Here is a 60,948-nt window from a genome sequence, read left to right as displayed (position 1 = left end):
TGGTAAGGTGGCCCTTTTCCCTGATTTCTTCAGATGCACTCAACACACTCTGCATTATAAGTAACCACCACTATTATTTTAAAGCAGTGGTCTCCAAACCATGGGCCACAGTGCACCGGGATTATTGTTCAGAACAATAAAACTGCATCACATCTAGTCAAATGGCACTTGTAATTTTGCTTGTGAAACATAGCTTGGAACATTATTGCATGCCATTTTCAAGGGATACTGTTACTGGGAATGGATGCAAGAATGGGGTGCTGTAATTTTTTTTCTTAAATACATAAAGACACAAAATGAAATACAGGCACAGACAAAAAAATTCCACAAACAGAAGATCTAATTTCAAAAAGGGGAGAAGAAAAAATAAGAAATTATAGAGGCATTTGACCAACACCTGACATACTTCACATCCTATACATACAAGGAAGACTTCCAAATGTCCACAAATATCCATTTGTGGTTGTCTGTAAACCATTTGTTCAAGAGCTGATTAAGTCAAAAGTTCTTTAAGATTAGGGAGCTACTTAGCCTTCCAATTTTAATATGTCTTATCTACCATAAGAGCAGAGACCATTTCCACTATATCATTCCATCATACTGGTAAATAGTTCAAAAAGATATAGGCATCAGCAAATATTTAATTTATATATCGCCTTTCTCATCCTCAGATATTACTCAAGGTGATTTACATAGGCAGGCTTCCCTAGACCCAATAAGGGTTTTTACAATATTGTTCTATATATAGAACCTTTTAGTCAGTTTTCCTTCAGGTATAGCCACCTTTCTTAGCATTAGTGACATGTAACATTAATGTGATTTGCAACTTCTAATATTTCAGAACAAGATCAAATAACGTGCCTAAGAGGCACATTTGGTTCAGTACAAGACCAACAAGTAGATTCTTTAACCCTTTACTATGAAGATGCTGTGATGTCCAATAAACCTTAAAAAAATGTTTTGCTGAATTAAACACAGTAGAAAACCCATATTCAGATGTGCTTTTTGGTTGTTTTTTTTACAATTTTTTTTTTTACAAAAACGAGGCATGCCAAAAGAACTGTTATGTTTCATTATCACTGAGAAAACCCACCCCTACCCATAGATATTGCAGATTTACAGCTCTTGGTAATACATTTGTATTTGTATAATTGTATAACCAAGGGTAATACATTTCCCTTGGTTATACAAGATGATGGTCTAGCTCTACATTCCATATTGCTCTAAGTATTTGACCATCCTTTTTAAGTGGCATCAGATGTTTATAAACAAGTATTGCAGACCTAGTGGCTCTAGGAGTACTTCTAATGGAGTTGGAGAAGCAGCTAATCCCGCTGAAACAAATTTTGACTCCAATAAATGCTGTAATTGTAAATATTCACATGCCCACCTTCGCCCCTCCCATTGTTTGTTTTTTCTCCTAACCAATTAGCCTGATAAATTGTAATGGGGTCTAAAGTTCAGTGTTTGGTACTTTTATTAGTACCATCTACAAAGTAGCATCTGGATTACAGATCTTTCTTCTAATGGACTAGCACACCACCTAGTCTAATGGACTAGCACACCACCTATATCACGTAAGACAGTGGTTCCCAGACTTACAAGAGTCACAGAACCCTCTTTCACAGTGGCCTCTTCCTAGCTCTCCTGGGCACCACCATCTTGGATTGCATGATTCTTGCACAATTCAAGACGGTGCACCTGGAAGATGAGTGCCACCATCTTAGGTTGTGCAAGATGTTGCACATAAGCGGAAAGAGGCCACTGGGGACATCCTATAACATCCCTGTCAGTTCACTGTGGCACCCTCAGGCATTGAGGTGCACCAGTTCAAGAACCACTGATGTAAAGGAAAATTGGTCGTATGTAAACTTATTGGTCTTATCATTTAAGAAATTTTTGGAAAGACTTTCAAGCAAATTTAGAATCCAGTTGCTCAGAAGGATATGCCACTATTATATTAGCCAACCTTCTCCACACTTATTAATCTCCACTTTTCCACTAGGACAACTCACAGAATGGACACAAGACAAAATACAGTATTCTTGTACCCTCAACGTGTAACTTCTGTTTAGAACCTGTTACACTGATCAAACTGTCCTCCCCTCCCAGTTCACAAGCAAATAACACATGTACATTAGAATCCAGTGATGTACATAAAATGTGCTCATGTATACATATAAAAAGCTGTACAAACACAAGAAGATTTCAGAAATCTGATATTTCCATTAGCTGGGGGGGTGTCTTCTCCTTTGAAAATGTGTACTTGCATTGTGTCTGGAAAACAATACATGTTCATCATATTGAAGGCAATATGATGCTCATCTATCAGTGTTCATTCATCACAAATATTGTGAAATCACCATTGCTCAACACTTTAAAAATGTCACCTTCCAGAATGGATAAGAGTTGCTCACTGAATGTCAAAGTTTCTGTAGCATTTCCATGCCCAAGTTTTAAATCAGACATAAGTGTTGCCAAAGATCTTTAACAAGTAGGTGTTATTTCAACAGAATCTACCCTTATGGTTTTTTGTTCCCTATTTGGTAAAGCCAGTATGATAATTCTAACAAGACTATACTTAAGGGAATAAATATTCTTATTCCAGAACTGTAGAAATTTCACAGAAAAGACCAGATTTTTCTGTATTATTCAGCAGGGTAATATGTCCTGGTAAGTCACATTATTCCCTTTCAAATATCAGCCACATTGGGCAGTATAACTGCGCACAGAACACTCCCAGGAGGAGAGATCACACAGTTTCTGAAAAAGACAGAAACCAAAATGTCATCATGCACATTCTGTTTATTTCCAATCACTGCTTGTCTAGGGTGGGTCAGAGAGCACTACATCCATTCTCTCCACATTACCTTGAGACTTAGGTTTCAGTTACAATAAACATGGCTTCTGTAATTAGTTCTGTGGTCACACAATTATCACTCATCCTTTAAAGAATTTAAAAAGCTGTGCTGGGTCAATTTTTAGAACAGGTAAGCACGGCATGCATCCCACTACTGCTTGTTTATGAAAGGATGTTCACTGTTATTAAGAGGCAATATTCTATACAAACACAAAGATTTTGTTTGTGATTTTCTAGAAAATGCTGAAAGTTAGCTGAATAAAGAGTAGTAATGTATTAACACCAGAACCAACATAGAATACCAGTGATGTGATCATTTTAATTAAGTACGTAACACACACCCAATCAAACCCCCATTTTTAAAGAACATTCTATGGTTTTAACTAAGGAACAAAAACAATGGTTATGGACAAGGCTTATTTTTACAATCTTTATTAGCTAATCAACATCAACATGCAAAAATAAATGCTAAATACAAACTTCTACCATATGCCTTTGTTTTTAACTATGATGGGGGGCTTTTCGGAGAGTGATAAGGGTGTGATTTGTGGTTGTTAAAATTGAACTAGTCTCTTCTGTAATGAATACCCTAAAGTTACATATCCTGCAAGGCAGTTGCCCAACACTTAAGGTTACCAGCTGATTTTCATGTGAGTACATTCTCAAAGCAAGAAATAAGGCAATAGCACTAATGGTTTGATATTGAATCCTATGCACGTAGTAACTAATAAATGAAGGACTTTTTAACACTATGGTAAACTGGAAAAAGGACAGACGTGCAAGCAGTGTATTATGCCTGCAAAGTTTGGGTCTCTTTGTATTTAATGCAACCTTTCCAAAGATGCTTCAAGAACAGAGGGGAGAAGAAACCCTTATATTTCTCTTCAAAGGAAGATCCTAATTCATTCAGAGAAATCAGCCTTTTGACAGTCTTGTCAACATCTGTTTCATAAAAAGAGAAGTACAGCTGCCCACTGGATTTTTTTTAGAAGGCAGCAGAGAGTAGAAGGATACAAAACAAAAGGGTCTTAGCCAATCATCAACTCAGAGAAAGGAAGCACACTAGGTGCCCGCTTCACACTTTGACACACAGGCATGTTTCCAGTTTGTGTATCTCATGGTGACCACCACAACATTTAAGAGGGAGATGTACATGTGCGCACACTTGGGACCACAAGGTGGACATACATTCTGAAGCGGCAGTCGGCTACCACTCCCTACTGCATGTACCACAGATTTGCATATTTGGCCCCACACATGAGCATGCAATGAAGATGCTGAAAACAGGTCTTAGAAGTGTGAAGTGGCCCTTTGAGATCCACTTTAATATTTTCTCTGGTCAAACAGTCCATTTTTGCATCGTCTTCTGCTGGATGAGTATTTAAGAGTCCAATTACCATTACAAAATCCAAACATTCAAAATTTGTTCCCTTGAACATACAAACTTTTAATCATACTTCCTCACTTTCTAAGTGTGTATGTTGTTGCTCGATGATCTTTGGTCGCAAGAAAAAATGCCACCAACCAATCTGACCCCTCCCCCCATGGTGGCAGGTCTCTTTGCCACACTCAAGATCTCTCTATAGGACATGCCAGAATATATTGTGTCGAATTCCAGCGGCACTTTGTTGTGTATACAAGTGATTTACATTATGTAGACCTTCTCAGCTTGCGAGAAGTTGAAGACCTCTTTGGTTCTTGGGCAAATTACTTTGTCATCTTGACGAACAGAAAGCAAAGACTGGGGGGGAAAAGAGGAAAAAAGTAATTAAGATGGTCACAAAGCTGAAATACTGAACTTTCCCATTGTTCTGCTTCTCTTGAAAGGAGAAACTTAATCTTAAACCTGATTGCAGAATGTTAGGAGTGGGAAATGATCTCATAAGGTTATGAGTCCCCGTCATTGAAGCTATGTTAAACACACTCTGGTCATAGGTGCCCAGCTCTTTTGCTATCCTAGACCCAAGATGTTTGAATATTAAGGCATTTTGTGCCCCAACTACTTTTATATATACATACTCTAGTTCAGTGTTTCTTAACATTTGTCCTCTGCTGTACCACCTCATATTGTCCAACTATTTGAAGTACCACTGGAAGTAACTGGTAATGACATCATTGCCAGTTCCTTCTAGGTTGGGAGGCCAGATGTAATGCAAGAAACAACAGTAAGAGACTCAGGATGGATGGGAGAGTTTTTCTGAATGTGGAAAAGCAGTGGAGCCTTGCCTACTAAACCTGGCCTCCTACTATTGTTTGTTGTGTGGTATTCCTGGTGTTGCTGCTGGGTGACAGGGTCCAGAGGTCCCACAAGTACCACCAGCCACCACCTAAAGTACCACTGATGGTACCCATATCACCGGCTGAGAAGCACTGCTCTAATTCCTTAATTTTTTTTTTTTGAAACCTTAAATAAGATACTGACTAAAAGGATTATCTGAACACAGCTTGTTTATGCAGTTAATTGCCTAGATTTCTCAACTCTGTCCTTTTCAAAGGCTAAGACATAGCAAGAAAATTGAGGTATGCAGCTTTCAGCCTGCAATCTATTACAGGGCATAACAGTCTGATGAAGGATGGGGAGGACAGCCTCTCCACAGATCTTCACATGTTTTCTTTCTCATGCCCAGCAAGTATATGGAAAGAAAAGCAAAACCATGCACTGACATCTGCATGCCTGCTATACATAAATCTCAATTGCCTGATTCAGAAGGAAGTCCAATTAGGAGGGGGCCTACATACCTATAGCTCTGCAATGAATGGAAAATACATACATCACTAGGTAGGCAAAATGGTCATGGTTTCCTGCTCTGATAGCACCACTGCTCTTAGTTTAAGAGCCCCATATAGGTCACTGCTTACTTCATGATAAAGCAGTTCACTTCCTTAAAACGTAAGGTACACCAAATGTCCCCAACTCAAATTTAGTTATCTGTTTAAGAGTTATACCTAGCAGTAAATCCAAATTTGGGACAGAATATTTATGGGAAAGCACTTACATTGTATCCATACACATATCCATTTGGAAGCATCATGGGAGGATTGTTTTCATTCATCACATCTCCTGAAATCTTGCAGACTAGTCGGGAGTTGGCACAGTGTGCCATTGGCAGAGGTTGAGCCAGCTTATTTAGGGATTTGCTACACACAGGGCAGTCAGGGTTTTTTGAACTGCCATCCTCTTTATAACATTGTCTATTTAAAAGCAAGTTAAGGAAGATCCTGTATAGGAATTAAACATTTAAATGATACACAAAAGATGGTTCAGTTGTTCTGTACAACTATCTAACAAAAGATACTGGTAGAGCTGGAGTTTTTCAGTTTTAGAACACCTTACTGGGGGAGGGGAATGGAGAGATGAGCAAAGTAAGAAGAAAAGTAGTCATTAAGATTGTCTATTAAGATACAGGCCAAAAGACTTGTCAGTTCAGCATGTACCAAATCTTACCCAGTCATGCCTAGCACAGAAAAAATGCAAGCGTGGTATCTTAAGGAGCAAAAAAGCAACTACACTTGTACAAGCTAACTTCACAACTTCCTCCTTCTCACACCAGTTTCAAGATTCCTGAAAAGCAGCTCAGAGTCTCTTTACCCTTGGAAATGGTGCAGGATGCAACAGAGGGAGCTGCACTGAGAGAGGTGGAAAATATCAGAAATCTACCCAGACACTTTCCAGGCACAGAGCAACTTAGGACACAACAATTTAATTTTGAACCTCTGGATTAGAAGAATTGATATGCAACATAGCAGATTGCATATCATATAGTCTTTCATAGCTATTGAAAGAAATCTGCTCTGGTTTTTAGACTATTAAGGCCACAATCCTAACCAACTTTCCAGTACTGACATAAGGGCAATGCAACTCTGAGATAAGGGAACAAACATTGTCTTAGCTTGAGGAGGTCTTTGTGACTGTCCCCCGACTGCAGGATGCCCCACTGCACAGGCCCCACTGGCATAGCTATGCCAGTGCTGGAAAGTTGGTTAGGACCGCGCCCTAAGACAGTTCTTTTGAACACAAATTTTTCAAGTCACTATACTGCATAGGAAACACAATTCAAGGCAAACATTTAAGTCAAAAATTTAGCACCCTGAAAATATGCTTTCAAGGATACGGTGTTTTTATAGCTGAGAGTCCAGCCTGGAGTGTTATAGTAAAGACAGAATTGTTCCCCAGCTGATGCAGCCTGTAGTTATCATATCTGAATTGCTGGATCAGCATCCTCCACCGGGCAGGGTCCAGAAGATCCTGTCAAGAATACACAAAATAAAAAAGCAGCTTTAGCAAACCGATGGTCCAATACTATTAAATTTTACCCAATTGGTCCTGAATTAGCGCCCTGCCCCCAAAGGGCATAATTTATTAAATATTATTTTGAACACAGTATGTTTATTAATAGAAATGTGCCAAAAGTTGTACACTATTCTCCAATTATAAAACACTGTGTCCCACATACATATACTCCACTGGGCTGCCTCATTCCCTTCTTGCCTGCTCAGATACTCTGAGAATGCTTCTTGTGGTGCCAGGGCTGGAAAAACATCCATGAGAAACAAAAGGCAGCACAGCAGAGAAGATGAGGATCCTCTTCGCCTGGCTCTTTATAAGACATCATGAAGGCGGTGGTGGATGATGGGGGAGATAGTGTGCAGATGCATGCATTGGCTGGCACAGGGAGGAGAGGTATTGGAAAACCGAGAGGCAGGGAAGGCAGTGGAACTTGAGGGACCGAGCAGCAGATCCACCACCATTTCAGGTGGTGAACCAACTTGAATCAGCCCAATCAAGTTAATGCAGCAGTTCCCAATCTTCTTGGTTCTGTAACCCAATGCATCCTCTGTGGTGAGTTGTGACACAGGAATTACCACAAGATTCGGGAGGCCTCTTCTAGTTTGAGAAAGGTTGGTGATGCACTCTACTGGCTCCTGCAGGCCTCAGAATGCCTTGCATACGACTTGAAAAGGCATTTCTGGTTTAAGTGGCTTTCCAAGGTTTCTGTGGCCAGTAGAGTTTGTCATCAGCCTGGTGCAATCCAAAAGAGGCTTTCCCACCCTCCTGGTGAAAATTTGGCTTCTAGACTTGGAGCCAGATGAGCCAGGGCAGGTGGGTGGGCCCAGATCATGACCCACTGCATGTGGCTCACAACCATTACTGAGGTACGACCCACAGTTTGGAAAAACCTTAACAATGTTTATTTACATAATGGAGTACCTATAACAAGGCATTATATTGGAAGCCTTAATCACAGAGATGCATAACCAATTATACTTCAAAAACCTGCACTGTCTATAGCTGCACATTTATATAAAGGGACAACACAAAGCCCAGGAGACAGGACAAATGTGAACTATTCTTGTAAGAAGTGTTAACTTCTCTTAGAGTCAGTTTTTTTAAGAGCCTATAACTGTCTCCTGAGGTACAGCATTTATTCATAACACATTAAAAACCATTATTACACATTTTTCAATAGGTTTGTCTCCTGCATTTATTGGATTCCTTTGCTATAGCAAAAAAGCAACTGCTAAGCCACTTAAAAGATGAGACAATCCAAGAGCCTGAGCAATATTCAGAAGTCAACAGCTGGCATTAATGCCCGGGAAAGCTAAATGACATCAGGAAAATCAAAACACGCCTACACACCCTCCATTCCACCAGTTTGAACTGTTTAAGCACTCTGGATGCAACTTTCAGGTTCCATATACAGTCTATAAAAGGATCCAATGCTTTAAAAACCACAACTTGAGAATATGAACTGAAGTTCCCTCAAGTTGCAGATTTGCAGGATCACAAGCATCATGAATACTGACTTTTCCCTAGAGACTCAATATCAAAATCCATCTATCCAGAACTTGATAAAGCCAATCAGAACAATGGGAAACTAAATTCAGGTATCCAGGTAAGTTAAAGAGCATCCAACTATACATTCTGGGTAATACTGAGCCTCCTACAGATGAGATAATTATTAACCAGTTAGTATTGGGGGGGAGATATTAACTGAATAAGAACAAGCAGCTACGCATAGGGAAAAGAAATAAATACTAACAGAATATTTCACTGACAGTTACAAATTACAACTGTTCAAAAATCAGTATTTAATAATGAACAAATCAGAGCTGGTGAACATTAGAAAGTATGATTTATCAGGTACACTGCCCCAAACTAATGATGTCCTCGGCTCATCTTTGTACCTGGATTGAAACATACCTTGTAAGGAGAGATATGAGTGTCTGAAGGGAAGGCCAACATTCCCATCACTTGTCGTACTTCATCCAGTTGACTTCCTTCAGCCTGGCTGAAATGTTTTCTTGCATGTCTGAAATTCAGAATTTAGAATGACTTTGCTTGTAACTGCAACACCTCAATTTTTTGGTTGGTTTCCTTGAATTCTACATGCTATCACAAACCAAGCTAACAGGTGTTTTCAAAGCAAAACCTTACAAGTCCAGGAAGTTTTCCCACTCAGCCAATTCCTTAGACATGAAGAATGTCTTCCACAACATTCAGCTAAACCAAGTTCTCAAGGTTACTCATTTTAAAAAATTACATTTTAAAACATGGCTTTTGGTTTTAAGGAGTCCTAAGGTACATCTGGCACAGGCATCATGCTTGTGTTGATTAGGAGACCAGGAGCATGAGGAAGGTTTGTGCAGTTTCTCCAGCATCTCAGATTAGTATTAACTATGGAGCCTTCTGTCTGTACCAATACTGACCATTACAAGTTTTAACAAAGGTTAACAAATCAGTTTTAAACTCTGGTTTAAATGGTAATCAGAGTTTGCATTAACCATGATTACTGAAGGGACAGACTTATAGATAAGATTCCTTGCTGATTAAGTAAGGGATGGAGAAATTTGCATGAGTGCAATTTGTTGAGTCTGCAACAGACTGATCTCCTAAACGTAGTCAGAGGATTGCTAGCTTTTTTGCATGAGACCTATATCCTAATATTGGCAAAATCTATAATGTAGATAGAATATTAGCATTAATACTATAATTTTAAAAAAATAAATGCAAGGCAGCTGGATTCAAATACTGTCTTGCACAAGTAAGGAGACTACAGAATTAGTTTTTAGAATTTTATGATTGTGGTATTACAATCCATCCTTCCAGACATTCAGCCCTACTATATCCTGAAAGGCTGTTGTGCATCTCATAACCATCATCTCTGTGAATAGTTCCCCACAAAATCCTAGGCATTGCATCCATACATAGTGTTCTGAATGCCATTACAGAACACTTTGCAAGAACCCCAGACTGTTGAATACAGATAAGCAACTTAGCTGGCAGCCCTTCCGCTGTGAAAAGCCAGGGAAGTGAACCACCACCACAAGGGTTTCACAGCACTACCGGCTCCTTACCAACCCAAGATGTTCATGAAACTCTAGCAAAGAGAAGAGAAGGTGACCACCTCAATCATCAGGTCACACAAATAATTGTAAGGTACAACCTCTACTTCCAGGTCTAAAGCAACAACAAAACTTCACTGAGGAAGGAGTAAGAGGAGCATTTCAACATCAAGCAGTACAGGGCTAAGCTCTAAACAGAAGCAGTTTTGTAATGCCTCTAGCAACTAAATATCAACACAGGCTTCTATGTCTGATACACAGAACAGGAAACAGGAGATTTTATTTAGGTCACACTGCACCAATCTCTAGATCTCAGCCTTTCCTTGGATAGTGCAACTGGGGCACACTGAGCCCTGCACTTTCATGATCAATATATGACCATAATAGAGGGGCTCCTGCACTGGTTCCCAGGCTAGACTACATTTCAAACAGTAACAAACATACACTCTTGCTTTACTTCTGATAGAGTTAAGTATCTTATACCTCATGATGGAAAGCAATACCCTTAAAACCTTATAATTACAAAAACCAGTCATTTTTCTTATTACCATATCCAATAGCAGTAAAAAAAACCTGATCTGCCAGAATGGATGGCTTTTTCACTTACATTACTATTTTCCACTTAAATTACTATTCTGCCTTACTCTCACTTAAGACATTCAAGGCAGCTTACAAGAATCCAAGAAAAACACCATGTTAATGTTTTCAGAAAACCCAGCAGTTTTAGACACACAGATCAACATCAAGGCATATTCTGCATATCATGCTCTCCAAAGTGTCTCAAACAGAAATGATTTCATTACAGGTCTGAAACGCAAGAACAAATCAAGCAAGCCGGGCTCTGGGGAAGAAAACTGCAGAGTCTAATTGAAGAGGCACTATCCAGTATAGCCACTGCTTCATATTGAGAGGGAGAGAATACAAAGAATGGGGTCTCAGATGAGAATCCGAGTGAATGGGCAGGTTCACGCTGGAGAAGCTGGTCTCATGCTATTTAGGGCTTAAACAGTCAACACTACAAAGTGACACTTCAAAGAGAATTTAAAAACAAAGGTCAAGATAATGAAACTAGTACAGGTTGGGTATTCCTTATGTGGACTGCTTGGGATGGGAAGGTGTCTGGAATTCAGAGTTGTCTGGATTTCAAAATAATGAGAAATGCTGCCTCTTGCTCTTTCCACTGTTACTCATCCATGTGTCTCCTGGCATCTCTGACATTTTTCAACAGTCTCCCTACAGGTACACACTACACAGCAGAAAATAGAACTTACAGTCTATCTCCGCTGTACATAGAATGAGCACAGGACCTTCTAGCATTCACACTACAGGAAGCTTTTAAAGAGTCTTGGACAAAAAATGTCCGATTTCAGAATAGTTCAGATTTCAATGTCTGGATAAGGGGAAATCTACCTGTATAATGAAGTTCTATGCTCCAGCTGGTCTGGTTAGGACTACCAAAGCTGCATTTTGGATCAACTGAAGTTTCTGAACATTATGTAAAGGCAGCCCCATAGTATTCTAATCTTGATGTTACAAGGACACGCTTTACCAAGACCAGATTAAGCCTTGTCAGGAAAAGGCACAGCTTGCAAAATAACCCAAAAAGGGGAAGAAGCACTTCAGTCACCTTGACATTCAGGAACATTATATATGATCATGCAACCCTACGCGTGCACTGTACCCTATTCAAAGGGTATTTGCTGCTGTAGTAAGTAAAAGTGCTTTTGCTATGGCAGTGGCACTGTCATCTTGCTGCAAGGAGACACAATAGGTTGAACTATGGGCAAAAAGATGTTCCCTTACTCCAACGGTTCCAAAACTCCTTGGGAGTTTGGGAACCAGGGCAAGTCTTGGCAGGGGAGGGGCAAAGGCAGCGACATGACCCCCAAGGTCATGCTGCTACCAGGGGCCAGGGTGGGGTTTCTACTCACAAATCGATGCAGCAATCTCCAGGGCATGCAGGGAGCCTCATGGAGTGCAGGGCTCCCCAAGTTTTAGAATAGCAAAGTGATTGAAACAACTTCCGGTTTTGCGATGGCAACCGGAAGTAATTTCCAATCACTTATTTTTGCTATTCTAAGCCTTGGGGAGCTATGCAAAGAGCTCCATGAGGCTTCCTGCACCTCCTGGAGACTGTTGTTGCAATCTGTGAGTAGAAACGCCCCCCCCAGCCCCTGGCAGTGGCACAACCCTGGTGATCATGTTGCTGCCTTCCCCCACCCCTTAAGGGGCCAGAGGATGAGGCTCACAGGTTGAGAACCTCAGCCTTACTCCAACATTATAATGTTGCCACTACAACAAGAGCAAAGCGAGAAAGACTTAACTCACTCTGTTTATGGCAGGAGGTCTGGTCTAGAGGGTAGAGCCTCCATTTGCCTGAAGATAACATCCACAAGGTCGCCAGTTCGAGGCCACTGGCACCGTGCGACCTTGAAGCAGCTGACAAGCTGAGCTGAGCTATTTCCATCTGCTCTAAGCGTGGGAGGATGGAGGCCAGATCAGAATGAAACATCTGAATTGTTGTGGCTCTTGAAAGATAGAGCCTTCTTTCAATTGTAAAAATCCCTACGGGGATTTAAATTAGCCTGCCTATGTAAACCGCCTTGAATAAAGTCTTGAATAAAGACCAAGGAAGGCGGTATATAAATACCTGTATGTATGTATGTATGTATGTATGTATGTATGTATGTATGTATGATTATTATTATTCTGTGAGGCCAGCAGTTAGTACAGCTCTTTGGTCAAGACTGTGGTTGCATAACTACATGTTTGCTGAATACAGTTATTTTAGAGCATGAGTTGAAAGGCATAGCACACTACTATGTCAAAGCAACAATATAATTAAGAGCTGCACTGCACAATGACACTATTGTTCTAAAATGGCTTGAAGAACATGAATCGGAACATGGAATTTCAGTATCACAATCGGCCATTTAACCCCTGAATTGCTGCATTATGCACAGAGCCAAGATAGTGCAGCAGTTAGGGAGTTAGACCTGAAAGATTCAGGTTCAAGTCCCCTGTCAGCCATGAAGCTTCCTAGGTGATCACAGGCAGTCACTATTTCTCATCCTCATCTACCTCACAGGAATGCCTTCCTCAGAATGGTTGACTTGGCACCCATTTAACCACCTATATTACGTCAGATGAAATTTTTTTTAATGTTGTTAAAAATACTTACTACTTTTTTTGCTTAATACTATTTGCTTATGTGTTTTGTTATGAATAATATATCATTGTTTGCAAGCAAGTTCTCCTATTCACTTCAATCAATCGTTAGCAAGTCTCACACTAGTGAAAGCTATGCTCATGGAATTCGATCTTGCACATTATCAAAAAGCTTTGGATTTCTTATATCAGAAACAAGTGCTTTAAAAAAACTACCTGCCTATTATGTGATATAGAAAAAATATGAACTTAGAAACAATTTGGTTCTTGTCTTTCACTGCAATGTTATATTTCATACAATAAACCTAACTTTGGTTACGTAAAGCTGTGTTCTGATCTCTGGGAGGGAGTTCAAGTAATTTTCTCTCCCCACATTAATGACTGCGTTCTCTCAGACAAGTTACACAGTGAGTGTCCAGTTACCCAAAGAGTGGGGATGATGCAAAAATGACTGGTTAAATGTAGGACACTGGAGGAGTTCCAACTCAGTAACCCAAAGATGTCTTTTAAATTGAAGCAAGTATTTCTGATTATAGGTGCTTTCATGGTTCATTTAAATGGTTGCAGCTAGTTAATGCATTTTAGGATGGACTGAATTCCAGTAGTAAAGCTGGGATTTACTAGCTTTACTAGTGGGACACCCCCCACTCCTAATCCAGGGTACCCAGTAATAACTGGGATGCTAGTTAGAAGAGGGGTTAAAACTATAGGGGATCCAAAAGACATCACAAGTCCTCTGCCCAAAGCTCTACAATCCTAAGGAGGGAATATTGTGTTCTTGTGCCACAAAACATTCCTGTACTGTACAGAGAGAAGAGTTTTAACTTCAGGCATACATTCTCCAACCCTACTTCCTCCCCTCTAGGGCAGTGTTTCTCAAACTGTGAATTTCAGGTGAGTCCCCATTCCTTTCAGTGTGTACTTTATTTTTAATATATTAAAAATGGTATGGTATGACTACCATGGTATGTGGCTGCATTTGGGGAAACGTTGCAGATCTGTTTTAATTAGGCTACTATGTATATCCTTTCAACAATGAAAATCAATGGGACTTACTCCTGGGTAACTGGATAGGCTTGTAGCCTTTGTGATGTTTGGGGAATTTTTTAAAAACTGATCAGCGACTGTTTTGGAGGGCTAGGAGGGTGGTTCTTTATTTTAAATATTTAAACTTATACTTAATGTAGACTTAATTTAATTTATTCAATTTGATTTTGTCATAAGGGGTGTTAAAAATTTTCCTGCTTGATGATGTCATTTTCAGTCATGACATCACTTCTGGGGGGGCGTCCCAACAGACAGTCATTCTAAAAAGTAGGTCCTAGTGCTAAAACGCTTGAGAACCACTGCTCTAGGATATTTTAGACATTAGCAAGCCAATTATTTTTCCATCTTCTCTTCCCTGCCCCCACTCCATTTTCCTACTATGGTGTTTTTCTAAAAAACATCTGTACACCCTGCTTCAACTGCATAGACTTGATTGATTCACACAGTCTGCCCAACTTCTGGCTTCCTTACACCCTTTTAACTTTTCCTTATGAGACAGGAATGAAAGCTAGACAATATATTCAGGTATTTGCCATTGTTTCAATTGTACAGCAACAGTGCAAGCTCACTAAAGAAATGAAGAAAAGATGGGAGTCCGCCCCCCCCCCCGCAAGACAATGAGATTTGCTTAGCATTTTCTTATTTCTATATATCCTGTTTGAAAGATCACACAGGTGCTATAAGCTAAAGGGTTGTTTTTGAAAATTTAAAGGAAAAAACTTTTAAAAAATGTTTACTTATGCATCTCTAGAGAGCCCCCAAATGCACAAAAAACAGTTTTGCATCCAAACTAATAAGCATTCAACCACTTCAGTTTGCCATTAGATGAAATGATAAAGATATCCATAGTGTGGTACTCTGATTTTCATTGCTAAATCCTAAGGAGGTGAGTGGAATGCTAACAAAATGACAGAACAAAATGACAGATGGTTGTCCAGTGGTAAGTTTGTATTGCACTTTTAGATGATTCCCAAGCCTATGAAACGAATTAACAATTTTTAAAGTGCAAACTGTTAATGATAACTTCATACTGTGTGCTGTGAATAAAAATCGGAGTTAACTTTCAATCAAACATCTTTCCCCATGGGAAAATTGTTCTGATTTCTCTGAGAATTTTCATATTTCAATGAACCAACCATAAGGATTTTGCACCACATGGCAGGAGTTAAAAGAAAGTATTTTGAAAAATCATCTCACATCAAATTCAGATTTTTCTTCTCATTCTCATTTAATGTTTTACACATGTATTTCACATATTCCAAGGCACTCCAAACTTATGTAACTAAACAAGCCAGAAAAATTATTCCAATTAGAGTCTGACTCACAAAAGGCACAAACCATATCTGTACAAGGAAACCATTACTCTAAGAAGCCAAACAGTGTGAATGTTTGGCTTTTGAACTCAGAGTTCTACAAGAGAAAATGTTGTTTCAGTAACCATTTTGTCTAAACATTTTCAAAATTCCAAAAAAGATAAATATTAATTAAAAAAATCACAAAGTGTTTAAGAACAGCAATGCTGATAAGACCCTTTGCTGGTAGAGCTTCTGGGTGCTGCTCTAATTACTTTTTTAAAAAAATGAAAGAATGACACTCTCAAGAAATTGTTTGGTAAGCATCCTATTTTCATACCTCACAGCATCCAGTCTCTTGTTCTGTCGAATGAGTTCAATGAACTCCTGAATCCTTAGGCTGAACTCCAGACAGCTCTGAGATTAAAGACAAGACAGGGTCTTAGATGTGGCCACAGCAGCATTGCACAGCGAATGTTCAGTCCTTCAGATACTTAGCCTGTGATCCTAGGCATGCTTACTGGATAGTAAGTTACCTTGAAGTCAACAGGATTTACTTTGAGTAAATATCTTTAGGATAGCGGTGTTGCAAATGCCACAGAACAGTTAATGGCATTCAGCTCTACTTATTTGCTCTTAAAGATTTATGTAGCTCAAGTATGCTACTTGATTGTGACTGGAGGCTCTGAATAAACTTTAAAAGCACATAAAAGCTACTCATATATCGAGTAGATTAAAAAACATGTTTAAATGATCAAAAATCCAAATGTTTACATTGAATTTCTTGGTATAATATTCTAAATGAAAGTTAACTGTTACTGAAAATAGTTTCCAAGAAAGAAAAGAAAAGGCACTTTAACTTCCCATGGGGCTAAGGAAGGAGTTACATTTGAACACTAGCCTGAGTATTCCCCATTCCCTCATTGCTTAGATAAGGATACCACAAAAAACCCATTTAGTTTCATGCTCAAGAAAGCAAAAATGTTATTGTTCCTCTGGTAAAAACAAGTTGGTGAGGTTTAACAAACTGATAGTGTTCTCTAATTCAGATCTGCACATCAAACGTTAATAAAATAGTTAACAGACCAAGTACTACATTCTAACGTTGTCTTCCTTCAAATTTGTTCATTTTAACATAGAGAGTTAGTATATTGAAATAGCTTTCATTTTAAACTTATCTGCAATTTTGTTCTCATAGGCATTTGTTATCGGAGAGTATTGTAACGTTTTGCATTTTGGCAAACAAATATCAGTAAATGGGCTGCAATTCTAAGTTTCTTTGTTAAGTGAGTAACCCACCTAAGCAAAAATTTACTTAAGACATACTATACAACTTAGAAGTTTATGCACAATTCAACATCCACTAGACAATCCACCACATGTCCCACTGTGGCAACAATGTGGTAAATTACAGCGTCAGGATTACAAGTTTTACAATTTTATACTTTAACAGTAGTTGCACCCCTGATGTGTTTGTACACTATACAATGTTTTATGCCTTTCAAAAGCTACCTTATTCCTAAATATAGTATAGCTTGCTCAAACAAACATGAATAAATCTCTCTGTATCAAAGGGGCCTTCCAACATCAATATCGATATATCTATATCGTGGGCAGAAAATCTTTTAAATGAAATTTAATCATTGCATAACATGTTTCAATGATACAATCAAGACAGCACTTGACAGAATTTTGATTAAAAAAAATTTGCAAATACAACTGAACCATATAATTACAAAATAGGGTTGGCAACCTGTACTATACTATGAACTTGCAGAACAGCCACTACACTATACCAGCTCTAAAATAAAGCTATGGACCATCTGTCAAGAGACAAACTCAAGCAAGCTGCTTGCAGTTTCAGTGCCCTACCTGCAACATAATTCATCTCAGAAAGTGACTAAGTTTTACAACAAGATACCACATGTTAAATTCTTTGTGCACTCTTTAAAGCACTAAATAAAATTTTAAAGCACGGAAGTGTTAGTGCATGCAGTTATCCTGCACTAAGACTAAATTTAGACTAGGCAAATTATCTTTCACAATATGCAGTGAGAACCATTTTCTGATTTTAAAAGGTTTTTAAGCAATTTTTCCTCCCATAAATGTGAAGAACCATACTGAGCTTTTTAACTATACACCATATGTTAAGTAAAAGCTTTGCATACTATGTATCTATATCTCAGCAGATATTTTATTGTAACAAGGCCTCATTTTAAGGACCCAGCCATCTCCATACATTTCACCCAGAGCACTTTAAGTCAAGTTTCGTAAACCATTTTATTCATTCAATTACCTTAATACAAAAACAAACTTTATATGATGGTTTTTAATCAAGGTTAACTGAATAAATATTTTAAATCAATGGATATCATAAATTGTTAAATTTAATCCACAATACAATATAATTGCTTGGGACAGCTTCTTTGAGAAAATGAATGAAAGGGTCAATGTTAATTGTTTTAAAACAAATTCAAGCACAAAATGTGTCACTGGTTGCAAAACATTTGTGTTCATTTTAAGTTCCATTCAGCTTAAATGCCTGCGTACCTTCATTTTCCTGAGCCTAGATTTGTTATCATGACACCAAGCTAGACACGTCATTGTCTCTTGTCTTTCCAAGGATTCTTCTACTTCTTTGGCAGTCAGGAACATCTCAATATTTACCAAATCCTAAAGTGGGGGGGGGGGGAGGTGCAAAGTTATTCATCTGAGGAGCTGCACCATTTAATTCATACTTTCATTACATCAAATAGTAAAGAATAAATACCACCATAGTTGGAGGAGGAGAGGTAGAGATTCCACAGAACATTAAATTTCAGAGATTTATATCCTTTCTTACGCACTTCGTATCAAGGTGGCCAACAATACAATAAACCACACCATACACTAGAATGATTCCCCTCAGAGCTTCCAATTATTCCTCCTCCCTCTACAGCGGCCCCCCCCCCCCGCCATGTTGCAGGTTGGGGGTTGAGGCGGGTTCCAGGTCTTGACAAGCTGAAAATCTATTTGATCTTTAGATCAGCAGGCTGTTGATTCTGTGGTTTCAAACATCAAAATGCATCACTTTGGTTAATCCTAGGCTGAGTTTCAGACAATTACCCTTGAGAGTTGCAAGGCAACTGTGCTGTCTATTTTGTAGATTGCATTCTTCTCATTTCAATAAACAAGGCTCAGTTATACTTGGAAAAATCAGGTACACCATTGCACTGCATATCTCTAGCTCAAAATGTTCCCAAATTCTTCATATCAGTCATAACGGAGCATGATGCAAGTAAAGAACTAGCATTTAGGTACAGTAGTATACTTTATATGCTACAGACTATCATGTCAGCTACATCAGTTCTTAATTTGGTATTTATTATCTGCTATCCAATCACAATGACAAAATTACTACCTCTGCCCACATTCTTGCAATGCCAGTGACTCAGAGCACAAATTATATATTAAAATTCCATTTAGCTGAATAGGACACACATGACAGGAAGTGAAAAGCCTGTTTGCAACAAGCTGAATCTAGTATTAATATGCCTAAGGCAAATATTACTTGTAAAAAATTTACAAAGGTGTTTTTACCTAGATCCATTTTGTGTCAGTATCCTCAGAGATTATTATGAGATACATACAAATGTACTGTGCTTTGACAACTCAAAGCAAGTAGTGTCAGTAAGTATAATTCACTTACTTTAAAGGCCCTAATCTATTTTAAAGGGTTTATTTTAGCATGCAAATGAACTTCTGTCCATCTAACTCAAAATGTTTGAATATGGAAAATTGCCAGGAACCTTCTAAAATGGAATACAAAGGCATTCAGAATTATCTGAGTGGACAAACATATCAAGTTACCATGGTGGACTAAACTCTCTCTAGACAGAACTATTCATCACTCAGTAATAAAATTCACACTAGATTGTACCACTAAGATGGAAAACTACACGGTCGAGTGTCCTTTCATAAAAGAACTTCTTACACTTATAAAGTGGCAGTAAGGGAGAAGTGTTCTAGCTTATCCTACCACGTGCTAAGTGGTAGCTGATTTGGCTAGGCCTGCTGGTTGCCTGGAAGTGAGGGAAGAGGCAGAAGATATTCTGAGTAGAAACTGAATGTTCCAAAGTCCTTGTGCTACTTGGATTGATTCAGAAACGGGCAGCATTCACTCCCTTCCACAACCAGGATCTAAATCCCCCAGACTGAAGAATCAAGCAGGTATCCTCCCACTAAGCGAGAGTGGTTCGAAGAAGTCTCAGGGGCAATCTTGCAACAGAATTCTCACCTGCCAGGAGTATGCAGTGCCACTAATTTCGTACAAGAAAGGATCCAGGAAAAAGCTATTCTAGCCTTTTAAAAGCAAGACAGTAACAAATCAGGTAGCATTTTAGCAGCAACACTTGGTTAAGTACAGACCTCAATACCACTTTGCCTGGCTAGTTTTACAGCTGTATTGTAATATCCACATCGCAAAAGATGCTCCACCATCATACGATCCATTCGTTTTTTCTTCCACATATTTGCAGCAGCTGGTTGATCACTACTATGCTCTTTAAGGTGCTCAATTCTACGTTTGCATAGTTTTGCACTCTCATCTTCAGCCTGGATTGACTCCACTGCCTGTATAAAAAGAAAATGCTTGTTCAGTCAGAAGTTTGCATTGCAGAGTCTAAATCTGAAATAGATCAGATTTACTATTCAGCCTATAAACATCGACAGATACAGATGTACACCTAACTACACCAAAAGTTTCACTGTAGTGCCACCTGGGATATAACAAAAATAATCTGTCATCTCATGTTGCTGATGGACATATCACTATGGCTAGAATTAATTGCCTCACATTAACAGCTGTATCATACACAGCCACTCCTGCCCACCACATTATCTAAGCAATCTTATTTGCACAGATCCTTGCAGACGTGGGAAGAACCAGTTACCACACATCTGATGTGCAAATATTTAACAAGAGAACTGTTCTGGCACAGGACAATTCACTTGACCTTTCAATGCCTATTAAAAACTATTTTACAGATACCTTCCAGGGCACATTCTAACACATGTGGGAAGTGGAACCATGAGAACTCATCAGCTTCAATGAAAAACATAGTTGGATTGGAAAAAGATAGGATCAAAGTTGAAATCATGCAGTTAAAGTGTGTCTAGCTCTGAGTCGCATTGCGGCCCCATATTTGTGCAGCACTATCTTAAGTACATTTACCAAGAAGATTAATCAAAGGCCTTACCAGTTAGTATATTCAAAAAACAAGGATTCTAGCCTTCTCATTCTAGGAAGTGGTACACCCAGATCTAAAGTTAAATTTATATATGAATAATGGAAATAGTTGTATCTGCTATGGATTCTTTGTTAGGTCATTCCTATGTACACACACAGGCAAAGCCAATATGGCAAAGCCATGGGTACAGCTGTCAGACTACTAAAGGAAAGCCTTTTTGAAGGCTCAGTTGCTCAGAAGGGGGTAGGAAGTTTGGTTGAGTGGTAGAGCTGCTGCCTATGAAAGCCCAAAGAATAGCTGGGAATGCAGTTCAAAACAGTCAGAAGTATCCATGAGCTGCTGACAGCGCCGACGAGATGAGCCATGCCAGCTGATGAGAGGGGCGAGAAGTTCACCTTCAGTGAGAGTGAAGGGGTTGCCGTCAGTTAAGTGCAGGAGGTGAATGCAGCCAGAAAGATACCAGACTGAGTAGGATTCCATCTGGAATGAAGGCTTTCTATGGAAGATTAGAACTTGTAATTGTAAAAATCCTTACAGTGATTTAGAAAAACCTGCCTATGTGAACTGCCTTGGATTAAAGCCGGAGGAGAAATCCAATGACAAAGGTGGTATTATTATTATTGACAAGGAAAGGCAGGATAAGTTTTCAAAAGATCAGAAACAGTACACACTCCATACAGAATATTTGGAACATCATGTCTTATCTAAGCATTTGCATTCTGACCACCATTAGTCCACGTGTCTGAAACAAACACTTAGAAATGAGAGCATTCACAATTACTCATCATCTGAGAACTTCTAGGTGCCTGCATTACAATTAAATGTTCTATAGATACGCAGATATTTTGTCTCTGCCAGGCCACTTGAGAAGTCTGGAACCCCATGTCTCCAACTTGAGATGGCTTCCTTCTTTGGGGTTCAAGGTTTTCCTTTAGTAATAAACTTCCAACTTGAATTTGCAACCATTCTTTTATGAAATGATAAACTCCACTGTCAGGTTTGTGCGTCTGTCTACCCATTTCCAGGCTAGTAAAACAATAGAATAGTTTGGATGTTTTCTGCAAGCACATACCCAACCTAGATTGGTTGATATGACAAAAACCATGCTATCACTAAGGGGCAACAGTAGGACTTTAGTAAAAGCCCAGTTCATTTAAAAATCAGACACACAGAACAGTTCCATCAGTGGAACTGCATGAAGGATATAATGCATGAGTCAGATCATTCATGCTAACAACCTGAAGTCATTTCATATAATCTCTCCCTTAAAAAAAAAAGAGGCGAGAGTGGCAATCACATAAGCAGGGCACCCCAGGGATCAAGAGTCAACTTGCTTATTCAGGTTCAGTGCATTAGTGCCCTAGCACAGCAGCTGTGACATGGCCGATCCATTTTTTAAAATGTTATTTCTTGTACGGGTTTCAATTCTTGGGATGTTTTAGAGTCACTTGACCATGGCTCAACTAAAACCTCTGAATGAGAAACACTGTGTACTCTATTCTGAACACTCCTTGGTCCTATCTCATCCTTCTCTTGGCAGACAAACAACTTCGGTTTTGCCTAGCTCATTTTCTGGAAAAGTTCATGGCATGAATAATAAAAAGTTCAATTGTTCATGAGTCATTACAGTCCCTCAAAGTCATGGAAGAGTCACAAAATATGTGGCACATCTGACTACTTTCAGCTTTTAGGAAAACAACCACAGACTATATAATAATTAACAAACTAGAAACAGTTTAACGTATTAGTTAAACAACTTATTTTGTCTTCGTTATTGTCAAATACTATTAGAAAATCCCATAAAATTAAGATAGAACTTAACATTGTCATAAAACAAGATGTACATTTGTACATTACAAAAGTGTTATTTACGTTATGATACCTATACCTTAATTTTAAAGGCTGTTTCTGATAATATTCATTAGTTTAAAAAATGTAACTTCTGCATTACAGATCTTACCAAACTCAAGTATGTTGTCTCCTACATCCTGAGCCCCGTGAACCATACGATCTTTTATTTGCTCCATTTTTATGTGCCTCATTCACACCCCGGAAACAACACATTTTTGATAAGTTTATTATTTACAAGATTTTCCCAAAGGCCATTTCTTCTTTCAACTTCTCTCACACTAGATCTTTAAAGTGCACTTAAAGAAAATCCAATCTGAAAAAATTCAGTCCAGGAATGGCTGAGCGTTTTTGTTTTTAACTTCATCAAAAGTAACACTTTTAGGAAGAGGTTCTTAAACTTTTGGTCTCTGGAGCCCATTTACATTCCAAAAAAGGAGTCTTGGGGAGCCCCACAGTGCCAGCACATGCATGGAGTGGCACAACACCAAATGCTGAATAACAGCAAAGTGTTTGAACAGGAGGGGAATTAGGAAGAAGAGCCATGAACAGGAGGGATGGATGAGCAACCAAGCAGAGGGCAGATAGCAGCTACTTATGGTGAGCTCATGGAGCCCCTGAAGGGGTGTCAAGGACCCCAGAGATGCTAGGAACACACTTTAACAAATGCTGCCTGAAGGTATTAACCTGTATGACAGAATTGACTTGGATGATCCAGAAATTAAAGACAGAAACAAGTGAACATTTTGGCAGATTAGCACAGCAATCCTCGGCATGTCTACCCAGAAGCAAGCCCTACTCAGTAAAATGGGACTTATACCCAGGTAAGTAAGCATGGCAGCCTTAATCACATTTTGTATTTTCTCCTTTACTTTGCCAATATAAAATTCTATTTTTTGTGTGTGGTTTAGAAACACTATTTTCCGATAAAATGACATGAGGTAGAACCTTAGTACTGACTTCCACAAATTGGGTCACAGGCAAACTAGCATTTTTTATCCAGCCTGTCAGACATTTGATACAATTAGCAACATGATTCTTCCTCATCTTTGTAACAGGTGCTCCATCTCCCTTTTCAGCTCATTAAGTACAACTGCTTTAATTCTAGGTTTTATATTCAAAACAACCTTCACATGTTTATTTGGTTTTCAGTTTGATGGAGAGAAACTGAAATACAACCATTATTATGATGAAGACATAAGAACAGCCCCACTGGATCAGGCCATAGGTCCATCTAGTTCAGCTTCCTGTATCTCACAGCGGCCCACCAAATGCCCCAGGGAGCACACAAGACAACAAGAGACCTCATCCTGGTGCCCTCCCTTGCATCTGGCATTCTGACATAGCCCATTTCTAAAATCAGGAGGTTGCACATACACATCATGGCTTGTAACCCATAATGGATTTTTCCTCCAGAAACTTGTCCAATCCAGTTTTAAAGGCATCCAGGCCAGATGTCGTCACTACATCCTGTGGCAAGGAGTTCCACAGACTGACCACACGTTGAGTAAAGAAATATTTTCTTTTGTCTGTCCTAACCCTCCCAACACTCAATTTTAGTTAATGTCCCCTGGTTCTGGTGTTATCTGAGAGTGTAAAGAGCATCTCTCTATCCACTTTATCCTTCCCATGCATAATTTGGTATGTCTCAATCATGTCCCACCTCAGGCGTCTCTTTTCTAGGCTGAAGAGGCCCAAACGCCGTAGCCTTTCCTCATAGGGAAGGTGCCTCAGTCCAGTAATCATCTTAGTCGCTCTCTTTTGCCCTTTTTCCATTTCCACTATAACCTTTTTGAGATGTGGCGACCAGAACTGGACACAATACTCCAGGTGTGGCCTTACCATCGATTTGTACAACGGCATTATAATATTAGCCGTTTTGTTCTCAATACCTTTTCTAATAATCCCAAGCATAGAATTGGCCTTCTTCACTGCTGCCACACACTGGGTCGACACTTTCATCGACCTGTCCACCACCACCCCAAGATCTCTCCCCTGATCTGTCACAGGCAGCTCAGAACCCATTAGCCCATATGTGAAGTTTTGATTTTTTTGCCCCAATATGCATGACTTTACATTTACAGACATTGAAACGCACCTGCCATTTTGCTGCCCGTTCTTCCAGACAACCTTCCAAACAAAGGGGCAGGATCGTTTGTTAGTTAATGATACCGAAGTTTTAACTGACAGGCTCCAGTTCCATAGTTAATATGCAATATTAACTATAGTTAATGCACCACCTCGGAAGACTTCATATAGTGCTATACAACAGCATCTTGAGAGTATGAAAACATGGGGAGTAAAGAAGATAGAGGCTGTAGCGAATAAGTTATGTAGTGATAAAAGGGTATGGACAGAACTTGGACAAATGGAAGAAAATTCATTAGATTTGGGACCACTTTTTCTATGCAATACTCTGCAGCTATGTCATAAATTGCCCTTTCAACAGAAGAAGGGTACCTCTGGATCAAAAACAAGGTGATCAAAATGGATATTTTAGATTACAATGTAAGCAGCAAGACAAAAGTAACTTATTCAAAACAAAAAAGTAAGGTAGAGGTGCCAGCTTACCTTCCGTTTCAGCACACTGAGTTTTTCAACTACTCCATCAAGGAGACTAACCACAGAATCCACAGCTGGACAGCTGCTCAATGTCTTCTCTAACTCTGCTACAACCATAGTAACGTGGCTAGTCTCTCGATCAATATTTTTCTGAGCAGCTCGGAACCTTTTGTTCAGTGTTTCATATGGTACCTTTAAAAAAGAAAGCTTTTTAATATTGACATGGAATAGCCTTTTATTTCACATACCTTTAACACTGAACAGATCAAAGCAACAGTTTTATTTTTCTCTCACACACACCCCCCCCCCCCCCACAAACCATGGCCAGTTCTGAAGTTGTCCCACAAAAAGCACAGGCTCCTAAGACAACTCCTGAAATTTAACACAAATGTCTTAAGAATGTAAGGGAATATCTATCCATATATAAACAAATGTCCTGACTAACTCTGCCCAGCCCAAATCCCTGAACCTAGAAATGTGAAATTTGTGGAGTTATTCTTTTCATGACATACAGGAAGGAATTTAGAAATTCAATCACTAAGGGGGTAAAAAGGGGTAAAATGTGTTTTTCACGGATGCCTCAGTATCTCTTAAGCCTGATTAGATATCAACTTGGTTTTTGCTCATAAATGGTACCCATACAAATACTTAACACAATTCAGGATTTTGCCTTAATCAACCCCTAAAGGAGTGAATCTAAGTTCAGGGGTGAATTATAGAACCCTTACTATTACTTCAGCCCAGTTCGCTTTTCCCCGTTCTACTGCCTGAGAGAGGCCTGTGGCCTACATGGCAGGCTGAGGCCAGGCTTTTAACTTAACCCTCTTTAAAGGGCAGGAGGTCTGGTCTAGAGGGCAGAGCCTCTGTTAGCCTGAAGATAACATCGGAAGGTTGCCAGTTCAAAGCCACTGGCTGCTCCGGGAATGGCCAGACCTTGAAGCAGCTGACAAGCTGAGCCGAGTTATTCCACCTGCTCTTTGGTGTGAGCAAAGAAGCAAGTTGGCTGCCCTTCATGTGAGAGATGAAGAAGCTGCTTGTCAGCCTGCGTGGGAGACAACTGGAGGCCAGAAGTGATATCAGATCAGAAAGATCCATCTGAAATGTTGTGTGGTTCTTGCAAGACAGAACCTTTCTATGATTGTAAAAATCCCCTCAGGGATTTAGAAACAGCCTGCCTATGTAAACAAATAAAGTCAGAGGAGTAATCAGAAAACCAGAAAGGCGGTATAGAAATACCCAGTTGTTGTTGTTGTTATTATTATTATTATTATTATTATTATTATTATTATTATTATTATTATTATTATTATTATTAAAGTCGGTATGGCAATGGACAGTAACAGTAAAATAACAAAAGTCAGTCATTTTAGTGTTTACTCTAAGTAGTAAAATGAAATTAATTTCTGGCTCAATGCAAAGTTCTACTACCCAAAGTTTTGACAAGCTTTTCTCCTGAGAACCTGTGCTATTGACAGTCCTTGCCCTGTGTCCCAGTGAGAGGAGAGTTAGGGAAGGGCACTGGCTCAAGAGTTCTGTGGTGCAGTCTAGCTTCCCTCACAGGAGGCATTTTCTCTTGACTGTAGTTGCTGTAAACAACAGCTGAGGATCCCTCAATTTAAGTTAGAATGACAACAGAGTGGGGAGATGGTGCCTCACACTACTGACCCCATCACAGGCGAGGAAGCCTACCTGTTCTTGTCCTTTTCCAATCTCATGTATGGCATTCAGCTATTGGCTAGGGAAGTTTGTGAACTCATCATGAGGCACATGGTGGACAACTGGGAGGTCACCATGTCCCACGACTGCGAGGGGAATAACTACACCAGCTCTGCTGAGTACATCGCTCAAATATCCCAACCCTTTATTATTATTATTATTAACAACAACAGTATTTATATACCGCTTTTCAACTAAAAGTTCACAAAGCGGTTTACAGAGAAAAATCAAATGACTAAATGGCTCTTTTATTAGGGGGTACTTATGGTGGTTTATGCAAGCTGATGGTGGCTGGGCAACTGTTCGAGTTAGTCTTCAAGGTTTACCATAATGGGGAACTCTATGAGAGTCTCGGTGCTGAAGGTCACCTGGTGAGGACACTACACTTCATGCAGGATCTTTCTAGGACTCACTTTGATGTGTACCTGCCATGTGACCCTGAAGAACTGTCCATCACTCCACCCCTTCCTAAGTCTGACTACACCCCACATCTCTTACAGCCATCACCTCTTGTCCCCAAGAAAGCTCTTGGCAAATGCCGTACCAGATACACCAACGCTAAAAGGAAGAAGCAACTTAAGGGTGCTGCAAGGAAATATGCACAGAATAATCCTGCGGTGCACCATGCTGCAGTGGCCAAGTACCAACAAAATTACCCCAAGGTACACAAAGCAGAAGAGTCTTGATATGAGCACAGCAATCCTGACATTGGGTAGTTGGGCTAAATTTCAGTTTTTCATTGCAATGAAAGGAAAGTTTACTGGAGTCAAAATGAATTCAAAATAGTTAAATATTGCAACAAAGAATGGGTATTGTATTAGTTATTAATATTTATACACAGCTTTTCCAACAAAGTTCACAAAGTTACTTACATAGCAAGCAACAAAAATAGCATCTTGTTCCAGGCAGGCTCACCTTTTAAAATTGTATCTCTTGAACTTGCTGGAATTTTTGTAAGAGTCTACTTGACACGACCATACAATAGCATATGCTACTCTTACACTGTTTAAGTTTTAAAAAAGTAAAAAATTCTTAAAGAGTATGTTCTAGGCCAGGGGTGTCCAAAGTTTTTGGCAGGAGGGCCACATCAGCTCTCTGACACCGAGTTGGGGGCCAGGGAAAAAAAATTAATTTACATTGAAAATTTGAATAAATTTACATAAGTTTTCATAAATGAATATATTAAAGATGAACTTATATGAATGAATGAAGGTCTTGCAATAGCTCAAGGCCTATACAAGGCCTTGCACAAAGCAAGGCTGGCCTTTCCTTTGCTGCCGCTGCTGCATCACACAGATGTGAAAGAGCAAGCAGTGGAGGGAGCTCTCATCCCTCAGCTCACACGAGCGGTCAAACAGTCATCCTCACGCTGAGAGTAGTTGCATTGGGCCAGTGCGGGCTTCAACAAATCTCTGGGGGGCCAGAGGCTCATTGGAGACTGGGGGCTCCCTGAGGGCCGCATTGAGAGGCCGTGAGGGCCGCAAGTGGCCCCCGGGCCGGGGTTTGGGCACCCCTGTTCTAGGCAATGGCATCACTAGAGGGTGTGGACCATACCGGATGACACCAACGTGGGAGGTGCTTCACACTACCACCCAAAAGCAAATCCAGCAGTGCAGTAGACCTAAAACAGTAATCTTTGCCCTCTTAGTGCATAAAATGGGGTGACCACAAATATCAGGAAAAAAAAAACTATTCAGAAAACAAGTTTCAGCTATCTGCTTTCTACAGAAAAATTTCAGAAAAAATGGTGGGTTTTTTAAAAAAAACCTCCTTTTTCGGAGTTTCCATAGGACCCAATTTACCCTTGAGTGAGGCAGAGTGAGGCCCCCACCCACCAGCACAGCAGCCATACTCAAAGGTTGCTTCCTTCCCCCCCCCCCATCAGCTGTGGCAAAGGAGGCTCCAAAGCCCAGGCCTACCAGGATTCCCAGTGCAGAGCCTGTCTACTCCCTGGTAAACCTGTATGGTCTTATGGGAGGTGGTCTACGGGGGTGATACCATGAATTAGCAGACTAGATGTCATTAACCCTAGTGACACCACTGGTTCTTGGTAAAACACTTTTTTCAGGTTTCACACACATATTCAGCCAATGTGTGGAGGAATGCCCTGGGCTATGCCCCCTCACTCCACACCTGTGCATTCAGCAGAAAGTAAAAATAAGCTCTAGGCATACTTAAGCTGAAAAAGTTAACTTTTAAATTGTTAGTTTTGGTATTATCAATTCATTATCTTCCTAGTTTTAGAAATCAATGCATTTTTAGAAGTGGCAAATTTTCTGCAGAACACTACAGTAGAAATTCTCATTTCAGAAAACTTTCTGTCTGACTGTTCTTCAGTATTATTGACTAGGAATAAGAGTGGATACCAATAAGATATGACTGAGCAAAAGTAAGGGATGAGGATTCACAAACTGATTAACTCCTGCAAGTGCAACAGTCTTACCATCCACCTAATGAAATCATCAAACAGTCAAAGCTCCTCCACAAGCCAAGGAATATTCCACTGATACCCCAATGCCAGCACCTCCTCACCTAAGAAAACAGCATCAATTGTGCATCACAATCTCAGGGCTGATCAAACCTAGGGCATGCTCTTACATCACAATAGTATGTCTTGCATCACAATCTATGTTCTGGTTTAACCTTTTTCCAACTTAGGTAAGAGTTCCCACAGGCAAGGAAGAAAATGGGAACCCTCAAGCCTGCCAATACTTTCAACTTTGCTGTTATAATCTAGAGTAGGTATTATCCCATAAGTAAAACCACAGGAAGTCTATAAAGGTAACATACAACCTAAAGTTAAACAGGTTTGGAAAAAAAAATTAAAATAGGCAACAAAGCTACGAACTACAGTCATGTGTGAATTCAAATATTTGACACATTTAGTGAAATACTACCCTCCAAGTTGATTTCTTGTGTTTTAGCAGCAGTGACACACATAGAATTATACTCTAAAGGTTATGTTCTCATGCCGTTTTGTTTGCAACAGCACGCAATTATGCTAACCAATTTAGGAAGCGAAGCCCAGGTTGTAAAGATCATCCAAGTTCTCTAAAAACTGTAAATCAGAGTACATGAGGAAAAATAAGTAAAAATGTTCAAACTCTGCTTCCAGAGAAGACCTATTTTACTCAAACTTTGGGTTGTATCCCAAGTTGTTATTCTATTTGTAGAATCGGGGAGGGAAGAGGTCCCTCAATCCTCTAGGGTTTGGGGTGCCCAAACCCCAGCCCAGGGGCCACTTGCCGCCCTTGGGGACTCCCAATCCAGCCCTCAGGGATCCCCCAGTTTCCAATTAGCCTCTGGCCCATAGAAGACTTGCTGGAGTCTGCGCTGACCCGATACAACCGCTCAGCGTTAGGGTGACTGTTTGACCTCTCGCGTGAGCTGTGGGATGAGAGCTACCTCCACTACTTGCTGTTTCACATCTGTGATGCGGTAGCAGCAGAGAAGGAAAGGTAAGTCTTGCTTTGTGCAAAGTCTTTTAGAGGCCTTGAGCTACTGCAAGACCTTCAGACATTCAGATAAGTTCCATGTCTAATGTATTCATTTATGTAAATTTAAAATGTAAATTAATTCTTTTTTCCCAGTCCCCAACACAGTGAGAGAGATTATGTGGCCCTCCTGCCAAAATGTTTGGACACCCCTGCTCTAGAACAGTGGTTCTCACACATTTAGCACCAGGACCCACTTTTTACAATGATAATCTGTCAGTACCCACCAGAAGTGATGTCATGACTGGAAGTGACATCATCAAGCAGAAACATTTTTAACAGTCCAAGGCTGCAATCCAACCCACACTTACCCAGGAGTAAGTCCCATTTACTATCATTGTTAAAATAATATACATAGTAGCTTGCTATAACATTTCCCAAAATGCAGTCACATACCATAGGAGCATCAAATCTAATATATGAAAAATAAAATACTGAAATGAATGGGGACCCATCTGAAATTTGCTCATGACCCACCTAATTGGTCCCAACCCATAGTTTGAGAAACACTGCTCTAGGGGATGGCAGGAGTTGCAGAGGGAAAGAAAGAGCAGAAAAAAAAAATCAAAAAAAATCACACATCCCGTTGCACACACAGGATTTCCTTTAGTCAACAGAATTGTCTCTTACAAAATAAGAGAAGTTAGGCCTAGACAGAGATTGGATATATCAGAGGCCTATATCAGAGATTGGATATATTAGGTAAAGGAACAAAGAACATAGCCTCACTCGTTTATATAGTTTGAGCATCCCTCATCCAAAATACTGAGGACAGGAAGCATCTGGAATTGTTCGGTTTTTGAATATTTGCATGAACATAATGAGATATCTTAGGGATGAGGCCCGAAACTAAACACAAAATTCATTGGTTTCATATACACATAGCTTGAAGATAATATTCTACAATATTTTTATAGTTTTGTACATGAAACACAGTTTTTACATTGAACCATCATTTGTTGTGTGATGAATGCATGCCAGCTGGCACCCAAGGTCATGTTATGTCATGTTGATGCTAAAAAAATTCTGGTTTTCAGAATTCTGGATAAGGGGTAATCATCCTGTAGTACTTCTGTTGTTTCTAAACTGTCACCCTTAGCCAGGCTTGGTATGGAAAGCAGTATACATCATCGCTGAAGTACTATGAGCGGCAAGTTACATTTGTTTCAACCTTGCAAATATGTCTACCAATGCTACTAGCTATATCGGTCATTCACAGCACAAGTGGGGGAAACTCTGATTCCTATTTAATACGTATATTAGTACATTTAACATAAGAACATAAGAAAAGTTCCACTGGATCAGGCCATAGGCCCATCTAGTCCAGCTTCCTGTATCTCACAGCAGCCCACCAAATGCCCCAGGGAGCACACCAGATAACAAGAGACCTCATTCTGGTGCCCTCCCCTGCATCTGGCATTCTGACATAGCCCATTTCTAAAATCAGGAGGTTGCGCATACACATCATGGCTTGTAACCCATAATGGATTTTTCCTCCAGAAACTTGTCCAACCCCTTTTTAAAGGCATCCAGGCCAGATGTCGTCACTACATCCTGTGGCAAGGAGTTCCACAGACTGACTGCACGCTGAGTAAAGAAATATTTTCTTTTGTCTGTCCTAATCCCCTGTTCCATACACTTTAATTCATTTTGCATTAAAGAGACTCATTCGTTTCCAAGATCCTCAAGCAATCACACTCTGGGCATGTCCAAAAGACGGAATGCTGAGAACTAGATTACAGCAGGCATAAGTTGCCTCCCTGTACACAACTCATACCAATTCAGGGAAAGGGAAAAAAAGCTCCTTTGTCACAACTGAGGTCATTTTCCAGTATTTTCTAACTTGGAGATCTCCTAATATAACTTGTATAGCTTTATGCCACCATCAAACTACAACATTTGACATTTTACTTTACTGGACATGTTACTCTTCATTTGTTCTACACAAAATACTCAGAAACATGAAGCAGCAAACAGCTCACAGATTGCACTCTAGAACATACCATCGCATGTGGGCAATACACATCACTAGAGGAGGCTAAAAGAGCTCATTTCACATGACTGCACACTAGAACACGTTATCACATTACAACACTGATGAGAGAACAGGAAAGAAGCAAACTGAATTTTATTTCTTTATGCTTCATGCAAGTTCAGAGGAAACACCCAATGCTTGAGAAGATGTTTCAAATATTTGAATGGCCACAGATTGACCGTGAATGGAACATCAGCCTGCTTTCTGCTGCACTGCATTAAATTTTTTTGTGATGAAACAGTCTGATTTCCCTTTATCTAAAGATAAAGAAGTCTTTATCTCTAAAACATATTGCCAATCATACAACTTTCTTGTTCTCCACTCATTTTATGTTGCTCTATACCTGGGGTCTCCAAACTCCGGCCCAGGGACCAGATGCGGCCCGCAGCGAGCCTCTAACCGGCCCACGGCCAACCTCTTGTCCCCTGAAAGCCCCTGGCCCACTTGGCTGAACGTGACTGGAACTATGCTCTGGTTGCATCTGGAGGGTGTTCTAAGGACCAGAGAGGTTGAATGAATGAGCCCATTCATTTATTTATTCACATACCTATGTTCCATCTCTAATTTATTTATATAAATTTTATATTTAAATTGTTTTTTGGCCCTCAAAACTGTGCCAGACATTTGATGCGGCCCTCTGGCCAAAAAATTTGGAGACCCCTGTTCTATACTGATGTTTGATTTGATAATTTTATGATACTGTAATGCTAAAAGTCATTTTAAGAATTTTTAAAAGACTGAGAAGGCAGAAAATGTGACTAAATAAATGTAAGAAAACAAAAACAAATAGTGGATCCATTTAGTTTTGGCACTGCTATCAAGAAGAAAGCTCAAATGGTTTAGGAGAATTTTTGAAATCTTCTTTCTCAAAGATACAACAGGGACTGGAAATTTCAGGGTGCTAAATTCTGATGCTAAACTACTTGGCTAAACCAAATAAGAGTCCTAAATAAGCCACCCAGGTCTTAAATACAAAAAGAGGGACATGCTTCATTTTGAAAATGGTTGTACAATGTTCTTAACTCCCTTACACTCCCAAGCTATGAAAGCTAGATGAGCAAGACTTTGGAAGAACGCATTAGGTTTCAGAAATTATTTTTCAAACTTATACTAGGAAAAAGTAGCATTGTTCATTTTTAGAGCAATTATCATATAGCACCAGGAAGCACATCTTTTATTAAGAAAAGGGAAAGCACACAGAAAGTACCAACCTCACAGAAACAGAAGTTCAAGGAGGAAAATATTTCAAGTAACATATGCAACTTCTCATAGTAAGATACAAGATTCCTTTTCACATTTTGTTCAAGTCACACATTTCATTTTGAAATTACTAATAACAGAAAATTTTTTGCCCTATTTCTAAAATCAGGTTCACAAAGTTAATGAATAACATAATGAATAGCTACAATACCAGTCAAAACGAGAAGCTGCAGTTAACATTATTCAGGTGACTACAGCATATAGCCTTCCTCACACTCCATCCCCATATTCAAAGAATGTGTTTCAGGAGGTGGACAAGGAGAGAGAAGAAAGCATGATTGCTGGGTTCAGCCTCTGTGCATCCCTGACCCTCCTTGACTGGCACATACATGCATGGAGCCTATTCTCACCTTCATCTTAAGTGCAGGTTAGAGGGGTCAGCAGACAAGATCCCAAAGGGTTTATTCCCAGAAATCTTTTTAATGTGCAGCTGTTTGACTGTGCTAAGATTAGCATGTTAATTTTCAGTGCCTTCATTAAAAAAATTAAATACAAAGAAATACATACTACTGAACTGCCATTACATATATTCCAAAAAAAAATAAAATTTCAACTAAAAAACTTTCAATTCATTTGGACATTTTAAGACATTAATTGTGCATTACCAGATTTTTTTTCTCTAATTAAGTATTTTAACAGAGCTATTTTTCGTTACTGGAAAATTTTTTGAAATATTTATACAACTTGTAAGATTGTGTAAGAACTTGTGTAACACAGCACATGTTTTTAGTTTTATTTATTGAAAATGGGTCAAGCAAACATGTGAAATTGGATCCTAAATGAATTAGCATTTTGATCGAAAAATTTTCCAGTGAGCCTAAATCACTAATAGTTGCATTATTGCCAGTCCAACCATGAATTTTATAAGTCTATATTTTGAGGTGCACACTTTGCAATGCCACGATGATTCAAACTGACACATACATACACATAATTATCTATAAAGTAGCATGCATTAGTAGGAAGACTGACACCTTCATTACATGCTTTACTACTATTAAATGTTTGTGCCTCGTTACCATCGAGTTTCCTCTTCGACTCTGAGGTAACATGCTAAGGCAGTGGTTCCCAACATTTTTTCCCAACTTGTGTACCCTTTGGGAGCCCATTTCCATAAATTGCACCCTCTCATATTAGCAGAATGTTTGTGACTATAGTTACTAGAACTATAGTTACTATAGTTCAGTGTTTCTCAAACCGTGGTTGGGACCCACTAGGTGGGTCGCGAGCCCATTTCAGGTGGGTCCCCATTCATTTCAATATTTTATTTTTAACTTGTTAGACTCGATGCTACCATGGTACATGACTGCATCTGGGGAAATGTTACAGACCTGTAACAAACTACTGTGTATATCCTTTTAACAATGATAGTCAATGGGACTTACTCCTGGGTAAGTGTGGGTAGGATTGCAGCCTAGATAATTAAAAATATTCCTGCTTGATGATGTCACTTCCAGGAATGACATCACTTCTGGTGGGTCCTGGCAGATTCTCATTCTAAAGTGTTCCCAGTGATAAATGTGTGAGAACCACTGCTATAATTATTTCAAATTTATGTTTTTCAACTATTGATCCATATCTGATAATATACAAATTGATGACCAGAAACCAGCAGTTGCTGGGGCTTTTACAGCCAAGTGCCTTCCTTCCTTCCTGTCTTGCAAGTTCGGCAAGGCCTTCTAACAGAGACCTGCCTTTACCCACCATTATTCTTTTTCAAGTACTCCTAAAGCCATTTCTTCCCAATGTTGCATATACACAACAGGGACCAATTGTGTACACCTGTGGGCTGGGCAGAAATGAGTTAAAGGTGCTTGCGCGTATCCCTGGGGGTGTGCATATCCCAGGCTGGGAACCACTGTGCGGTGGCATAGCTGGAAGGGGGGCCGAGCACTCAGCCTGGCAGGGAAGTGGGTGAGCGGCCCCTCCCTTTGGAGCCATTCCTGGTGGGGGGGGCAAAACAGAGCCGTAACATTTTGCCCCCGCCAGGAATGGCTCTGAAGGGAGGGGCCGCTCACCCACTTCCCTGCCAGGCTGAGTGCTCGCCCCCCCCCCACTGTGTGAAAGGAATCATCCTTCGCTCTTTCACAGCCACTTGGGTTGAAGGAGGCCAGCTGGGATGGCCTCTGGGCTTCCTTTCCTATATAGAAGGTGCTCTCTGAAGCAGCCCTGTACAAACAGAAGACATCTGATTCTCCACACCAGCCACTGTGCCCTGGCACACTGGTGTGCCGCGAATGGTCTGCAGGTGTGCTCCGGGACTTTGTTGGAGGATTATTTATTAGCAGGGCTACTGGGGGGTGGGAGCCCCCACCAACCCCATGCTGTGCCTTGTCAATGGTCAAAATGGGGCCTTGACAGTGTGCCGGGTAGGGAAGGGGTTGAAAAGGGCCGCTGCACGTCTGGTCTGGTCTGGAAGGGGCTGGGCTACCCCCCCCCACCGGGCGACGGGCTTCCAAGCGGCGGGTAGGCCCGACGCTTCAGCAGCCACACTGCTAAATGGCGCCTGTGACAATGACAGGCCGCGGCCTCTCGGAGGGGCTTCGCTGCACACACAGAACGCGCTGCGGGGCGAAGAGCCCCGGCCTCTCCGACGCAGAGCCCCCGGGACGGGCGCTGCTGGAGGGGCCCTGGCGGCGGGGGGGACCGTGTCACCCCACTGCGTGCCACATCCCACGGGGGGAGAGGGGCGCCTCCTCGCAGTGGGGGCCAGCCCCGAAGGGACCCGCACCCCCCCTCTCAGCGAGAAGCCTCGGCCCAGCCGGCGCCTCCCAGAGGGCTGCGAGGCGAGGCGACGGGCGGCCTGCAGGCCCGAGGCGGCGGCCACCCACCTTGAGCGTGGGGTACTCCTGCACCTTCAGAGTCATCGAGAGCTGAGCAGCTGATTCCTGCACCGCCATCTTGGACCGGCCGCCACAGCCGCTCCCGCGGCGCCGCCTCCTGCCTCCGCCGCTCCCTCCCGACTGAGGAACAGCCTCAGCACGGCGCGCGCGCTGCGCACGCTGGGTAATAAAGCGCTTCCGCCTCCCCCTTCTCGGTCGCCTCACTGCAGCGGTCTGGACAAGAAGGGACCGCTCCTCCCTACCCCCACCGAATGGTACATTCCATCAGGCTCGGTGTGGCAAGGCGACCAATCAGGGCACTCCACTCGGATAGCTCCGCCCACTTCTGCTGACGACGTCGCCGCACGCTTCCCTTTATTATCCTGCTCTGTGAAAGGTTTGCAAAAGTCGATGTGATTGGAGGGAATGGGGGGTGGGGGATTTTACCGAGGGGCGGGGCTTATGGTGCCTCTTATTAGCATGACCCAATCCCCACATGCCGCCACCGCGCTTCTGGCCAATCGAAGTTCTAAGCCCGAGAGTGGGGCGGGGCTCCCACTCAGGAAGCCGAAGGCGGCTGTTTCGATTTGCCTCATTAGCTGTAGGCAGCGAGGATGTGGCAGTGACTGTGGTGGGGGAGAGATCCCGTCTGGCTCTCAAGCCCCTGAGGCCACAATCCTCTTCGCACTTTCCTGGGAGTAAGTTGCATTGACCAGAATGGGACTTACTTCTGAGTAGACATGCATAGGCTTGGGCTCTGTGGCTGCAGCCCTATCCGCACTTTCCTGGGAGGAAGCCCCAATGACTGTCATGGGACTTACTTCTGAGTAGACAGACTACTATGTACAGGTCCAGCCTGTTTGACTCAAAACAAATGGCCCCTGCAAATGAGAAGGAATGTGCTGATCCCTGGAGAAGGGGAAAAATGCATCCCTTTAAAATCACTTCAAAAAACTGAACAATCCTTTAACAACAGCCTCCTTAATGAGAGAGGGGGGGCAGCTGGCTGACAATCCATCAATCCTTCTCTCTCCAGGCAACCCCTCCCTTCCCCCTGAGCATGTGAAAGAAAGGTAATCACTTTGCATTGGTGAAGGGAGGGGCCGAGTGAAGCGTCTTTGTAAGTGCTTGGAGGAAGACTGATTGATGGATTGTCTTCTTAATTACTCTTATCTTACATCACAAAGGTCAGCAAGGCTGTTTTTAAATCACCTGAGCAAAGAAACTTTGTTTTTTGAATTGATTTGCTATAGTGTGTTTTTGCCATCCAAGGTGAGTGCTTGGAACAGAACCCATGCGAATAATGAAGCTCAACCTTTATATGCTTTTAACAATGATAGTCAATGGGGCTTAGTCCTGGGTAAGTGTGGGTAGGATTGTAGCCTAGGATTATTAAAAGTTTTCCTGTTTGATGATGTCAGTTCCAGCCTTGACACCACTTCTGGTGGGTCCTGACAGATTCTTATTCTAAAAAGTGGGTCCCAATGCTAAATGTTTGAGAACCACTGATGTATAGGAACAGAGAGCTAAACAACAAATTGTGCTAACTCTAATCTTTTCAAAAAAAGAAAGAAAGAAAGAAAGATAAAGAACCAGAGTTTAAGAATACAACCTTACTGTAATCCAACATACCTCCCTTTTGGATATGGTGTGGTTGTATTCATAAGCTCTGGATTTTTTTTTTCCTCCTACAATATCATGTGAGTTGCCCTATTGTTCTCATCCCACTGACCATTTCAGGACACTCTGTTCTCTTCTTTCAGAGTGGTATCTCAAGGGCATTCTGCTGATTTAGTGCAAAACCAAGTAGGGAGTATGTGCGGAATGCATGTCCCTCCACCTTCAATCACTTCCATCTTCCTCCTCATTTGCAGTGACATGGTACCTGACTTTATATGTGGTGTCACATTTGTGAGTATGTATGTGTGCATTTTTCAAAGAGCCTCCCTCTGCCAAGCAGCTGTAGGAAAGGGATAGTCCTTAATATGTAGCAATGAACATGCTTTTGCAGAGTACCATATCACATCCCTAGCTCAGTTCCACCTTTGTGTGCTTCCTCCCTTGCCACACTCATATCATTATTTTTCAGTTTGTCTCTGTAGACATTCAAATAAAGTGTTACACAAAACCCCATACAAATGCATGTATACTTTTCTTTGTTCTGAGCCATTCCATATGTTAATAACATTTGGTGTTTAGCAGTGGTTAGAGGTACCTGGGGTCAAACTAGCCACTTGTCTTCCTGTATGCTCTGGTAATTGTATGAGTGCTACCACTCAGTGGGCGCTCATTTTTGCAGGCGCTCCCTTGAACAAGAAAAGTAGCTCCTCCAAGGGTGAGGGCAGCTACCAAAGCAAGACGCTTTCCAGAGTGGAAAAAGCCTTACAAAAAGCAGACTGTCAGTAGAGAAGAAAGCACCACAAAATGGAGGAAGCCTCTGTGGAAGACACTGCAAAAATACACAGCAGCATGGAAAATGTGGGAGAAACAACAGGGAAAGCAGAGCTGTTGTGGGGGGAGCCATTCTAATGGCTGCAGTTGTCACATTCTCTTTTACCGTTACTCTTTTATTGTTACCATTTTGAACTAGTTTGAATCTGTTACATTGCTGAGATTGATATAGTTCTACTCAGTTATGGTAGTGGAGGGAGGTGATTGGTCCACGGCAATATCTAAAAGGGTTGTCTGATGTATGAAACCTGTTAAACTCCATACCAAGGTGTTAGCTCTGTCCTGAGCACTCAAATAAAACTTGACTCAGTTCCATCTTCAGCCTCAAGTTCTAATTCCTTCTCTGACAACACCTTTACAGGTGGCAACATGACCTAAAACAGAGGAGGCTTCTACAAAAGAAACCTCCTGACACATAGCATGGATACTTCCGAAGTGAAAGAATATGACTAACAGAATGGCCACGCTCTCTGAGGGGATAGTGATGGCATTCTATTTCCAGAGCAGGGCTAGTTAGAGGACTTTGCACAGAGAAAACAAAACCATTCCAGAGTGAACAAAAGTATGCAAAGGCTTGCTTGCACTACCACCGGAGAGATTTCTGAGGGCAAAGGATATAGCCAGGTGTGTGATGCATTCTGGCTCAGGTTGTGGTTTGGAGAGGCTTCCTGGTAAAGGAATCTGAAAAGACTCCAGGTGACCTGGTCACAATGCAGCTGGAACTTTATTATGCAGTAGGCCCTGTGTTTCCAGCAAACTTCTATTAAGATGTAGCACCCAAAGTTGCAAGACCTTGGAGGAAAGGCAACACACAGAGGACCCACAGTGCTACAGTCTTCCGTTCCCCTCATAATGTTTTGTTGCAAGTGTTTAGGTCTTGCACACAATCCAGTCCTCCAAATACTGCAGAGACAATAACTTAGGATAACCAGCTTTCCAGCACTGACATAGCTGTGCCAATGTGGTGTGCACTGCATCCTGCAGTGGGGAGGCAATCAAGGGGGCCTCCTCAAGGTAAGGGTATGCTTGTTACCTTACCTTGGGGGCTGCATTGCAGCTAAGTCAGTGCTGGAAAGTTGGTTAGGATTGCGCCCTTTATCATACCAAGAGGGAATTCGTACCCACAGTTCTCACAGCTAGCTACACCCAGGTCTTCAGATAATTATAAAAACAAATGCTAAATATGTAATAAACAGCATGTTGTTGCAATCTGCAAAATAGTACCACAAACAGCATGTGTAACCAAATGAATAAGCTTCCATGTGTTGTAACAAGCTTACCTTTGAACTCAAGGATTGTTGAGGATTCTTTTTCTTTCTCAGAAATCAATGGCTAGAAGTTAAGGGAGTTGCTTGGCAGAACAGATGGCTCCAATGCCATCAGGTCACACAACAACATGAGCTCTTTCTTGAACACCAGAGGGAGCCTGTTTAATCTTAAGCTTTTAAACATTCCAAGTCAGAGAGGCAGCTTAAATTGTGGTACTTCAGCTAATAGTTGTTCTAAGTGAACTGTCTCAATATAGATATGGTATTTTACATTATTGGCATGCTTCTCAGTTTTAACTGTGTGTTGTTAGAACAAACTATAACAGATAAAAATGTATGAGTACTTCAGATTTTATCACCACAAGCATCCCGTAGGACAGGGGTGCTCACACTTTTTTGGCTCGAGAGCTACTTTGAAACCCAGCAAGGCCCGGAGATCTACCAGAGTTTTTTTTACAATGTTCGCGCCATCATAACATATAACATTTATGTGTACAATGTATGTTGGTGTACCTTGAGCCCCACTGAGTACAACAGGACTTACTCCTGAGTAGACATGCCTAGGATTAGGCTGGGAGGCTGCAATCCTAGCCACACTTACCTGGGAGTAAGCCCCATTGAGTACAATGGGCCTTACTCCGGGCGTTTCCTCCCAGAGGCACCTGAAGGGGGGGGTCGGCAATCCACGATCTACTCATTTTGCCTCGCGATCTACCGGTAGATTGTGATCCACCTATTGAGCACCCCTGCCGTAGGATATAGCTGCACTGGAGCTGGCTGCTCTCTGCTTTGTTCCTTAGCACAAACAGGAAGTGTGGCAAACAGTAACTGTATTTTTCAAAGTTTGGTAAACTAAAACTTCATTCCAGGCCACCAGTTTATTTTCAGATCCGCTTGAAGGCGGATCCAAGGCGCTCGTGGAGGGCTCCATGCCCTCTTACCTCTTTACCATACCACCGATCTTTTGCTTGGCAGTAGCCTCATTGCAGGGCTGCTTACCTTACCCAGGGGAAAGGGACAAAAGTCCCCTTCTCCCAAGGGGCCTCCCGCGATAGGCCGGAGTGTGCAGGATCCGGCGGCAACCATTCTCAGTGCCACCGAGCCTGGGCGCCCCAGGCAGCTCAGGATTAGGCTGCCCGTTTCCTACTAGATTCCCCCCCCCCCTTTTCAGATAAACTGATTTAAAGCTATAAGAAGAGTGAAAATTGTTCAGTTAGTTCTCTCTTGTAAGGATGCCCAAGGGAAAATTACCTCCCCCCTTGTCCTATTGCTCCCTGTTTTCAGAAAGAAAGGCATGCCTTCAGCCATTACTTTTTTTAAAGATGACTTGGGTCCAAAACCTATCCAATTTTTCAGTGCTGATGCAGGGTTCAATCCTATCCCATTTTTCAGCACCAGTGCAGCTGCAATGCAGCCCTGAGGAAAGGGAGCAAATGCTCCCAAATCTTAAGGAGGCCTCTGAGACTGCCTCCCCACCACAGGATGCAGTGCATGCCCCATTGGCATGGCTGCACTGGCACTGGATAATAACAACAACAACAACAACAACACAGGTATTTATATACCGCCTTTCTTGGTCTTTAGACAAGACCTTTGACATCCGAAGCGGAGTGAAGCAGGGCTGTGTTCTTGCGCCAACCTTGTTTGGGATTTTCTTCGCTGTCCTGCTGAAGCATGCCTTTGGAACTGCAACAGAAGGCATCTATCTCCGGACCAGATCAGACAGAAAGCTCTTCAACCTCTCCAGACTGAGAGCAAAGTCCAAAGTTCAGCTGAAATGTCTGCGTGACTTCCTCTTTGTCGACGATGCAGCTGTCACTACCCACTCTGCCAAAGATCTCCAGCAGCTCATGGATCGTTTTAGCAAGGCCTGCCAAGATTTTGGACTGACGATCAGCCTGAAGAAAACACAGGTCATGGTTCAGGATGTGGACTCACCTCCCTGCATTACAATCTCTGCGCATGAACTGGAGGTTGTCCATGACTTTGTGTACCTTGGCTCAACGATCTCCGACACTCTTTCTCTCGATGTCGAGCTAAACAAACGCATCGGTAAAGCAGTTACCACATTTTCCAGACTCACAAAGAGAGTCTGGTCCAACAAGAAGCTGACGGAACATACCAAGATCCAGGTCTACAGAGCTTGCGTCCTGAGTACACTTCTGTACTGCAGTGAGTCATGGACTCTGCTCACAACAGGAGAGGAAACTGAACGCATTCCACATGCGCTGCCTCCGATGCATCCTCGGCATCACCTGGCAGGACAAAGTTCCAAACAACACAGTCCTGGAACGAGCTGGAATCCCTAGCATGTATGCACTGCTGAAACAGAGACGCCTGCGTTGGCTCGGTCATGTCATGAGAATGGATGATGGCCGGATCCCAAAGGATCTCTTCTATGGAGAACTCGTGCAAGGAAAGCGCCCTACAGGTAGACCACAGCTGCGATACAAGGACATCTGCAAGAGGGATCTGAAGGCCTTAGGAGTGGACCTCAACAGGTGGGAAACCCTGGCCTCTGAGCGACCCGCTTGGAGGCAGGCTGTGCAGCATGGCATTTCCCAGTTTGAAGAGACACTTGGCCAACAGTCTGAGGCAAAGAGGCAAAGAAGGAAGGCCCATAGCCAGGGAGACAGACCAGGGACAGACTGCACTTGCTCCCAGTGTGGAAGGGATTGTCACTCCCGAATCAGCCTTTTCAGCCACACTAGACGCTGTTCCAGAACCACCATCCAGAGCGCGATACCATAGTCTTCCGAGACTGAAGGTTGCCAACAACAATGGTCTTTATTCAAGACTTTATTCAAGGCGGTTTACATAGGCAGGCTATATTAAATCCCCGTAGGGATTTTTACAATTGAAAGAAGGTTCTGTCTTCCAAGAACCACAACATTCATATGTTTCTTTCTGATCTGGTTTCACATTCTGGCCTCCATCCTCCCACGCTTAGATCAGATGGAATAACTCGGCTAAGCTTGTCAGCTGCTTCAAGGTCGCACAGTGCCGGTGGCCTCGAACTGGCGACCTTGTGGATGTTATCTTCAGGCAAATGGAGGCTCTACCCTCTAGACCAGACCTCCTGCCCTGGATAGGATAGGATAGGATAGGATAGGATAGGAAAATTGGATAGGATTGGGCCCGCAATCATGCCAATGGGGCATGTGCTGCATCCTGCCATGGGGATGGCCTCCCCGTGAGGACACCTCCTCAGGAAAGGGAACATTGTTCCCTTATCTTGGGGTTGCATCCGTGCTGGAAAGTTGGATAGGACTGGACCTGTAATCTCTAAAACAAAATTTTCTGTAACTAAAAACTGATACCTTATGATCCTCCAATAAGCTTGGAACCAGGCAGAACAAAGTTTTAAGCCATTTCTGTCCCATGTTGCATATACACGCATATACACAATAGGGATTATGTGTGTACACCTGTGGGCAGGGCAGAAATGGGTTAAAAAAAATTTTTTTTAATGTTTTGATCATTTTTTTTCCTTCCTTCTAATGTTTTAAATGTGTATAAGCTCTAATGTTCTAATTTTACCTTATCACTATAATGTGTGCTTGAAGATAGTTGTACACTTACTCAAGCTACTGTAACTTTTTTACATGACCAAGGCTTGAACCTATCTAAGTTTTTAAAAAGGGGCTCCTTCTAAGTGACAGCAGACATGCCCACTTCCAGTGTGAGGGAAAAAAAAACTGGAACCAACTCATGACAACAAAGTTCTGTTCTTTGAATTTTTAAACTGGACATATTTCTGAGTCCCAGCAGATTGCTACTTGCGCGTTCCTCTCTACAGAACTGAATGGCATTGCAAGTTCTTTTAGTGCATGCAAGAGCGAGGCCAGCTTAAGAGCACACTCCAGTCACTAGCCTGATCTCAGCAGAAGCAGCTGCACGACTCCCACCCAGAGCCTACCAGGTTGGTCGACTTCCTGCACTCAATCCTGCTTGAGCATGCCTCCTGTGGGCACATGCATGTACAGAGTGATCGCTTGGCTGAGCAACTCTGGCGCCTGCTCCTGGAGAAACTCTTACCACCATCTCCAGGAGCCTTCAAATCGTGCAAGAAGTTCCATGAGGCCACAATCCTGTTCGCACTTTCTGGGGAGTATGTCCCAATAGACTCAATGAGATTTACTTCTGAGTCAGGGGTGGATCCAGTGTTTGTGTTGGGGGTGTGTGTGCCATGAACACTACCAACTCCAGAGCCCAGGCAGGTAGACCTGGGCTCCTGGTTGAACTTTGGCCACTGTGGCTAAAATTCATTGGACTTGAAGCCCAGATCTACCTGCCAGGTAGACCTGAGCACCCCATTTAACTTCTGGCCTCTGAGGACAAGGCTCACTGGATGGTTAGATGTGGGCTCCCATCTGGACTTGGAGCCCAGGTCTACCTACCAGGTAGGCATCAAAATCAGGCACCAGGGGAGCAGGGTGCTGGTGAGATTGGCTGCAGTGGTAGACCTGAGCTCCGACTGCAGCCAATCTCACCAGCACCCTGCTCCCCTGGTGCCTGATTTTGTTCCCCATTCTGTCCATCACCCTTCCCTGCTGGCACAAGTTTTGGGGGACCATGCACCCATGCCCCCCCCCTTTGGATCTGCCCCTATTCTGAGTAGACATGCCTAGGATTGTGCTGTTAGGGAACAACAGCTGAATAATAGAAGTAGCAGGTGGGCGGCAGGGACGTGCTGTGTGGGTGTGGCAGGTGAGGCAGAACTGCCCCATTGTGGTCCATGGAAAAGCACCACAGGCAGCTACTCTACCTGCTTATACCCAAGGAGGCTCTCCTTACACCTGAGGACGTTATCCTTACATCAGCTTTCTCAGGTGTAAGCAGAGCCTCCTCAGGTGTAATTGGGCAGGGCAGCTGTGGTGCTTTTCCATGGACTACGATGAGGTGGTTCTGCCACACCTGCACCACACGTCCCTGGTGGGCAGGTGTGACAAGTGCTGGCTCCCTTGATGCTGACAGCCTGCTACATCCTGCACAGTCTCTGCCTCGCTATGCCCCTGGGAACCATCCATGGGGGAGAGGGTGGTGACATATGCTGGCCACCACCCACAGCCTGCTTGAGAGACAGAGCACATGCGGAGATGGCCAAAAAGGTTTCGGACATTCTCTGCAGCTACTGCAGCAGTCTGGGGTTGGAGTAGTTGGTGGTTCAAATAAAGAGATGGTATCTTTTGTTAGTCAAGTTTGTTTTTTGGAACAAAGTTGTTTTTTTTAAAACAGTTGAGTGCCATGTGACCTGAAAATAAGTCTTCTGAAAACAATCTTAAATGCATGGTTCCAGTATAGCAACACCGATTTACGTAAACACATAAAACAAGTGCAGGCAAATGGATTATCAGAAGGGCGGGTGTATTGGAATTGCGGAAGAACTGGCGAGGAGGTAGTTGTGGTGTCAGCAGTGGCCCCTTTAAGGGTAAGACCTGGGCATCCAGCAGAGTGTGCTGCACAGCTGGAGCCACTGGAAGGTAATAAGGCCCTCAGGGATATAAGGAGCACCTGAGGCAGAAAGGGTTGGTGGGTTGTAGGAGGAGTGAATGTGGTGAGGTGACTTGGTTTATGGAATTGGGAAAGACTGGATTGTGATTGGACTTTGGCTTTGGACTTTGATTTGGATACCCTGACGGATTGGACTGACCTACCTGGAACCTGACCATTAGACTGGAACTTGGCTTATTGGCAACTCTGATTGGACTGGCTTGCAAGGCCCAGTGGATTGGAATTTGGCAAAACAATTGGTACCAGGAGTGGGGTACAAGCCCAAGGCAAGTAGTATCCCCTTGTGTAACAAGAGAGCAAGCAAATGGATCTCTGGCAGATCTGGGAGGCCCTGGACCTTGCTGTATGGCAAGCAAATGCTCCTGCCCTATTATGGAATGTCTGGGCTACTTTGAGCATTCTTTGGACCATTTTCCAGATGGTGCAGTATATGGGTGGACTCATTAAATATGGCATCCTTTCCCTGAAAAGGCTCAGGGGGTCAGGTGGGGAGGATGTGGAAAAGAGAATTCTGAGGGAGGAAGTTGCCAAGTTAAAAGGGCTAATTTGCATTGAAAGAGAGAAGAATCTCACATATGTGAAGGCCTTTGCAAATGCCCAGAAAGATATAAAGGCTGCAGAGAGCCTGTATAAGGCACAAGCAGGACGCCTGGTTGAACTGAAGTGCCGGTCTGGACTAGAGATAAAGGGGTGGGGCTGCAGGAGCAGCAAAGAAGGCCTCTTTGACTCCTTTCAGGCTGGCAGATTGGGAAGCACTGTGTTTGTGGCCAATTTGAAGTACAAAGTTGGCTGGAAGAAACTGAAGGATGTGTTCAGCATGGCAGGTGTGGTTGTCCGTGTGGACATTTTTAAAGACAAAGATGGCAGAAGTCGAGGGATCGGCACTGTGACTTTTGAGCAAGTAATTGAAGCTGTCCAGGCCATCTCCATGTTCAATGGACAGTTGCTGTTTGGTAGACAGATGCAGGTGAAGATGGATGTACGAGCCTTACCAAACAGAGACTGCTCCCCTCCAAAGCAACCCCAGCAGCTTCCTCATGGACTTGGGGGCACTGGTATGGGGCTGGGACCAGGAGGGATACCTATTAATGCAAACCACTTGACCAAGGGCCTGGGGATAGGCAACTTGGGACCTGGAACAATGGGTATAGAAGGCTTGGATTTTAGGATGAATAAAATGGGAAGAATGGAAGGCCCTTTCCATGGCATGGAGAGTTTGGGCCATTATCCTCCTAGAATGGGGCTTGGCAGGATGAATAAAATGGGCTTTGCCACTGGAGGTGGGTTTGAAAGAGACTCCCCAAGAAATGGAATGGGAATGCTTCATAGTTTTGGGGATGCCCTAGAGAGAGAAACAGATGGAGGTGGAGGAGCCAGCATGCCTGCAATTAATAGGATGGCCTCTGGACTTAACTGCAGGACCACTGGAATTGATAAGCTCCCCTCTGGGATGGGGCATGACCTGGACAGATTGGGATCAGAGATGGATAGAATGGGACTTGACTATATGGGAGCTTCAGCAACCAGCATGGAAAAGATGAGGCAGACCAAGGGGTGGATGGCCCAAGAAAGAAATCAATGGACAATTGATAAAGGGGACCACTGTGACACCAAGGGGTGGAATGTATTGGAATTGCGGAAGAACTGGCGAGGAGGTAGTTGTGGTGTCAGCAGTGGCCCCTTTAAGGGTAAGACCTGGGCATCCAGCAGAGTGTGCTGCACAGCTGGAGCCACTGGAAGGTAATAAGGCCCTCAGGGATATAAGGAGCACCTGAGGCAGAAAGGGTTGGTGGGTTGTAGGAGGAGTGAATGTGGTGAGGTGACTTGGTTTATGGAATTGGGAAAGACTGGATTGTGATTGGACTTTGGCTTTGGACTTTGATTTGGATACCCTGACGGATTGGACTGACCTACCTGGAACCTGACCATTAGACTGGAACTTGGCTTATTGGCAACTCTGATTGGACTGGCTTGCAAGGCCCAGTGGATTGGAATTTGGCAAAACAGCGGGTTGCCTGGTCCCTCAGTGAGGCAAATTCCTGGGCAAGACTGACAGTCTAATCTTATGGGAATTTCCCCATTCCGATTCAGCAGGGGCCAGCATGGCTTGCACTGTATTTCACAGGGGAACTTTGCAGTCTGGAGGTCTCCTCAAGGAGACATTCGCCCCTTTGTCCCAGGGAAAGCCATGGCAACAGGTGTACTTGAACATGTGCCTGCTAAATTGCTGGCTCAAGTCAGAGTGGATCCATGTCAGCAGATCTGGCCTGGGAAGACAGGTAGGATATGATACACACCAGCACCACTGATCCTGCCCCCACCTGGTACCCAATCTGCCTATACCCCACCCCTGCCCTGTTATACCCAATCTCCCCCTTCCCCATCCCCCTGTTGTCTTGGTGCAGATTTTACCCACTCCAGAGTGCATGGAGGCTTGAACCGGCTCTGGCAGGATGGCACAGGCCTTCCCACCAGTACTGCTAACTTTTGTGCTTTTGCAACATGCTTTATGGCACATTTGTGACAGTTCGCACTAGCAGAGCAGTCACTCCGCCAGCACAGCAGCGCAATAGGATTGTGCCATGAAACTCATTCTCGATTCTCGTATCCATGCTTTGGAAGATTAGCTGTACACCTGGGACTTTAAGGAGGGTTAAGGCTAACAATTATAATATTAACCATGGTAACCCTTGTTAAAATCTATTCCAGGCCTAAGCATAAAGAAGAAGGTGTTTTCCTGTTGATGTACGTAATAAATATTCCCCACCTGATGTAATAAACCCCACATGATCTGAATATTTTGTAACAAGATATTCTGAGAAGAAAATTTATTCAAATTTAAAAGTATGTAACCATAGAGGTGTTCTGCAAATATCTCCCAATTTAATTACTGGAAATCTTCAATAAATATGCTGCAAACCGACCCATTTGGATTAATCATGTGTTACTCAGTCCTGTTGTGCACTGTTTCGTTATAGCAGCTCAATTCTTTCCATGTGTTTTCTCTATGACACTTGGTCAGATATTGCGTGGTTTTATCAGTGTCTGCCAGCCACTTTTCTGGAAAATGTATCTAACCTGCAGATGGCTGCATTTGCCTCTCTTGCAGAATCCCTATGGAATGCACATATTCCCTAACAGCCTGATCCAACACCGGAGCAACGCTGGCAGCCTGCGTGCTACCCTGGCAATGGCTGTTATGATTTCACTGCTAGCGGACAACGAGTGGCCCTGGGCCTCTGTGACGGTGGGACACTGAAGAGGAGCATGTGGCAGTAAGTGTCCACACTAGGTGGCGGGGAGGTGTTTCAGGGTAGGGGGGAGAGTGGCCTGCTGGGCAGTTCAGGCCTGGGAGGGGAGCAGGAGGAGTGGCAGATGCTGCCACCTGATTCTCTCTCCCCTCCTGCACCAGCAATATTGCTGGTGCTGAATCTGAGTAGACCCATATGGGCTGTGGAGGCACTATATGGAGAAAGGGAACCAATGTTCCTTTATACTCAGGAGCCCCTGGCTGCTTTTCTGGCCCAGCAGGATACAGTGGTGGGTGTTTTGGTGCCACTGTACCACGTGGTGCCAGACTAGCTAGCATAGGATTGAGCGCAATCCTATGCCTGTCTACTCAGAAGTAAGTCCCATTATAGTCAATAGGGCTTACTCCCAGGTAAGTGTGGTTAGGAATGCAGCCTTAGATACATGCACGACTACCCACCGTTTATCACACTAGAATAACTTAGCAACATTTATTTCTGCTTTCAATAAACAAAAGCAGCTGCATATTAGCAGTCCTCATCTGTATGAATACGCAGATTGTGAAAAGCTTCAATGACAAATGCAAATATTTCAAACTGGAATTCAGGGCATGCGAGTCAGAGTGGCTTTGCTATGTTTAGAAACAATGTAATGACAGAGTGAATTAGTTTCCATGGTAACGGCTTTGTTTTACTAATTTGGTAAGACATAGAAGAGATGGAGCTTTAATAGGAATAGTAGCAATTTTAATTATGTTGTGCAGTGTGTGTTGTTCAACATATTATAGTTAATTCATTCTCTGTTTTGTCTTAAAATATTACGTGAAAATATTTCATTTAGCATACCAGTGTATATTATTTTATTGATTACCTCTTATTAGATGGTGCCTATTGTTTTAAAAAGAATTTTTAAAAAACCTGTGACTTATTTGCGTGGCTCTTCTTACTAGATGAGCCTGGCAACGCAACTGATGTCTATGCAGTGATGATGTCTTGAGGTTTTCACAGGATCTGTAATTCAAGAAGAGTTCCAAAGTTTTGCCATTTCTTTTTCTCTTCTTTGACTGATGAGTTTCAGAATCTTAGATGTGAGAACCCGGATGAGAAGCAGCCTTCCCTGGGCACCAGATTACATCTGGCCTTTGTACATCTACAACTTGAGCCTCACAGTGTGATAGGAAAGCAGATGTTGTGTCTTCTACATTCCCACATCATATTGGCACATGTATTCTGGCATTGGATCCTCCTTTAGAAATTCGACCATTTATTTAATACATTCATATCCCACCCTTCCTCCAAGGAATACATATAGAGTAGATGGGTTTATCCCATTTTATCCTAAACGGAGCCTTTCTTGTCTAAAACCTTCATGGCAGAGCAGGAATTTGAACCCAGGACTCTCTTTTCTGGGTTCAGCTATACCACTTACACAACACAGGCTCAGCCACTGTACATTCAGGAGTGATGCTACACTCCTAGAGGACTAGAGGATACATTGCGTGAGGTTTCTCTAGAATTTTTGATGTGGCTCTACTGTGAAAAAGAAGCAGGGAAGATTGGAAGCCACATGTCTAACAGGTATGGAAAGATAAAGTGCAAGAAGAAGACTGTGTTCCTTCATTTACTGACATTCATGGTTGCTCTTAGGTATGCTGGTTGTCTGGATCCTTTCCATATTAGAGTTGTGTGTCACATAAAATATTCTCACAGGTTAATCCTGTATTGAAAATAGAAAAATAGCAGGAAAGATTTATGCATGAATACAGTCTTCTGAGATAAAAAGGTATGAAAATTTCAGAGAGGTTCACTATAGTCATATCTTTTTCTTGGGTGACCATGCACACAATGTATATCAATGCATTTCTCCTTAGCAGAAATGTATTCACAATGTATTTCTGCTTAGCAGAAACTATGTCAGATAAGTACACACATGGGCATAAGGCTGCACACAAAAAGGTAGCATTGGGTAGAGTGATGTGCTAGAAAGAGGCATACATGTTCCTGAGTTGTCAGTGTTGAATCAAGTGCTGTTTATCCAACCAATGACTTGAAAGACTGAATCAAATTTGGGAATGATTCTATTTTGGGTGGGGACTCCAAACCATCTGGATAAGCTATGTAAATATTCAGTTACCTCAAACCAGAGGACTAGACAGTTAGTAATAACAGATACAAATTCAACAAGGATGTGGGTAATTTCATGTGGAAAAGAAGATTCTCACATTGAATACTATGAGATAATATCTGGCTAACAGACTGACAGCCCAATCCTGTCCCCTTTCCCGCCTGTGTCACTAGCATTGTGCTGGGTGAGGCTTTATGGCAGGTGCAGCACACCCTCCGCTGAGACATGCTGCAGTCCTGCTGGTGGGGAGGCCAGAGTGGCCTCCCACATGCCGATGGACCCATGGACACCCGCCGGAGCAGGTGAGCTTGCACAGGGGGTTGAAGGTAGGCAGGGAGGGGATTGAACATGGTGGGAGGAGGGCAGAATGGGGAAGGGGCGGGTGGAACAAGGCAGTGATGGGGGAGGAGGGAAGATTAAACCTGGGAGGAGGGCAGGATAGGCAGTGCATGCTGAATCCCGACCCCTTTTCCGGAGCTGATCTGCCTTCCTGGGTCAGCGTGGACTTGTGCCAGCTATTGAGCTGGCACAGGCCTGAGTTGACCCATAGCAGCTGTTGGGGCTTACACCAGAGCAAGGAGAACTCCAGCGACCAAAAATCCCCTGTGAGATACAGCAGTAGCTGCGCCTGTTAACACATTGGGAAGTCATGATTGAGAATTATTGAGAAGCAAAACTCCATTATAAAAGCTTAAAGGACCTGATACTTTTAGTAGGGGTGTGCATTCAGTTCAAGATGAATGGAAGAACATGATGAATTGGACCCTTTCATTCAATTTAGCATTCAGCTGAGCTGAACTTAGCGGGCATGAATGAATCCTGAGTAGTGCTCCATTCATGCCATTCGGTCTTATTCATTCCTTGCAGATCTGCTTCCCCAAACCAGAAGAGAGAGAGCAGGGGAGAGAAATTTACCAAAGTAAATTCTCAAAGTCTGAACCTGGACATATTCTAGCCAAAGTGTCCAAGAATTTGATAGCGTTTCTAGACACATACAAACTTCTAGTCACAGGCTTTTAAATTTGGCTAATCCACATTGTACATATTCCTGCTCACAAGTTCTGATGTCCTTTCAGAAATAGTAAAAGGAAAGTGCTATTGCTGGTTCTTGTGTCGTATACTGGGTACAAGACCGACAGCCCAATCCTATGCATGTCTACTCAGAAGTGGACACAAATCTATGCTATAGCAAGTATCCCAGGCTCTCTGGAGGACTGGGCATGACTGATGGAATTCAACCAACCACTGACAGGTATAGATGTAAAACATAAAATAGTTTCTTAGAAAAGCAGATGAAGGGGAGTTGGTTGGTACAAGGAGAAAAGGATGAAACAAGCATGCTTCTGAAATGGCTTGTCAGTGTCCAAGTACAGAAAAGCAGGTGATCACAAGCAAACTTAAAAGCAAAATGATTCCCCATCATGTCTGAATCCCACAATTCCCTCAGTATGCATATTCTAAGGTCAGCTTGAAGAGTCTAGGAATTCTGTGTATAGCTTTTCTTTCCATCAAAAAGAATACCTATGCTACATAAGGAGCTAAGGTGAGCATTTCATCTGTTCCACAAAGAAGCTAATCTCAAAATTAAATTTATATGACCACTGGGAGGATTACAGCATAGGACGCCACATGGGCAAAATGTCTGACCACTTCTCTTGCAAGGTTTGATACTGCTTTCTCACAAAGTTTTTGTTTCTTGGGCTGCAGGGGGCGCCTGGCATTCAAAATTGTACATGGGATGCACCTCATTGGAGAAAATAGTGAGGTGGCACTTGTTCACACAGAACATTCACTGCCAGCTTAAACATGGACTGGTATCTTAAACCAGCACTAATTAACTACAGTGGTGCCTCGCATAACGAAATTAATTCGTTCCACGAGTCCTTTCGTTATGCGAGTTTTTTGTTTTGCGAAGCACGTTTTCCCATAGGAATGCATTGAAATTTAATTAATGCGTTCCTATGGGCAAGAAAAGTCAGAACAAAGTCAAATTTGGTTTACAAAGTGTTTATTAAGTGCTCTTTAAAGGCATGCATACTGTACTGAGGATTTCAAAAACGGGGGAGGGATGCTGAGTGGGGAGCTTGAAGGCTGTAATCCTGTGCACACTTTCCTGGGAGCAAGCACAATGGGACTTACTTACATAAACTGACATGAAGATCCTCCCCTTACTAGGGTGAACGGGATCATAAACTGACATGAAGATCCTCCCCTTACTAGGGTGAACGGGATCATAAACTGACATGAAGATCCTCCCCTTACTAGGGTGAACGGGATCATAAACTGACATGAAGATCCCCCCTTACTAGGGTGAACGGGATCATAAACTGGCATGAAGATCCTCCCCTTACTAGGGTGAACAGGATCATAAACTGACATGAAGATCCCCCCTTACTAGGGTGAACGGGATCATAAACTGGCATGAAGATCCTCCCCTTACTAGGGTGAATGGGATCATAAACTGACATGAAGATCCCCCTTTACTAGGGTGAACGGGATCATAAACTGACATGAAGATCCTCCCCTTATTAGGGTGAACGGGATCATAAACTGGCATGAAGATCCTCCCCTTACTAGGGTGAAGGGGATCATAAACTGACATGAAGATCCCCCCTTACTAGGGTGAACGGGATCATAAACTGACATGAAGATCCTCCCCTTACTAGGGTGAACGGGATCATAAACTGACATGAAGATCCTCCCCTTACTAGGGTGAACGGGATCATAAACTGACATGAAGATCCCCCCTTAAAACAAACCAAAACAAACAAACAAAAAATTCGTCTTGTGAAGCACGGGTCATAAAAATTCGTTGTGCGAGTTACTAAACTTTGCAAAACGCTTTCGTTCTGCGAGTTTTTCGGTGCTCAAGGCATTCGTTATGCGAGGTACCACTGTACTTGTACTAGCATTTCTATAGCACAGAAATAGATGATGTGCACAACTAAAGGAGCTTGGATTATAATTACTATGGCTTATAGCACTGTACTGCTGGTTGCATTGTATTCTGATGCAAAATGAAATCAGTGGTCTACAACAATGCCATGTAACTGGAATTTATGGTACTTGAAGTTAATATTGAATATGTGAAAAATAATCCGTAGTACGTCCTTATATGTAATAAAATATTCTAGCTCTTTAAAACAAAAAAATGCAGAACAAAAACCCTCTAACTGGAACATAACTTGATAGAAACCATTAGAGAAAATCATGATGCAAACATAGAAAATTACATTTATAGTGTTTGAGTTTAACTATGGCATTAAACTCATATGCTATAACCGTTGGCTTTTACGTTTGCGTCATGATCCAGCAATTAGGCTGTTGTGTGCATGTAATTGATATTTACTTTAATGGATTATTGCAGTAAGTAATGCAGGACTCCACAAACAGCAGACCTTGAGGATGTTGCAGTCATATCTTGCTGTGTCACCCAATCTTAGTGTGCATAAAGGATATTGATCTTTATATCTGCCTTAGAGATTAGTCATGTGAGTATCCCATTCGCTTTGTTCTTCCAATATACAAAGTATTGCACAGAAGGTGAGACAGCTCTCACGTGTACAGTGGATATAATGAGGTGGGAATGTTAACTTTCCTCTTGCTAGAGAAACATTTAGCTTTTTTGCTACACATACTTTAATAGTATCAATAACCAACGATAATTGCTTCTTTTACAGATATGTTTTCCTTACAACGTTATCACAATATAAATGAAAGAAAATAATTTGAGAGTCTATTTTCTATCATATGAAAGAAATGCGTTTGTAAAGAGATAGTGTGCGTGCCACAGCAGCTTATGAAGTATATCTCCAGTCTTAGGATGTGCTTGGTGATAATTAGACGTACCTGCTTCCACTTTTTGAAGCCAGTTTAAATTTTTGCCTGGCCCATAGCTGTACACATTTGGTCCCTGTTGCATATATGCAAGGTTGGGCATAAATAGTTTAACTTCTTCAAGAATTTTTGAAGATGGCTTTGGGTAGTGGTGGTGGTGTTTTTTTTTGTTCTTGTTTATTTATAGCTTCTGTCGAAAAGCGCAACACGGTTTAGAGAGGCTTACTTGGCTATGAATCTTGTTCCCTTTGGCTCAAACTGGAGGGTAGCACACAGATTTGGTATTCCTCTGACCACTGTTTTTTAAGAACAGTGTTTTTTAACACTGTTTTTAAGAACGGTTTTTTAAGAACCTGCTGTGGGCTGGAGTCCTGACATCAACTCCTTATGAGTTGTCTTCTGTTTCTGCTTCTGTTCATGATGATGCAAATTCCATTTTGGATGATACAGTCACGGAAAGTGGTGCTTGTTTGTAACATTTGAATCCATTCTTCTGCTGAGTATAAGAGGCGGATAAGTGGATGAATGTGTACTGTACACATGTTTGTGCACATGCAACTTGTATTTCAAAGAAAAAGTCCTGAGAAAGGTGATGGAGTCAGGGCAGCTCAGCAGTGGAAATGAAAAGGATTGTGAAACATTTGTCCAAATAGTCAATCATAAGTATGAACGAAAGGCAGTGTATAAGATAATGAAATAAAGATTTGTGGGATGACATAACCAGAAAATGGAACAGGGTGTGGGGTTTGGTGTAGACTGTATATAAGCTATTGTGCAAATGATGTTTAGCTGAAGTGATCACACAAAAATGAGAGCCAGTGTGCTGCACTTAGCCAGTTATTAGAGCACACTTAGACTGGGGATACCTGGGTTCAAATCCCTGCTGACTTTGGGCCTGGTGCACACTCTAAGCCTAACCTACCTGATGTCCTGGTTGTGAGGATAAAAAGGAAAGGGAGAATGTGTATGCCTCTCTGAATTCCTTGAAATAAGGCTGGGATAGAAATGGGGGAAAAATCAATTGTTTAAATTTCTGGAAACTGGCTTACTCTGTTATATGAAGTGAGCTCCTGCACTGGTAGAACGAGGCACCATTGCATGGTGTTGACAGCAAATGGCTTTGGACCAGTCTGGCTGACTTGCATATGCTTGGTCTTAATTTCTCATACTGCTTTAACCTGATAACATATGTCTGCTTTCTCTGTTCACAAGATAACTGAACCTATATTTCCTTGCTTTCTGCTACAAGGTGGCCACAAAGTCCCTATGCATGAGATTGTGTTGATTTGGAATCAAAGCCATTTAAGCCTTCATAGAAACTTTGTGGCCACTGTTAATATCCTACAGCATGTCTCTTTGTCTTTTAGATGCTGTGAGATTTTGTGTTGTTTGCAGCTACAGACCAACACAGCTGCTCCACTGGAAGGTGTTCTATATTCATTTAAAAGTGATTTGCAGAATTGGGTGGTCCTGTTCCCCTGTAAAGTTCTGGCCAATATTTCAGGACCTTGAGTTTTATCATGCTATTATTAATTGCAAAGAGGTGTGCAGTTAGCTATTGGTTTCTGGCTGGTATTTCCTTTGGTATTCGGTAGATGGTGCTAGCATATCATAGATGCCAATGATATCTGAAAGAAATTTATCTTTTTGAAAAGATGGAACTTGCTATTAATTATTAAGTTGATAGCCCCAAGTCTTTCGAGCAACATACATCATATTCCTATGCATAGTTACTCAGAAGTAAATTTCAGTGTGTTCAATGTGATTTATTCCCGTGTAAGTACACGTAGGTCTACAGCCTAAATAAACTGTAAAAGTGACCTCCACCTATCTTTCTTCTAGCCAAGATTTCAAATGCCACCACAGCATCTGAGCCTGTGTGATGGTTTCCACTCAGCCAATGATAGGTGGCTGCTGGGGGGGGGGGGCAGAAGCTGCTGGTTAAACCTTTTCCTGCATTAAATGTTACTTGATGGCTCTTTTCTGTCTGCTCTTCTTGCATGCACTTACTCAGCAACAGTCTGTTCTGTGCTGGCTTCTGACAGCCCAGTCCTGAGCTGCCTGGGGTGCGTGGCTGCAGCAGCGCCAAGAACGGCTCCCGCTGCATCCTGTGTGCCTCAGCCTGCCACGGGTGGTGCCTCGGGAGAAGGGGACTTTCATCCCCTTCTCCCGGGTAAGGGAAGCAGCCCTGCAATGGGGCTACTCACTTTATCACTGACCAAAAGGTGGTAAGGTAAAGGCGCGGAGGTAGGGTAGGGCACCAAGCCCCACACAAACGCCTTGGATCCGGTGGAGCGGAGCACCACAGGACCCGCCTTCCTCCCTCCCCCCAGCATGCCTCCCTCCCGCCCTATCTCCGCCTCCTGCCTCTCCATCACGCCTCCTCCCCGCCCTCTCTCTGCCCTCCACCTGCCTCCCCCCTCCCTGGAACACCTCCTCCCAGCCCCCCTCCCTGCCCCCACTTACTGTGCCCCATGAGACTTCCCCATGAGACTGCCGAGCAGCGGAGGATGGGCACCCGCCCGGCACTAGCCATCACACTTACAAGCCCATCACAGGTTACAAGCCCTGATGGGTATATGCAACCTCCCTGGTTCTAGAAGTAGGCTCCTTGTAGTGCCTGTATTAACCTGCTTTGTTTTGTTTTTGTTGGAAAACAAAATTGAACATTTTTGGAGGAAAATTGAATTTTTGAAATTCTGACAAGGCTGGATGGGAATTGGTTTTTCCTTCTGTGTGGGCACTGGCGTACCTAGGAGGATCAGCAGGTAGAAGTGCTCCTGGAAGGCATGGATGGGGGGGCCACCCTGCAGCCATACCACTCAGTTCTGAGTTGCTCCTAGGCAAGTGCCGCCCTCCTCTTATTGCGACCAGAGGTGTTCTGACGGCTGGAAAGGCTGCCTTTCTGGCCCTCGGAGGACCTCTGAACATGATCGGTTGGGGGGTGGCATTTCCAGGCTCCCTCTGGGGCAGCACAGGGGCGAAGACTGCCACTGTGTGCAAGGTGACCAGATACAGTGGAGTTCCTATACCTTTAACTATTATATAGAAGAGGGAATTTTGGCAGGTGTGGCTCAGTATGGAAGGGTTTAAAAAGCTGCACCTGTCAAAATTCCCTCTTCTATACCGTGGGTGCCCAAAACCTGGCCCAGAGGCCACTTGCAGCCCTCGGGGACCTCCAATTCATTCTGAGGGGAGCCCTCAGTCTCCAATGAGCCTCTGGCCCTCCAGAGACTTGCTGGAGTCCGTACTAGCCCGCCATGACTACTCTCAGCACAAGGGCCAACTGTTTGACCTCTCACACAAGCTGCTGACCGAGGGCTCCCTCCACTGCTTTCTGCTTCACACCTGTGAAGCAGCAGAGGTAGCAAAGGAAAGGCCAGCCTTGCTTTGCACAAGGTCTTTATAAGGCTTGAGCTATTGCGAGATATTCATTTGTTCATATAAGTTCCATCTCTAAGATATTCATTTATGTAAATTTATTCAAATTTTAAATACAAATTAAATTTGTACAAATTAAATACAAATTATTTTTTTCCCACCCCACAGCACAGTGTCAGAAAGATGATGTGGCCCTCCTGCCCAAAAGTTTGGACACCCCTGTTCTATTCAATTATTAAAGTATAGGCACTCTGTCCTCCACTGTATCTGGTCACCCTGACTGTGTAGGGGAAAGGGCTGGTTTATGAGGATTATATAAATCCATGGGACAGTATTAAGCATATTAATCACTCCTATACACACTTGCTTGGGAGTAAATCTCATTGAACGAAATGCAACTTACTGCTGAGTAGACCAGCCTAGGATTGCACTGTTACTTATTCTTTCTACAAAATGTAATTTTTAATTTATGGTTTCCTTTATCCCCTAATTTTAATTTGCAAAACTGCATGTCAGGGATAGACATTTGTGATTTTGTATTTAGGAAAACTGTTTGGTACCCATGAGGCAGAGGAGGGTATAAATCAGATTAATATATTGGACTCTTACCTCTTTTTTTATAGCTAGGGATAGTTTAGCTCAAAACTGAAAAGAAAGGAAAAATGTGCCACAGAAACTCACAGCTGAACTTAGCCACAGGTCCGGAAAGACTGGTTTTACATTACTTTTTTTACTGATGAAAGACAATAACTTGGTTGCAAAACAAAAGGAGGCCATGGATATTTAGGAGAAAACACAGAGCATTAGTTCATCTCTAAGGAGGAGCATTTCAGATTATTGCTTAAAACAGTTTAACATACCAAAAAGAAAGTTTGTAGTAGAATATATTTGAGGTTAAAGAGTGGCAGAATGAACCCGATTCATGGTAAAATAAAGAAGCTGAAAGAAAGTAAAAAGATTTATGAAAGTCACATTCTAAATAAATTCCATATATTTCTAATGACAGCTACACAAGCATGTTTCATTTTCCTATAAGCTTTGATGCTCAGAGGAAAACGGCTAGATGCTTTGAGAGCGCCCTCTTCACGTCACATCTACTACCTACAGATGAATGCTAGAAATGAAATCACCCATGAACATAACTGGGGCTGTACACCTAAGCAGGGAAAAGAGAAGGAAAAATAATCGTGTGGGATTAGGAGACTGTCTAAGGCAGGGGTGCTCAATAGGTGGATCGCGATCTACTGGTAGATCGCGGAGTGCCGACCCCCCCTTCAGGTGCCTCTGGGAGGAAACGCCGGGAGTAAGGCCCATTGTACTCAATGGGGCTTACTCCCGGGTAAGTGTGGCTAGGATTGCACCCTCACAGCCTAATCCTAGGCATGTCTACTCAGGAGTAAGTCCTGTTATACTCAGTGGGGCTCAAGGTACACCAACATACATTGTACACATAAATGTTATATGTTATGATGGTGCGAACATTGTAAAAAAAAACTCTGGTAGATCTCCGGGCCTTGCTGGGTTTCAAAGTAGCTCTTGAGCCAAAAAAGTGTGAGCACCCCTGGTCTAAGGGAAAGATCCAGGGCATCAGTGGAACAGGTGGCTAGGTGAAGCTACTAAGAGCCTTCATGCTTGGCCAACTGAGGCATCTCTCTGTCTCTCTGGACAAAAGAACCATGCAAAATATCCAATAGTTTCTGGCACAACCAAAATTATTTGGACATAAAAAAAGAAAGACCAAGGTGTTAGAAGCTCAGATCACATTAATTCTCTCACTCACTCACTCACTGACTCACACACGCACTGTACCACATTGGGGGAATTAGCAACACTTCTGGAGCAAGATGGCAAATTCAGCAGTATCTGACCGTTTTGGGATTGCTGATGTGGGTGAGCAGTGCAAACAACCTCATAGTGCTTCAAAATTAGGCTACCAAGAACCATGAGTCTGAGCTTTGCAAAAGAAGATAGAGCAATGGTTCTTACACATTTAGCACCGGGACCCACTTTTTAGAATGAGAATCTGTCAGGACCCAGCGGAGGTGACATCATCAACCAGGAAAATTTTTCATTATTCTACGCTGCAATCCTACCCACACTTACCCAGCACTAAGTCTCATTTACTATCATTGTTCAAAGAATATACATAGTAGCTTGTTAAAAGTACAGGTCTATAACGTTTCCCCAGTAGCAGTCAGTCACATACCATGGAAGCATCGAGTCTAATATATTAAAAATATAATATTGAAATAAATGGGGAGCCACCTGAAATTGGCTCGTGACCCACCTAGCGGGTCCTGGCTCACAGTTTGAGAAACACCAATATCTGATAGAGTTTATTAAAGTAGTATAGATGAGTAAAAAGCATGTTTATTTTCAGTTACAGAGCTTTAGATGGTTGCAAATAAAAGTAATACTTGTAAACAGCTTCATTAGTTGGAGAAGGCA

The 60,948-nt window shown here is 42.4% G+C and overlaps 1 protein-coding gene across 1 annotated transcript; it reads right to left on the bottom strand.

Moving 5' to 3' along the window:
- Window positions 1–322: 322 nt before the first annotated feature.
- MAEA (macrophage erythroblast attacher, E3 ubiquitin ligase) lies at window positions 323–36,916 on the bottom strand. Its single transcript, XM_066620711.1, has 9 exons — window positions 36,686–36,916; window positions 25,359–25,541; window positions 20,119–20,322; window positions 18,262–18,384; window positions 16,052–16,128; window positions 9,063–9,171; window positions 6,973–7,106; window positions 5,857–6,052; window positions 323–4,601 (listed from the first exon to the last, which is right to left on the bottom strand). The coding sequence occupies exons 1-9, from the start codon at window positions 36,752–36,754 to the stop codon at window positions 4,506–4,508; spliced, it is 1,191 nt and encodes a 396-aa protein (XP_066476808.1). The 5' UTR covers window positions 36,755–36,916; the 3' UTR covers window positions 323–4,505.
- Between the last annotated feature and the right edge of the window lie 24,032 nt (window positions 36,917–60,948).

Source organism: Tiliqua scincoides, chromosome 3, assembly GCF_035046505.1.
Source record: "Tiliqua scincoides isolate rTilSci1 chromosome 3, rTilSci1.hap2, whole genome shotgun sequence".
Lineage (NCBI taxonomy): Eukaryota > Metazoa > Chordata > Lepidosauria > Squamata > Scincidae > Tiliqua > Tiliqua scincoides.
Note: the sequence above shows the minus strand (reverse complement) of the source record. Positions and strands in the feature narration are given on the sequence as shown.

Excerpts from the sequence above, each read along its gene's own strand:
- MAEA (XM_066620711.1), bottom strand. The coding sequence starts at position 36,754 with ATGGCGGTGCAGGAATCAGCTGCTCAGCTCTCGATGACTCTGAAGGTG. Across the intron at positions 9,172-16,051 it reads AAGAGACTGGATGCTGTGAG|ACATGCAAGAAAACATTTCA; the intron begins GTATGAAAATAG and ends TCTGAATTTCAG. Across the intron at positions 6,053-6,972 it reads CTCTCAGCTATAAAAACACC|ACAATGTTATAAAGAGGATG; the intron begins GTATCCTTGAAA and ends GCTTTTAAATAG.